This window comes from Rhinolophus ferrumequinum, chromosome 18 (genome assembly GCF_004115265.2).
Source record: "Rhinolophus ferrumequinum isolate MPI-CBG mRhiFer1 chromosome 18, mRhiFer1_v1.p, whole genome shotgun sequence".
NCBI classification, from domain to species: Eukaryota; Metazoa; Chordata; class Mammalia; order Chiroptera; family Rhinolophidae; genus Rhinolophus; species Rhinolophus ferrumequinum.
This window is the reverse complement of record NC_046301.1, coordinates 31,549,255-31,603,662: the sequence shown is the minus strand read 5'-3', so window position 1 is coordinate 31,603,662 and position 54,408 is coordinate 31,549,255. Positions and strand designations below refer to the sequence as shown.

General features: G+C 49.8%; 1 protein-coding gene across 1 annotated transcript; it reads left to right on the top strand.

The window, feature by feature from the left end:
- The first annotated feature begins 25,816 nt into the window (after positions 1 to 25,816).
- Positions 25,817 to 48,617, top strand: FAM167A (family with sequence similarity 167 member A). Its single transcript, XM_033135166.1, has 2 exons — positions 25,817 to 26,469; positions 46,521 to 48,617. Exons 1-2 carry the CDS (start codon positions 26,101 to 26,103, stop codon positions 46,782 to 46,784), a joined length of 633 nt encoding a protein of 210 aa, XP_032991057.1. The 5' UTR covers positions 25,817 to 26,100; the 3' UTR covers positions 46,785 to 48,617.
- The last annotated feature ends 5,791 nt before the right edge of the window (positions 48,618 to 54,408 follow it).

The following is a 54,408-nucleotide window of genomic DNA, read 5'->3' as shown; positions in this document are numbered from 1 at the left end:
ATAAGACCGGGTCTTATATTAATTTTTGCTCCAAAAGACGCACGAGAGCTGATTGTCCGGCTAGGTCTTATTTTCCGGGAAACACGGTAGCAGTTTCTTATCCTGCCTCCTGCCACCACTCAACATGACAGATTTGTTTAGTGGGTGGGAAGTATCATGGAATCATGGGTCAGAAGATGCCATAGCTTGACCCTCTCACGCCAGTGGTGAGGAAACCATCCGCCGGGAAAAGTGATTTGACAAAGGTCTAATTAATAACAGAATCTGGCCTGGAAACTGGATCTCCTGGTTCCTATTCAGCGCTCTTTCCATTGTTCAAAGGAGCCTGGCTTCTTGGGTGGGGATGACACTCAGAAGAATTTAGAAGGCTCTCCCTTGCTCCTGAGGGCTGCTTCACTGCAGTTGTTAGTGGCATCCTTTCTGGTTTCCTTCAAATGCCGTGCATGCCTGTGGAGGCCTCCTTCCAGTTGTCACCAGGATGTGCTGGTCTGGGGCCTGGAAATACTCTCTACAGCATCTTCTAGATGGCGATTCCTACAAGTGTCCACAAGATAAAAGGGCAAACTCTGCAGGAGATGCCACTATGGAGAGGAGAGTGATTCGAATGGTAATAGCTCATATTTATGTGCAGCCGGCGGTGTCTTTTCTTTCTTAAATAAACCAGCAAGCCAAGCCTGTAATCAGGTCCTCCCGTAACATTTGAGAGGTCCAAAGCAAACACATAAATGGAGGCCCACATGCCATGTGTCTAAATATTTAAGAGTTATAAACCAAGCTGACAAACTGTTAGACAATGTTTGCTCTTTCCTCTTGCCTTGACAAATATACTTTTATAACAACCTCAAAGACAGGTTCCAATTCTGCATCCTTGGGCCCTGGAACGCAGAGGAGTAAGGGGAGTGAGACCTCAGCTCCACGCGTGGGCTTCCCTCTTTCTTCTCCCACTCAAGGGCTATTGCGCTTAGGCAAGGGACACCCCAGTCTGAGACTCCAACCTTCAGCCACACTCTACCAGAAAAGAGGAACCTTTTCTGCACAGGTCCGAATGTGGGCCATCTGAGCAGAAAATTCGTGAGTCCTGATACTTAGAGCATGGAGCAGAAGGGAAGGAGTAGACTTCGAGGGGGCAAGTCCCCTGACCCCATGGTCTTGAGGAAGCCCAGAGGAGGGCTCGCTAAAGCGTGGGGTCCAAGGCAGGCCCCCTTGCCCATGTGTAAGGACAGTATTATTGAAATTATTTACATTTCATAGATGAAGTAGCTGCAGCTCAGAAAATTGGAGTGACTTCTTATAGGCACACTCCAGTAACCAGAAGAGTCAGGACTCCAACCCGCCTCCAGACCCCCTGCTGTTTTCCTTCGCCATGCGACTTTCCTCACTGTCCACCATCACCTGGGAAACGCAGTGAGAATGGCTGTGGGTCTGGACTTCCATCGCCTCTCACCGCTGGTAAAATGGAAACCTTCTCTTTACTGGTCTCCTTGCCTCCTGTTTTGTCTCGTTATCCATCTAGCTTCTCGGAGATACAAAAGCCATGACATGCTTCCTTCTTAACCCCTCACCTTCAGGGTCATGTCCACAGACCCATCACGCCTTCTCGCATTCTTCTTTACAGCCATGCTTTTGTCCCTCTCTGTCCTGACACGTACTTGCAAATGCTATTTTCTCTCCCGCCACACTGCTCCTCAGGCCTCCCCACTACCTCTCCTAGCCAGCTCCCACTTATCCCCTCATCTGGGCGCAGATGGCATCTGTCACCCCCCCAACTCCTGTTCTAATGTAGATGCATTGTTAATTACCTTCCTTCACTAATAAGCCACAGGCACATATCCCCACGCCTAGCACCAGGTGGCACAAAATGAGCTGTCCAAAAGTACTTGTTGAAATAATGGGTTCCCTTTGAGAGGAGAAGCTGGCGCCCATCTCCTTTCTGTGCTTCAGGCTGAATCAACCCCTCCTGAGAGATAAGGGCAAAGAAGAGCCATTCCTATTGCCAGTATTAACACTAAATGACAGACACTTCCTGGATCCTCTTGAAACGTTGCGCCTCTGGATGGGAAAGTCCCTGCCCCTCTCAAAGGCAGATGGTAGAAACTCGTGGACTCTGGCCCAGGACTGTGAGTCCTCATTGCTCCCTGAAGCAGGGGAGGGTGTCACCACCCTCCATGTCCTTCGTACAGTAGAACCAAACAGACATTTCTTACTTCCTGCTTTCTCTCACTCAAGGAATAGGGACCAAATTTTAATCACCATGAAGAATACACAGGTGCCTTAGACAATGGAGTTTGCCATTGTGTAGCTTCAAAACTCTGGTGGGAACAGGTAAGACTAATTCAGGAAATGCTTTGTGCTGTGTGAGTGCCAAGCAGGCAGAGACCCAACCCAGCTGTGTAGTCTCTGCATTCCCTCGGGGAAAAGACGAGCTCTCACAATGGTCTGCTAAGTCCAAACGATCTGCCCCAGCAGCCCTGCCCTGTCACGTCCTCGGCATCCATGTCCCACAGCTGTCATCACCCCCGGCTCACTGCACTCCAGCATGAGGCCCCTTTGCTCTTCCTTGATTGTGGCCGGCAGGCTTTGCACTGGCTATTCCCTCTGCCTGGAACACCCTTCCCCAGATACCTCACGATCAGCTCCCTCATCTCCTTCAAATCTTTGCTCAGCAGTCGTCTTATGAATCAGACCCTGCCCACCATGCATGGATCCAGCACATTGTGGTCACTGAGGCCAACTCTGCCCATTGCTTGGAGGGACTGCAGGGTCGGTGAAGGGCAGGATGAAGTGCCCTGGACTCAGAGTCAGACAGTCTTGAGAGCCCTGCCACTACCCGCTGTGTGACTTTGAGGAAGCCCCCAAACCTCTCCAAGCTTGGTGTTCTTGTAGGTAAGATAAGGAGAATGTTTCTTGACTCCCCAGTTTCACAGGATTTCTGTAGGATCAAAAGAGGCAATGTCTCACTCCTCTTGGGACTTCTCTGTAACCTGTAAAGTGCTGCACACATGTCAGGGAGGGTGTTGTCAGGCAACATGTACACTCACTAAGGTGGTCCAGACACCTGCGCCAGCCATCCTATACATCATTACGTCTTGCCTCTTGAAAGTTAAATTGGATTAATAATACTGATCCAAAAGGCAGCTCTAGAATCAGTGTGTCATTGCCCAGGCCAGACTCATACTTGTGGTCTCAGCCCAACATTCCCTGGTCCAAAGAATCAAGTGGAGGGGAAGAGTTCCCAGGTGGCCCTGCTGCTCTGGGCCACAGGGATCCCCCCACCCATCCCTGGGCTCCTGCCTAGCCTCACAGCACCTTGTATAAAAGGCAGCTCCACACAAAGCAGGAGGTATCAGGTACCCAAACACAGGGCCATTGTGGGGACAGAGCCAGGAGTGCAGTTTCCAGGCTCTCGGCCTCACGTGGAAAGGTGCTGGCTCAGGTAGTAAATGGCCATCAACTGTGATTGGATGGCCATCAGCTGTGGCTAGTTGGCCGTCAGCTGTAACCAGTGAGCCATTGGCCACTAATATAACTGCTGTGCCTACGCTAGCAGAAAGATGGGGCCTAGCAAGAAGATGGTGGCTGAGCTAGCACACGCGGATTGCAGTTAGCACGGCGGATTGCAGCTAGCAAGTGAGGTTGGTTGGCAGAGAGAAGTGGATGGCAGGTTGCAGATAGTGTGGTTCCTGCTTCCTATGTCTCAAACCCAGCCTCTAGCGAGACTATAGTGGTATGACTCCCCTATCTGTGGCTCCGTGGGTGTTCCTTTTTGGCCTCACCAGGTCCTGCGTTCTTATGTGGGGAGCGGGACCAGAGACCCCGTCTGACACCCCGCATGACAGCCATCTTTTCTTTGTAGTAGTGTTTCTTGAGGTTGCTAATTATACAAACTATTTATTGTAGAAAACATAGAAATTTAATGGAAGTCTATAAAGGACATTTAAAATCCTCTGTTATCCTGCCATGCAGAGATAACCACAGCTGATATTTACATGTACCCTCCCAATCTTTTTTCTATACATATAAAATAATTAGGTATTAGAATGAAAGTCTTCATAATGTCTTATTACTTAGACATTGGTGTTCCAGTCTTATTTACTTAGCATGGAATCATTAGCATTTTTTTCTGTCACCAAATATTTTTGGTCATCAAATATTTTTATATACTATCCTATGCCAGAGCTCTACCTAGAACTCATTCGACCACTGCATATGGTTAGACATTAGAGTGGAGACTATTCCAAGGAAGACTCCTCTTCCTTTTCCCTCCTTCGCTGAATCTTCTGGTCCTCATCACTGACCACCCTCCTGCCAGGCATATGCCAGGCAGAAGGGGAGGAACCAGGGTACGGCCTGTCCCTGCCCTGGACAGGCTGCCTGTTTATATGAAGACGGAAGACAATGCACCTACAAGAGAGCAGAAACAGGAGCCCCATGCCACATGAGGGGCTAGGAGGCTGAAGATGGGAGAAAGCAATTCCAGGTGGGGTGGGATGGCTCTACCAAGCAGACATTGGAGCACTTACCACCTGCTGGGGCCAGAACACACGAGTGAAGTTGGGCAAGCACTCGGGGTTCAGTCCAGGGCTGTGTGGCCAAGGACAGCCAGCAGGGGAGGCTGCTGAGTCCCTGAGTCTGGACCAAACGTTCTACTTGCAAACATGGTTCCTGTCCCCACCCCCACCCCAAGCCTACAGCCTCAGAGGAAGACAGATACTAGTCAAATAACCTCACAAATAGACGTAAAATTACAGCTGGTCCACGGAGGCGAGGCAGATGGGGCTGGGAGGACATGTGACCTGAGGTTCCCTCAGGAGGCAGAAGTGTGGCCAGCCCAATGTGGGAGGAGCAGGGGTATAGAAGGAACCTGGGAGAACAGCTCTCGGGTCAGACGAGCATCCACACAAAGTGAGGCCTAAAAGTTGGGCAGAGCCGGATCACGCAGGTCTGGATGGCCATGCTGGGTTTCAATGGTGGGAGGAATGGAGGCTGTGGGAGGACTTTAGGCAGGGAGAAGCCAGGATCAGATTTCTATTATTAAAGAGTTTGCTCTGGCTCTGGAGGGACAACTGACTCAGGGGGAGGGAGGTGGGGGCCAAGAGTGGGTACGCGGTGGTCAGTAAGAGGCTGTGACTGGAGGTGGGGCAAGCTCATGGTGACTTGGGCCGAGGCAGAGGGGATAGAAGTGGAAGGACTGGATCAATATTTAGGAGCTGGAATCAAGAGGTTGGGTCAATGCCGTGACTCTCCAAAAGACCCCCGTTTAAGTACCCTTGCTAGCTTAGAAGCAGTAATCCATTAGCATGAAGAAGTGCTCACATTAGCAAAATGTCTCCTTAGACAAAATCCCTTAGCAGAGGTGCCAGTGAAGGGGGAAAGAAAGGAAGTGGGACAGAGCCCCAGTGGGGGAGATGCTGTGAAGGACACGGGCACCAGGGGGCAGCACAAGTGTCTCTGGTGGGGCTGATGCCCTACAGAAAACAAGGTCAGCCACTTCCCCGTGGAATCTGGGGCAAGTCACTTTGCAGCCCATGCCTCAGTGTGTGCATCTGTCCGTGCACATAACGATGCCCTCCCTGCACCCCCAGTGCTGCTGTGAGGATGGCAGGCAGATCAGATAACTCTGAAAGACCTGTTAACCCCCGGTGGCTCGACCAGGTACTGGTCTCAGGCTGCCAGGGGAATGTGGCCAACTTCCAGTAATCAGTCCTGGGGCCAGGGATCCCAGAAGCCGGCATACCCCTGGGATCTGGACTGCAGGCTCCTGTCTGCCGTCAGGATTGATCCTAAAGGTCAGGATGGGGCAGCCCTGGCTGCTGTCCTGTATATGTCTCGATGCCTGGAGCTCTAGGCTCTGGTGGAGCAGCAACTAGATTTAGAATATAACTATCTCTAGCGGTTGACACAGCATATAGTATTATATGCCATGAGGCACCCTGTAGTTAGTGGGGGAAACACATGCTCTGGGGCAGGTCCCTGGAACTACTCCCAGCCGGTCTGGAAGACAGTTTTGGAAGAATGTCTGTTTCTACTTCATTTCTGGTTTCTACTTAGCCTCTCTGAGGTTCAGTTTCCTCATCTGTAAACCGGAGATGCCCACATCTGCCTGCTGAGTTGTGATGGTGTGGCACATGGTAGGTACTGGGCGATGGGAGCTGTTGCTGGGAGTTTGAATGCAAGCCGCTTGTGGGTGGAGTGTAGGCTCTGGGCTTGGCGACGCCAGAAGGGGATTCTCCTGCCCCCTCCACTAGGCAAACTCCTGACAGTGGCAAAGCCACGTTGCCATGCTTGTGGGGAAACTGCCTTGGCTTCGGGTTTAATTTTTTTTTTTTTAATCCATATTTGGGTTTGGTTTCGTCTAGGGTTTGGCAAACGGGTGTGGTTTGCTTCTCCTTGCGGCGGGGAGGCTGCTCTGGTCCAGGTACGGGCTGGAAATGTGCAACAGCAGGGCTTTAGGACCCGGTGCGCGTCAGGGCGTCCCAGTCCCGGAGCCGCGGGCGGAGAGGTATGAATGAGAGGCTGGAGGGGATCGCGGCTGAAAGGGCTTGTGGCGGAATAGCTCTGCCGTCGCCAGGCAACCGTCCTGACGCAACGCAAAAAAAAAAAAAAAAAAAGTCCCTTTAAAAAAAAAAAGAATAGTGCTGAGAATTCACAAGAGCACGAGAGAACCGCAGGCAAGAGCCAGCTCAGCCCCCGAGGCCGAGGCCAGAGGCTGCAGAGCAGGGAGCCCGCGGAGGCGGGGACATCGGTGACACCCCTGGAACGGGCCTTCGAGCGCCCAGGAAGGTAGGTTCGGAATGTGGGCTCCTGGCAAGGGCGTGGACATTCCCAGGGCTGGGGGTCAGGCTGAGGGTGATGTAGCTGTGACCGGTGATTCTGGCAGGGGAGGGGCTGGAGCAGTGTAGGTCCCCAGGGCAGGCAGTGGCGAGGAGCAGCCTGCTGGGGTCTGAAGGAGCGCAGATCCCAGAGCACCCTGTTGTGGGTGGACACCCCGCCTCACCGGCTCCTCGGGCTCACCACCCTCAGGGGGAATAGGACAGCGTGGCTCCATCTCCTATCTCCCTGCTGGCCCCTTCCAGGGTTAAGATCTGGGTGAAGATTTGGGGCATCAGGTCTGAGGAGGAACCCCACTCAGTCCCTCCAGGTCTACTCCCAGACCGCTAGTCATCTCCGAGCCCTCCATGTCCCCTCTGTCTACTTCAGGCTCAGTGACATGAAGTTCCTGCTCCAAGGATGCCATGCCTAACTCAGGAGATGTGACCAAGGGCACTTGGGTCCAAGGGTGCTCTGAAGGGCCGAGGCGTGTGATAAGGGAAACTGCATGGCCCAAAGAGCCCTTGGGAATGAGCAGGTGAGCCATGAGGCTGGGCACCCCAGGTCACTAAGAGAAGGCAGGAAGGTCTGTCGTGCCCTGCAAGAAGTCAGGTGTCTCCTTCCTCCAAGTCAGGTTAGATGTTCTGCTTAAAAACAAAAACAAAAAGCAAAAACAACCCTATTGCCTGTATCTGGTGTTCGTTCCCCTTGGTGTGTTGTTCTTCCCGAGAGTCTGGAAGGCAGGTTGGTTGCTACCAACTCCCAGCCATTCCTGGTGAGTCCCAGGTAGGTTGAGTCCAGGTCTCTGTAAAAAGGGCGATCCCCAAAGTGCCCAAAGGAGACAAGGCTCTAAAGCAGCTTCCGTTCTGATACAGAAAGTCCTGCTGTCCGCCAGGCATGGATCAAGAATGGAGAGTGCTGGGTAAAGTCCTGGGAAAGCAGAGGTGGCTGTGGCGCCTCCCGCCTGACCACGTCCACAGGATGGGAGCTGCTGCCAGCATGTTTTTAAGGGACTTGGCAAAGCAGCCATGAGCTGTACTTAGAGTGGATAAAGATGACAGCTCTTCTTTCTTGAGTGCATTTACCTATCAGGCACTGTTTGAGAAGCCTTCATTGGTCATTTTGTCTTCACAATTGCCCTTTGAAGGGACATTATATCCCCATTTTGCTGACTGGACTCGGAGATTAGTAATTTGGTGCAGTGCATATACCTGGTGAAAGAGCAGAGATTCAGCCTCATGTGCCTGACTCCTAAAACAGTGCTCTCAAAGGAAGCCTGCTTTAGAAGATAGGAGGAGAGAGGCCCAGAGAGGGGGAAGAAACCAACCTCACCCAGACAAAATGAGAGCTGCGTGGTAGGGCTCATCCTGTGATCCGGGAAGGTCCTTTGCCATCTCAACGGACCCCATGAGCCAAAAAATCTATTTCTTATATCACAGGCTGAAAGGTTCTGTAATCAGGCCTGGCTTGCTTCAGCCCCACTGGCTTGAACCAGAGAGGAGGCTCCTCCTTCACCCCTCTTTTCCTCCTTGCCCACCTGAAACCCCTCCCAATTTCTCAAGTACTTGCTCTCGTTTTGTCCTCCCAACTGCGTGCATGAATTTCCACTAAATTATCAGTCCACTTCCATATTCACCAGTGTGATCTCCCTCCAAGAGGGATTCTGTCTGGGAAGTAAATTAAGGCAGTGCCTAAGTATTTGCTGAGAGAGAGCCACAGAGCCTCAGACAAATGAGGAAGAAACTGCTTGTTAGGCTATTCACACACTGGACAGTTTTCTGTAGGTCAATTTTGCTAAGGGAAAATCCCCTTGGTCATAAAGGAGCATCTGGAATTCCCAGAACCCCCTGGGGCTGTGCTCTTCCGTGCAATGGCTCTTTGCTTGGCTGGGGTGTTGAGCAAAGGTGGAAAGTGAACGATAATCTGAGCAGTTTTCTCCTTGGTTTACAGACAAGGGGTTGGGGATTTCTCACACTCGAATTGGAAGTCCTTTAGATTAACCAGGATGGCTCTTAACATGCAAATGTTCCCTGGGATTTGGATTGGGGAGAGGAGAAAGGAAGGCAAGGAAATTCTGAAACAGACCTTGAAGGGGTGAGGATGGGTTAAATGAGGGCAGTAGCCATGTGGGAGCAGGAAAGGTGAGCCTGGAGGCGGGACAGGGATTTAGAAGGGGGGAACAGGTAGTAGGCCCAGCCAACTTTTCAATCAGCCTGCAGTTGGAGCTGCCACAGAGGGCCAAATTGCCAAGACTTGAAAAGCTGCAAATAGCAGGTTTTCCGTGGTTAGGACAGTTTTCCTGGTGCTTGAAAGTCCAGTGCTTCCCCACTCTCCACTTGCCCCCGCCCCCCTTTTCTCCGGAGAGGTGTGGGAGAGGAAGGAAAAAAAAGGAGACAGAACGTGGGCAAAAGGAAAAGTTAGAGGCTTGTGCTGCCCCATGCCTATTTTCTTTCCTTCTAAATGCTACCCAACCCCCTACGCCTACCCCACAACGATGTTCACCCATGAGAAACTCCTTAGAGAAGGGAGTGCAGAGAGGAGCAGCCCATGTCCCTGCGGACACTTTCCATCAAGGAAGGGCTCTCTGTCTCTAGAGATAGAGGGGTAGTCAGCTCTCCAGCATCAGGGGCCTCTTCAAACCAGAGTCCCTGCCCAGCAGCCCCAGGAAGGTGTGGGGGTTCAGCTTCTCCCAGGGCACAGACTGAGCCCCCATTTCTTCAAGGCAATCTCCCCAGTATGGCCAGAAATTCTCTTCAGGTATCCTGATCCAAATGTGGGAGCTGTTAATGGGTCCCCAACAACTTTCTCATGCGCTTGTCCCACGGGATCTCAAAGGGCAGGTCCAGCTCGGAGCTGGTTTTCCAGATATGTAATGGGCCCAGACAGTGACCTCCGCCATGGCCACAGTTTCAGGGCTTGTTGAAGGCTCAGCAGCATTTCCTCATTCCAGATAAGCAGTAGAGCCTGTGAGTGTAATCCGGGCACTTCAGTCCCGGAAGGCCAGCTGGGGAACTCTCGGGTATGAGTATCCAGGAAGGTTCTGGATCAGGATCCTAGACTGGTGGACTTGTCCGCCATCAAGTTAAAAGTGACTATCACCCTCTCCTGCAAACATTTACATGGGTAAGGCCCTGGAGACATCACATTTCGGTGAACTGACCTAAGTCTGTTTGGTCATAACTCTCCAGTTTTGCTGTGCTGGTGTTTGGTTTATTTGTTTGACAGCAGCCACTGAAAACTTAGAGGAAGTGAAGGCAAACCTCATTATCAAGTCAAATGAAAGCAAGCCTCAGACCAAATTCTGCCACACATGTAGATCATTTTGGGGCAACTATGTATTTGCAAGCGGGTCCAGCAGATTCACACAGACTGTTCTGAGGGCTAGTCACAGCCATCTGTGTCTCTTGGTACCCTGACCGTACCCCGCATCCCCCTCCACCCCCAGATCTCACTCCATTATTTCACCTGCTCTTACAAGAGTCAAGAATGTCTCAAAATTCATTTGGCCAACTCACATATCTTGAATACCTCTGCTTTCACCGAGGAGAATGCATTTCTAACATTTACTCTGCTAATTATCAAATGGCTGGTGTAGAGCAGACAGAAAGACAGCCAACGTGCTTGCCTTAGCCCCCTCTAGAATGGGGACACTGCAGGAGGCTGGCGCAGGAAGGGGGGACTCCTGATGTGAACATATCCTTACTGAATGCAGCGGGTGGCAACTAGCCCAATGATACCACACATGTCTGTGAAGGATTCTAAGGTCAATAACAGACATTCTACCAAGGAGGCGTAAGACAGTGGCCCTACCCTCAAGAAGTGTGGAGACAAGAAAAGACAATTTGTGCAGCCGAGAATACTGTGCTCACAGTAAAGCGAGGTTCCGAACATTCTGGAGCACATAGCTATGCTTGAACTAACTTTAGCGGCTCAGTAGCTGTTCTCTCTTTTGATAGGCCCAGGAGAGGTCCTGCCAACAGCTATCATGCGCAAGAGGTGACACTTTATTAGAGCCAGAACTAAAAATTTGCATATAGTCTATCTATTGGATCCTTCCAAGGTTTTGAGATAGATTCCAGTATGATCCCATTTCATGGATGAGGAACCTGAAGCCCTTGGGGGTTAAATCAATGACCCAAGTTCCTAGAATTAGTAAGTGTCAGGGCTGGGCTAGCAACCCACGTCCACAGCACGCAGCCCTGTCCCATCCTTAACTTGCTACATCTGTCTCTTCTGCTCCTGATTCCTTCCCTCTGTGAAGTGTAAACTCAGGTAGCTCAGAAGCCCTGTTAAATTCAGCTCAAGAGTGTGGAGCGAGGTCACACGTCCCGTTTTCTGTTATGCCTGTGTAGTGCCTGAGCCAAATGTCCCCTCCAAGCCCCAGTGTAAAGGCAGTACTGCACCTTGGATTAGCTGCAGGCAGCAGAAAACATTGCTCTCCAGGCTGAGGCCACATGGGAACTACTCCCAACTCCCTACTCCCAGTGTCCTTAGGACGGGCCCTACCCCCACACAGGAAAACTCTAAGGGCCCTTCAACCCCCATGGGAGGTCAGCATGGCCAGACAGAGTATTAAAGTGAAGTGACTTACATAAGCACGGAGCACAACATGAAACTTCTTAGGAAGTCCTTGTGAAACCATTGAGTTTTGGAACTTGTAATGCAGAGTAAAATAGAAAGCCAGTCGTCAGAACAAATCCCACTTGAGCTGGAGTTTGTTGATTCTGCTCATTTGATGTCGGAGCCAATTATCCTGTGGATTTGGATAGTCCAAAATCTGCCTTGTTTGGGGCTGAGACAAATGCCAGGTAGGAGACACTTTGGTGGGCTACACCCCACATGCGAGTATGTACATCCCATCCCCACTGTCATTAGTTGTGAAAATGGTACCCTGAATTTCAGTGACACATTCCTTGTTCTTATAGCCAGAACCCCTGCTCGAACTGCGTACTACTTTGATCTCTGCAAATTGCCTTAAAGGCTACTCTGTGTCTCCTTTCTGCTCCCTAATCCCTGCTGCGATGGCCTGTGGCCAGAAACGTCCTGTGGTCACATGCAGCTATCAGCTGGGGTGGCCACAGGCTGCCTCGGCTCCTCCTGGGTATCTCTGCCTTGTCAGGCGTTTTCATGCTTCAGACTCTGCCTTTCCCATGGCTAATTCTGCGCCTCCCCACCGGACTCGCAGATTCCCAGGCACCTTTCTCCCTGCCTGTCACAGCAAAGCAGCCCTTTCCCAGGGCCTGGAAGCCTTAGAAGGGACACGGCAGGGGCTCTGGGTGGCCCAGCAGTCCCCTCCCTACAGCAGTCCTGTACTTTCTCCTCTCCTTTCAGTGAGGCAATAAATTAGATCTATGGCTCCCAGGAGCCAGGGCCTCCCCCACCAACAGGGAAGCACAGCTCTTTCTTGGTGATTTTCTCAGCAACTTCATTCACTGGGCAAAACGATAGGACAGGCCTCCACATTCCCAGCCTGCGTGTCTGCTCCAAGCAGCCAAGAGCAGAGGCCATCAATTAGTCAGCACAGATGGAGCATTCTGAATGTGCAACGGTCTTAACAAGTATTTTTACAGATTCTTACTTCACAATATCCCAGCAAGACAAAGCAAGGTTTCCCTGTATTCCAGGCAACAGAAGCTCAACTTGGAGTCAAGAACAATCCAAACCCAGCCAGCCTCACTAATGGTGCTGGGTGACCTGGGCAAGTCTGGCCACTTCTCTGGTTTGCGGTTGCTCTGTGGTCTAACTCGGGAAAACTCCTCCAGCCTAAGCCATCGTGTGTGGGGGAAAAATGTGTAAACTACAGTGTGATTTCAAAATGTTTGTGATTGCTCTTGTTATGCCAGGTGTGTGTGCAAACGGAAGCTTTGAATGATAAGCTGAAGTGCAACGATCAGCACAGAACATTGCAAACTGAGCTGTACTGGGAGACAGAGCTGGGAGGACACGGGTAAGTGGATTCCTCTGTCCCTGCTCACGATGGCGGTGGCTCCATGACATGGCGACAACCTCACCAGGTGCTGTGCTCCAGCTTCTGTGCATGTCGCGGTGGAAGGGAGCACAGAGGCCATTGCACCCACCATGCATTTCCCAGGGGCAGAAGCAGGAACCTGAGAGGGGAAGTGAGCTACAGCAGTTACTCAGGGGAGGACAGGGTCCCTGGGGCTGACTCCCAGGCCAGGGCCTCTTTCCATTGCTGACCCCAGCTGAGTGTCCAAATGATTGTCTCATTCCCCTCTCCCAGTGGCAGTGCTGGGTCCCAGGTGGGAAGTGGCTTGGGGCTGCCTGGAGCAAGAGAGTCGGGGAGAGAGGAGTGCAGCCCACGGGGCTCCCTGCCTCCTTCTGAGTCCCGGCGGGGCCTCACACCCATCTGCCTATCCTTCCACACGGGCTGCCTCAGGTCCAGGCATCACAGCTGCCCCAGGACTGGCCCAGGAACCACCATACTCCCTATTCCCACCCCCCGCCACAGAAACACCATGGACAAAGGAAATGAATTCTGTCCCATGCCAGGTGCTTTGCTTAAGTTCCAAGAAGTCATGTAACTTGCCCAGGAGGATTTCACAGTTGGGAATGGCAGAACTTTCCTTAGACTCAGGTCTTCTCACCACCAGGCCCTGCCCTCAGAGAAGGGCTCTCGCGCTGGAGAGAGACCCTTAGGCTCCACTAGCTTCACTCACCAGCATCAGCAGAGACGGACTTCCGTCTCAGTGCTTGAGTCTTATCCGCCTGTCTGCCCAGATCAATTTCACAAAGAAACAAAACAGTGCCATGAGAATATTTAAATGTTATTGTTTGTCCCTGGCATTCCTAAGAACACTGGGCTTTAAAACTGGGCTGAAATACTATAAAGCGTGTGTTCCTGTCACTTTATTACATATGAAGCCGTTTGGGGACACGGTCACAACCGTGGAGTTGTGAAGACTTAGGCTGAAATAGTGGTTTCTTCACTTACTTGCCATGACCTATCAAGTAGGGGTAATGCTAGTCCTAGCTCAGGGTCATTTCAAGAGTTCAGGTAGACATTTGCACAGTGCCTGGGCCACAGTAGCCCTGAATAATGATTCTCTTCCCCTCTACCTCTTGCTTCTAAGAATTTTCATTTGTCCCTGTATTCAGATAAAGAGGCAATAGCCATTTAGATATTTCTCTTATTTGTACAGGAAATATACATTAAAGTTGAACTAGTTAGATATACCAAGCAAACAGCTATGAGAAGTATGGGGAAGACGGGAGACAGATTGTGCCCTCTAGGATATCACAGTCTAGTGTAGGTAGGTTACTCAGACCCTTTTGATGGCAAGAGACAGAAGCCCAGCTTCTATTAGTTCAAACAAAAGAGGGAATTTTTTTACTGCATAGAATTGGGAAATTTAGGTGTTTGGGTTCTGCTGGGTCCAATGGCTCAAAAGATATTGTTCTCTCTCCCTCTCTCTCTCCTTCCCAAAGGCTTATTACTTCTTACTGCAAACATCCTTTCTCTGGATGTTTGGATATAAACTCCAGGTTTATATCCTTCCAGCCAAGCTACCCCAGATGAAAAGACACCTGGTTTCTCCAAGTGTCTGTATTTAAATCCCATTAAAATATACAGACTGGCCTTGCTCGGCCCTGTGCACACCCACTGGACCAGTCACTCTTGCCAGAGTAAGGGCTGAAATGAACGTCTAAGTCTGGGTCACATAAATGTTCCTGGGGGTAGGGGCCATGAGCAGGAAGCTATGACTCACAGACCACCTGAAGTGCTACAGGGGTAGTCCCCACAGAAGGGATGCTGAACAGAGACATATCTGTGCACCTGACAGGCACATCAGAAATGTAACTAAGTACTACGATTCACGAAGACGAATGGTTGGTACCTAAGACTGGTGCAGAAAAGTGCTAAAAGCATTTATTAGGGGAGGAAATGATCAGTTTCATCAGAAAGCGCAAAGACCGTAGAATGAGGTGGGAAACTAGGCTCAGACTTAGTCAAATTCAAACGCGAGGTTACAGGGAAACGATCAGCCTCCCAAACCACCCCTGGCTCTCACGTCAGACTTCACTAGAAACACCCCGACTTTGAAAGTCTTACCCATGAATCTGCAGGAGGTTTTCTCCCGGGTAGGAAGCCACCTGGGGGTGCGAACGACTCCCTTTAGACTGTGTTCAGTGATTCACACCATCTCCATCCTCAGCATTTATTGAACATCTGCTGTTTGCAGAAGCCTGCGCTCAGCACACAAAAGAGGAAATAATGCCCTTCCCATTGAAGAGCTAGACATCTGATCAGGGGGACAGGAAGCTATCACAGTTCAAGGTCGTACAGGCCAATGTGCAGTGAGCATGGTGGAAGCCAGGGCCAGGAGAATTCAAAGAATGGCCTGAAAGGTGTCTGTGTGGTGGGGGGTCCTCTAGGGCTTAGAAGAGGAGGCAAGCCCTCGGTTGAGCTCTAAAGCAGAACTTTAAACTTGGTGAGGAGCAAGGAGTTCCCAGACGGGCCAAAGAGGAACAAGGGGATGAAACAAACTGCCCAGAAAATCCTCCTTCATTCATTCATCTATTCAATCACTCATTCATTCACTTAACAAGTTTATTGAGCACCTACTGTGTGCCAGGCACTGTTCTGAGCACTAGGGGGTCACCATAGTGAACAAGGGAAAGTCACTGCCCTCCTGGAGCTTCCATTCTGGTGGGTGAGACACACCATAAACAGGTAAACAAGTCGACGTATCACATCATAGTTATACGAGTGATAAGAGCTACAAATAAAAATGAAGCAGGGACATTTTGATAGGATGGTCAGAGCTGACCTCTGTGCGGAGGTGACATCTTAGCAGACATGAGTTAAGTGGCACATGAAATCAAGAAGTCAGGAGATAGAGCCAAGGCTTGAGGGCAGGGAACACAGCCTCAGACTCTTAGAAGAAATGGCTGGATTTTCACTACGGTTTGCTGCCAGGAGGATGGGAGAAGTTATCCAGGTAGCAAATGGATGACTTCTAGGAAGTAGAAAATCGAGGGTTGTCCTGAGTGGGCAGTATGCAGCTCTAGCAGCTGTGCTCACCCCTGAGGTCTAGATCACCGGTGCATTTGAGAAAGACCCCACTGTCACACAACCCTGATACCACCCCACTTCCCTTCCTGGCATCCCCACTGCAAGCCCAGAGCACACAGGCAGCAATATAATCCCCCCCCCACCCCTACATACAAGCACACACAACGTCACAGTACAATTCTCCCCCACCATGCACACATAATTGGTGCTAAGGGTCCGGCCTCTGCACAGTGTCGTTCTCCCGTCTCAGGCGCTCCCAGTATCAGCTCTGACCAAGACCTCGAATAATGACGAGCTGGGAAAGACGATCTGTGTAGAGCCAGACCAGCGGGTGTCCCCTCCTGCTTCAGTCACCATGGCAACCTCTGACAAGGAGTGGAAACATGCTTTCTGGCAGCTCCCTGAAGCTCCCTGGTTGGGGGGGGTGGCAGCTCTGTGGGGCGCAGGGCTGTGTCCCCCAACCTCTCAGCCCCAGTCATTAGCACTCCTGCAAGTCTGCAGAACACAGATGGAGATTTCACAGCCTCCATCAGCTGGCCCTGGAGGTCAGTCCCGAGTCCCAACCCTGGGCTCCTTGTTTACGACAAGCATCAGGGTGTATGATTAAACCCTGACCAAAATGCCAGCCTTGTCACTGCTCCACATCCACATACCCCACCTATTGGCTTCCCATCCACCTGGGGAACAAAGGGATCAGCTGCTTAAAAAAAAGGAAAGAAAAAGATTCAGGTGTGAGTGTGGCCTGAGCCACCCTGCATTTTTTTTCAGTTTATAAAACGCACTGTAGTCCACCAAGCTCTTCCCCTCCTTTGCTCCATCCTCACTATGGCTCTGCAGGGTGGATGCTGCAACACCCCATTTTCAAAAGAGGGACCAAGATCCAGGTAGGAGAGGCAAAGTGACTCCCCAAGTCCCACAGCTCCCACTGGAGGTGGCTCTGATCTCAGAGTGCAGACCTGCCCCTGAGGGGAGCTGAGGTCACCCTTTGTTCTCAGCCCTGTCAGCCTCTGATCCACTCTCAGGTCAGCCCATGGGCCCTGCTTTGGTCTGGGGTAGAAGGTGGGGCCGCGCAGCTCAGCTGAGAGGTGGGAGGGCGGCCTGGCTTGGCTAGACCGGAAGTCAGTGTGGGTGCTTCAGCTCCCATTCCTGCAGCCCTCTGCCTCCCCTACAAGTGTTGGCAGAGGACAGGGAAGATGCTGCCTGTCCTTAGGCCGCTTCTGAGCTCAGGGAATGACTCTCTCCAATGAGGGTTTTTGGCTTGGTGACACATGCAGCATGTTCAACAGAAGTGCTGGTTTCTGGGAGTGACCCCTCTGACCTGTTTCAGGAGTATGACAGCCCACAGAGGGAGAAGGTGAATGAGCAGAGGTGGCAGAAGGCTTAGCAGCAGATACAGAGCCAGAGGCACTGTCCCCCAGGAGTGGGCCCTGCTGCTGTGGTCTGTCTCCTGCAGTGACATTTCTGCAATGAATTGGCTACACTGTGGCTAAGCATCCTACAGAATCTGAATTTTCTTAGCAAGGCAGGTCTGGCAGGAGGATGGGATGTTGTAAGGGTCCCCTCCTGCCTTCATGTCCCCACCATTGTCTATTATCCACAGCAACTCTGTTGCTGGAGGCTGGGGCCAGCCTGATGGTGGGCAGGGCCTTACACGTGTGTACAAAGCAGTCTCTGGCTCCTCTGTTGAGCATACTGAGTGTGTCCCCAGGCCTAAAACCAGAGCATGTCAGTTTATGCACAAGGACCCCTGGGTGGCACTTCTGCTAGAAGGAACAGTGCAAGTGTACATTTATACATACGGAAATTGATACTACTTCCTTCCTCACCACACATTGCCTGTAGTAGATTGTAAATTAGGAAACACATCAGCTACGAATACAGATGGACTGAGTAAAAGCTTCTTCTTTAAGAGGACCATGGTCATCCACCCTGTGGTTCTCACTGGAGGTGGCACCAGTTCCCTTTAAGGGACACACAGAAATGTGGGGAGGGGAGTCACACTATTTTATGACACTGCTTTGCCCTCAGTTATGTAATTTGCCTCCCCAGTGAATTGTATGTTCCCCCTCATTTCAGCCAGGGCTCTTGGTTGTAAGCAACAGAAAATAACATTATTATAAGGCCTTCACAGAACTGGCAGGAGGTAAAGACCCAAGTGCAACTTGGAAAGCAGACAGGTGAGAGACCCTATAAATTAAATGATCTGTCGGAGACCAACTCAGTGGGATGCTAGGTTTTTACTCACACAACACCCACAGAACACCAGATGTGTGAGTGAGTTTTCCACACTAAACAATTCTCCAATTCTCTGCAGACACCAAGTGGGTGTCCTTACAATTTAATTCATTCTGACACTATCTACCTAAAGTTAGTATCAGATTCTGCCAGTTAAGGGCTCAGTCACACAAGACTGTCCCCTGCTTCACACACAAATTGCAAGTCCTAGGTTGTCACTTGTATTTCTGAATGACTGGCTATACATCAGGAATTACCCACAAACCCCTCTTTGGATTCAGTAGTTTGCTAGAACGGCTCACAAAACTTAGGAAACCATTTACTTATATGTACTAGTCAGATGAAGAGACTTATAGGACAAGGTAGGGGGGAGGGGTGCAGAGCTGCCATGCTCTCTCCAGGTGTGCTGCCCTCCTAGCACTGCCATGTTTTCACCAACCTGGAAACTCTCTGAACCCATCCAGTTAGGGTTTTTATGGAGGCCCCATTAGATAGGCTTGATTGATTAAATCACTGGCCATTGTTGATTAACTCAACCTCCAGCCCGGTCCCCTCCCCAGAGGTTAGGAGTGGGGCTGAAAGTTCCACCTCTCTAATCACATGGTTACCCTGGCTGCCAGCGCCCATCCTGGGGGGCTTCCCAAAAGTCAGCTCATGAACATAAACTCAGGTGGCGTTGGAAGGGGCTGATGATGAGTAACAAAAGACGCTCTTTACACTTTCATCAGCTTAGAGTTGTTTCAAGAACTGGGGATAAAAACCAGACATCATAACAAAAAGTATTCTTATTGAGCTCATCACCTAGAAGATTAAAAGGGTTTTAGGAGGTCTGTGTCAGAAATTGGGGAAAGAGACCAAACATATATTTCTTATTATATTACATCATACCTTCCAACAGTCCTTTACCAGGGGTCGTTTAGCTGAGATGACTCCCCCTCCACCCCACCCTTCGCATCTGCCTCGAAGGCTCCATATGGCCACAAGTGAACCCTAGCTGTCCCTCTACCTGGCTTCACACACCAGATTCAGAGGCCTGGGCCTGGACATCTGATTGGCCAAGCTCAAGTCACATGGTTGCACCTGGTTGCCAAGGCACCCGGTGGCCAGGAGGGAGGGAGGATATGATCCTCTGGTTTCAGGGGAGAGGTGCCCAGCCTATCTGTTGTCCCACACAAAATGGGGAGCTCCCTAAAAACAGGACATGGCAAACAAACAAGCAAACAAAAGACAAATATCAACAAATATGCGCCATGTTATTTTATATTTTTTGTCCAATACATGCTTATCTTAGTTACAAATGTCAGAAACCCAGCTGAAAGAAACTTAAGCAACAGAGAACATGTAAGCTACATAATCAAGGTCAGGTGGTGTGGCTTCCAATAGGACCTAACTGTGGGCCTCTACCTACCTCATCTGCTTGGCTTCGTTCGTCAGGCAGACTCTCTCCCCGTGGTGATTGAGATGGCAAGCCAGCAGCCCCAGGACAACCATGGAACACACAGGCTCAGGATGGTTCTGGCACAGAAACCCAGGAGGGCTCTGATTGGCTCAGCTTGAGTCATGTGACCACTCTGGGGCAAGAGAGGGCATGCCAGTCCCATGGGAAGTACATGGAGGGGTCCACACAGGAAAAAGAAATGCTTTTCCCAAAGCAGGGAGGTGTTGCTGAGTGGAAATTACCTCGTGGTGCTCGACAGCAAGGAGGTCCTCGAGCTGTACCTGTGGTGCTACATTGCCCTCTCTGCGCCAGCTTCCAGTCCTGGTCCTCGATGCAGGGTGAGGCTGTTCCTGTCTTTCGAGGGCCTGACAGCCTGTGTCTGGATTCTGAGGTCAGGGCAGGTGTCATGAGGACAGGTGGTGAGGATGCCGTCACAAGAAGCCCAGGTCCCCTCTGCTTCTCTGAGGCGGTCCAGCATGGCTCTGACTTGAGCAGCGAGTAGGTGGGAGTGGCTGGGGGAAACCTATTTGCTTATTTATCCTATGAATGCTTAAAGAGAGCAGCATGGTGCTAGTGCTGGAGGTTCCAGGATACAAAGCTGGGTACAGGAGACCATCATGAAGCTCAGAGTCTGGGTAGAGCAGACCATCAAGAAAGTTTCTGGTAGAAGTGTGATGGCTTGAGAAGGCCAGTAAACCTCGTGGTTACAAGCCAGGCTGGAGCCAGCCTTCAGTTCCAATCCCAGCTTCCCCTCTTAGTTCTGTGACCTCAGGCAAGCTATCCAATCTCTCTGTGCCTCAGTCTCCTCATCTGGGCAATGAAGACCATGATGACACCTGCCTCATAGGGTTGTTGTGGGGATTAAATGTGTTAGTGCATGTAAAGCTCTTAGAACAATGCCTGGCATGGTTGGTTCTCTCTGAGTAAGCTTAGCTAATATTGTTGTGATGACATAATTGTTTCTCTGATGTTGTCTCATGCATCCCAGGCACACACAGCTCAGACAAGTTAAGGAAAACTGAAGGACAGAGTTCCTGAGAACAGCATACAAGGGAGGAGAGGGCGTTCCAGGGAACAGCTTGTGCAAAGTCACGGGGTGTGAAAGCGTGATATTTAGTAGGACAGGAGTGTTGGAAAGTTTGTGTATTATGGAGAAGAAATGAAATGGGTCTAGGGAAGAACCCAAGACTGGAAGAAGCAGGCACAAGCCTGTGGATCCAAACAGAAAGGGTTGGTGTTTTAGTTTCTGAGAACATAGGGTAATAGAGAGTGAGAATACTGCTAGGAAATGGGCTTACAGTACGAGAGAGAGAGAGAAAGAGAGAGAGAAAGAGAGAGAGACAGGACGGGTGAGCAGCCCCTTGCACCTTTCTTGCCCTCAGAGACCATCTAGGACGTGGGTTTGAAAATTGTCCAAGTGAACAGATTAGGTCATCATGAGATGAGGTGTTGGCTGAATGAGTGAGCTGCCCCCACCTGGCTCCTCCAGCAGACAGAAGAATTAGCTCATGGCTGGCAGAGCCTCCTTCGCTCCGGCAGCTGCTGTGGGCCGGACGAGTCATGCAGCGTGTTTGAACAGCAGTGCCTGTGGGCAGTGTAGGTCCTGGGGCACTGGCACGTCCCTGCTGCAGAAAGACTGACACGCCCCTGCCCGCTCCAGGGCTGGTCCTCTGCTGCGGAATCTCAGGTTTCCCTGCAGCTGGGGGGCCTGCCTGGCGGGGCACGTCTGGGCCTGGTGGGATTATGGTCTGACTTTGTTTTTCCGGATGCTCTGGGTTCCAGGTCTGGCTTTCCTCCTCAGGCTCTTCATCTTTGCAAAGCCTAGAAAGAGAGAGAGAGAAAATGTGCTCCCTGGAGCAGGAAGGACATAGGTTAGATGTAAAGAAAGACTGTCTGCCCAGGTTTTGGAGGGCTACTCCTCCCAGGGCCTGCACCCTCCAACTCCCCGTTTATCCACATGAAGGGAAAGCCCCACTGCCCTTCTAGCCCAGGAAGCTGTCCAGTGCTGGACTCTGCTCCTCTGAACCTGGCTGGCACCTCTCCACCAACTTAGACTGGGTCCAACTCAGTCATCCCTGGAGTGGCCTGTGTGGATGACATTCTAGCTGGCGGGGAGGGAAGAAACCCTACTGGGGGGGCACTGGGACATCGAGAGAGGCAAATGTTCCCTGGAACACTGTCTGGACCAGGACAATGGGTCCTGTTTCAGCAAATCCTGGTCATGTGGGCATGCTGGGGACAATGGGAGGCGGTCTAGGTTCAGCCCTCGCCTGCTACGTGACCCCATGCCTCCTAAAGTGGCAAGTTCCTGACACGAGCCTCTCCACGCCCCCCACGCCCCTTGCTGATAATACTAATCCTCAGGTGGGTACCACTCTTTACAGTTTGCAGAGAGCTTTCATGGTACAAGAGTTCAGTTGATCCTCACAGCCTCCTTATGAAGCAGGTGGGAGTGGGGGTGGGGGTGGGGGTGGGGCACCAATACATAGATTGGGAAACTGAGGCCAAGAGGAGAGGGCTGATCCCCGGTACTTGGCTAATTGGTAGCAGATCTGGGGCCAGAACCAAGACATTTGGCCCTGGTCCTTGCTCTCACCGGGTAGCCAACACACTGTCAAACCTGGGTCATCCTGAGGCCCTGAACCATCGGGAGGGGTGTTTAAAATGTGAGCAGGGAGGGAAGGGAGTAGGTCATAGTGTGGTGTTTTTGTAAGCTGGGCTTCTTTTTCCTTCCTGAGGCAGACCTGCTAGTCCTGGCATGATGAACATGCAGTTGAGACCTGAAAATCTAGGGGGAGATGGGGGCCAACCGACTCCATCTCAGCTGGCTGCCAGGGAAGGATGGAAAGGTGCCGAGATTGGCTCCCGCTGCCCAGCAGGTCAGGGACCAACAGGACGACGGCTCAGTGCAGCCAAAAGGGGTCTGTCTGGTGAGGTGACTGATGTGGCACTGATAGGTTCTTACCGCCTTAAGAATATTTTTTATTTACAGTGTGACTTTGTCTAGGGTTCACTGTATATCAGACACCATGTTAAGGGCTTTATATTTGTTACTTTAATCCTCACAATGACCTATGAAGTTGAGAGTATTCCCCCCCGGCTGGCTTCATGAGCAAGGAGGGACCCAGGCAGTCCTATGGGGCCCTGCACTTGAGTTAATGCTCTGCTGTCGCCATATTGAAATTCTTCGTTCTTTTTAACAAGGAGTCCTGCGTTCTCATTTTGCATTGAGCCTGGAAAATTATATAGTCAGTCCTGGAGACCCCCACTTCTCAGAAGAGGATGCAGAAGCACAGAGTGGTCATGATGGGACATGCCCATGATCAGAGAATTGGGTGCCCCAGGGGTCTGATCCCGAGGCCCATGCGCTCTGGAGTAGAAAGAGGCTGACCGGAGTCAGAAGCCTCTGTGCCCAAGTCCCGCTGCCGGCACCCACCTGTGGCCACGGGGGAGTCCCTTCATCTCTCCCACCCTCGATTTTTTCATCTGTGAAATGGGGTGATCCCACCTGTTCTCAGGGCTGCTGAGAGGAGAAGTGACAGGCTCATGGGTGCTTTTACACATTCCCTAAAGGTCAAGGGATCAAAGAATCATCATTAGCTGACGCACAGCGCACTGGTGCTTCTGTTAATGCCTGCAGGTTATCCTGACACTGTCTTCGTGGGCCTTCTCCAGATGGATTAAGAAAGAGCTAATTAAAATAAGCTCCCCCTTCCCGAGGAGGTAGCTACATAAAGTCATCAAATCATAGCTGTTGCCCACCTGAAAGAGAAGACTTTTCCCTAACAGGTTCTCCCTCCATCCGCGGATGGCTTTGCCCTCTGTGGTGATGGTGCAGCTGGGAGAGAGGGAGGGACAAGAGACTCCCCATCATGTCATCTGCTTATGGCTGTCTGCAATGAGATCCTCTCCAAGAAGTATCACTGCAAATAATCAGAGCTCCTGTGTCAGTGGGAAGGAGCCCTATAGGGGAAAGCTGCCCCCAGGCACGCTCAAAACAGATTCTGGCACCTCAGCAAAGAGGCTGATGGCGCCTGGGAGGGGCTCCAGAAAGCAGCTAATAGGCCTTTAGATTTGGAGAGATTCTAAAGAAGCCTGTGTGACAGGAAACACACCCATGAGAACACCCTACCTTTGCAGAGCGTGCCAAACCTACAGAGAGTGTGGACAAACCTTAGCTCTGCCCCAGACCGAGAAGGTTGGTAGTACCGTGTTTCCCCAAAAATAAGACCTCGCCGGACAATCAGCTCTAATGCGTCTTTTGGAGCAAAAATTAATATAAGACCTGGTATTATATTATATTATATTATATTATATTATATTATATTATACTCAGTCTTATAGTAAAATAAGACCGGGTCTTATTTTAATTTTTGCTCCAAAAGATGCGTTAGAGCTGATTGTCCCGCTAGGTCTTAGCTTCCGGGAAACACGGTATGACCCCATTTTACTTGTGAAGAAACTGAGGTTCAGCTAGCCTGACAGCACCTAGGGCTAAGGCCATGTGGTTCTCAACCCTGGCTGCTCACTGGACTCTGTGGGAAGCTTTAAAACTATGCCGATGCCTGAGTTCCACCCAAGATTAACTGAATTAGAATCCCCGGAAGTGGGGCCCGGCAATCCATGTTTGTGGAAAGTCCTCAGGAGATTCTCACATGTGTGGCTGGAGGTGCAATCTAGGTTTCTCTGCCATCAGGTGGCGTGGAATATTCCTACTTATTCCTCAGGGATGCCCCAAAGCAGGGGTATCAGAGTGTGGGGAAGGGCAGCCAGCCTTTCTCTGGTCAGATTGCATTGCAAATGGGGATTATAGAAGCGTCTGGAACAGACAGCAAGTTCTGCTCTTCTTGAGCATCTCCATGCTGAGGTTGGAGAGGAACCACACAGCTCTGTGGCTGGCCCAGCCTGTGTTTGATTTTGCCCCCGCCCCTCGCCCCCTGCCCCCCACCCCTGCCTCCTCCTATGCTTGCCCACCGTCACCCAGTGCCCAGTTCCCATCACCCCAGACAAGCAATCACAACCCTTGGTTTCCGTTTTCCTCCTTGCCGAGAACATTTTAGGTACATACAAGTCAATGCAAATCTCTCTTCCTTCCCCGCCTTTCCCACACCAATGGTGGCATACTCTCTAGGCTGCACGTGTCTCGGTTTTTGTATGTAAGCTTTATCTTGGACATCGTTCCATGTCACTTCCTTATTTTTCATAGCTGCATGCTCTCAGCACAGATATTTAAAACTCACCCTGAAAACCAAAACCTCCTCTCCCCAGTGCAAGTCACATATTGCCCGTTCTGATGTACCCTGTGCAAAATGTCCCTGTGGGCCCAGAGGCTGTGGGGCCGCGGCCTAGTTCTAACTCTGAGCGACTTCTCTACCCCGGGCCCTGATATGAGGAGGCAAATACCTTGGCTCAAACCTCCTCCCGAGACGTGGGGAGGCCAAATCAGACCAGAGCGCTGAAGCCCTTGTCCAGTGGGCATTTTAGGTGAATGTGAGAACCATCTTTCTGTAATGGTGAGTCACCACCTTGCTTGGTTTAACACTCTACCTTGAGTGCAGTCGTCTCTTCCTTCAGCTGCTGCAGGTTTATTTGCTTCCTCTTCTGAAGAGGTGAGGTAAGGTGTTGTTCTTGGAGGAAGAAGCTGGGAGTGTGCAGTAAGACTGGCCTTGAAGAGCTGGTGCCTGAAGATGGGTGCTGTGGTGGGCGGGGTCAGTGGTCTGTGGACCCAGCAGCACGCCTGTGTCCGCCTGGGGACCTGCAGGCAGCTGCCGATCAGAGATGTAAGCCCTCAGACTCCGCCGACCTGGGCTTGTCCTTGCGAAGTGCTGGGAGCGCTCGGGTGAGTCATTTAACCTCTGGGAGACTCAGGTACCGCAGGGATAAAATGGGGACAAAAGCAAGTAACTACAGACTTGCAGTGAGGATTAAATGAGATAACAGAGGGGCAATCGTTTCATAAATGGTGGAACAGTATACAAAGTATTGATTTATTGATTTATTGATTTATTACCTCTCTGCATCAAGTTAAGGCATTGCATCACGTCACTTGTCGTCCTGAAGCAGCAATTAGCAGCCCTGTCGCTGAACCTCTCTGAACCTCCATTTTCCCTCCTTGGGAGCTCAGGAGCACACAGGCCTTGTGCAAAGGGAGGGATTAGTACTGACACCCAATCCTTCCTGCAGGGCCCGCACCAGCCAGCAGATTCGCACCACCTGCCCTTCCCCACGAGGAGGGAGCTCAGCCCAGCTTCCCCGCCAGTCTGTGAGCTGCCCGCACCTCCAGGACTGATAGATCTTCTTGGCAAAGCTGCCCCCAAAGATTCCTGCTAACACTTGTCTGTTCCTGCCTTTTGTGAAGCATGGCGCCCACAGGACTCCGGGAAGAATCTTAAAGCCTGGAGCTCCCCAGCTGCTCCAGAGGGACTCTGTGTGGTTCATCCACAGTCTCTCTCAGCTCTGGGAGCTGCTCCCACCCCAGCGATGCCCTCAGGAGCCTTGGCCCCAGCTGGTTGAGACCATTTCAGAGTGGGACCCAACCTTGCCACCCCACCACCTCCCATGTCTGGCTGCCCTGGCAGATTCTAGAATGTCTGTGCCCCAGATTCAAGTAGAAGAAGTGGTGGGGGGGGAAGAAGGGCCGGCAGGAACAGCCCCACTTCCGGACGACCACCTCCGGAGCCTGAAGGCTCTCACTGAAAAACTGAGGCTGGAGACCCGCAGGCCCTCCTACCTGGAATGGCAGGCCAGGCTGGAGGAGCAGGCATGGCCCTTCCCGAGGCCGGCTGCTGAGCAGGGGGAGTGTGAGGAGGGACAGCCCTCCCTCTCCACCAAACAGCCCAGGCGGCATCCTCCACCTAAGGAAAACGCCAACCAGGATGTTGTGACCCAGTCCACCAGCAAGCTGGAAGGCTTTGAGAATATCGATGAAGCTATAGCCTGGCTCAGGAAGGAACTGGTAAGTGGCTGCCCGTCCAAGGATCCCCAGAAAAGATGCCAATGTGTGTGTGTGTGTCTGTCTCCCTGTCTCCATCTCCCTCTGTCTGTCTGTCTTTCTGCCTCCACCTCTGTCTCTCTGTCTCTCCTCCCCATCTGTACCTCTCCCAGTTGCACATCTGTCATCTTCCAATTAAATCAAGGGTAGACCTTATTAGTACGTGGTTACATGAGATCCATGTGTCAATCAGCCCTTAGTCGTAGGAGGTTGTGGAGGAAGCAAGTGTTGCCCCTAAGAGCCTGAGCCCATGGAGGTGCCCTCCACCTTCCCCAGTGCCACTCCCGGCATCAGAGTCTTATAATCTTGTTCTTGGGCTTCTCACGGGGCTTCTGGAGTGTGACTGCCCCTCCTTCTCTCTGAAACCCTCTCACCCTGCCATTCACCCAAGCTGCCGGCCGGCTCCTGTGACCACTTGGTCAGCAAGTGTGAGTGTCCACTCACCCACGGCGCTGTGCTCCCAGTGGGGTGAGCTCAGGGCAGAGCCACTGGGGCACAGAGCTGTGGGGAGACTGCTATAAGTGACCCGGGCTCAGCCCAGCAGTACTCTGTTGGTACTGAGCAGTGTGCAGGGGCTACACAGAGGCCAGCGTGGCTGATGAGGCCTACAGTGGAGGCTCTGGGCTGGGCCTCAGAGGCTGAGTAGGAATCTGCTCACAAATCAGGCCTGGGAGAGTGTCTGGGTGAAATGAGTGTAAGCAATGGGGAGGGGTGTGGAAGCTGGAGCCAGCAGCTCGACCTTGTTTCTGCCCACGGGCACAGCAGGCTCTCAGCAGAGCCAGGACTGATGCTAACCCTCCCTATCACCTGCGGCCCAGGTCACATGTGTGCTCTCAGGCCACTCTGGCCATAGGTGAGGCAGCAATCAAGGGCCAACTGCCCTCCAGAGCCGCTAGTATCTCCTGGGTCAACAGGATAGGCCTGCTTGGTTTGTTCTGCATAATCCTAAAAAATACACCCCTACTGGGGCCTGGAATTCCCCGTAAGTTGAAGTAACTAAATGGAGTGGGGCAGGTAGGGATGAGGAACTCAGGTATCTGATTAATTGTAAATATTTTTTTGGCTTTAATCTTTGAGACTGCTTCTTAAAATGTTCCATTCTACTATGTCTGTCTCTAGTAACTGGAGTGTTAGTTGGTTCCCCTAAAAGACGGGACACCTGTGCGTTCTCGCTATGTCACCAGACGCTCCATCGCTACTGGGTGTTCACGGGGGTGAAGAGAGATGGACTCTCTGTGGCCGGGGTGGACCCTGGAAGGTGCTGTTTAAATTCCTGTAGCGGAACTACTTTCATTTGTTTTCAGAAAGAAGAACAAAAATATTTCCATTAACCAAGGATTCAGTTTGTTGGTTTAGGGTTCATTTGAGGTTTTATTGCTTTGGGAAGCAGATGCTTTTACTTTCTAAGTTAGCATTCTCCATGGGCCCCACTTTGGGGTGGAGATCAGAGAAGGAATTCCCTGTGTGTAAGCCAGCAGGGAGTCCCCCGGAGCTTGTCGTCATCCTGTAGGTGAGAGCGGTACGTCTCAACCCACGGTGCATATTAGAATTGTCGGGAAGCCTTGAAACCTCCCAAATCCTAAACCATACCCTAGACCGATCAGATGAACATTTGGGCTAGGGGTACCGAGGTATCAGCAGTTTTTAAAGCTCCCAGGTATAGCCTAGGTCAAGAACCATTGCCACAGACCTACAGGCCATGTCATTTTCCTTGCCCAGCCACTGCAAGCCTAGCAGCACAAAGTGCCCTGGTCAGAGGAGGCTGGCTGAGAGGAAGAAGGTGGGCCAGTTCAAGGACAACCGTAGGTAATATGTAGAGTAATAATACTCCATAAGTGGAGAGAGGAGCATTAATTGTCAGGACTAACTTGGCTGCCACAGGCTGTCTTAAATAAATACAGGGAATATCAGCATTATTACTAATACTTTATATTTGCGTGATGTTTTCCACCCTCCTGCCATGTGTCTGTGCTACCAGGGGTGAGTAATAATAGTGATAATAATACCACTGAGATTTGTCACTAATTGAGTGTTTACTGTTTGCGAGGTACATCACATGCATTATTTACCTCTTCCGACTGTCACATCACCTTCCTGTTACCCCCATTTTACAGAGGAGGGAACCGAGGCTCCAAGAGGAATGTAGCAGTAAGTGAGAGAGTAGAAATTTGAACAGGGGCCCATCTGTTTGCACCATACTGCATAGTATCTTCCAAAGGTGTTTGACTTTGCGGTGTGATTCCTAAAAAATATAAATTCACAAAGATGTCAGGAGTCAACAGAATGCATGGGGGCGGAGGGAGAAACAAGACTGAATGACAGAGTCCCAGCCCTCACTCCATTATCTCTTTGATTCCTACAATGGACCTGTGTCATTGCGGTTATTGTCTCCATTTTACAGGTGAGTAAACTGAGGCTCATTGAAATCAGATGATCTTCCTAGAATTATATGACTAAGAAGTGGCAGTGCCAGAGCTTGAACTCAGCCTTCACAATTGAGAGCAGAGAGCTTGGGTAGAGGCGGGAGCTAAGGCTGGAGAGGTGGCCCTCCAGCAGGCAGGGCTGGTCAGGCATGCCTATGCCAGCTGTGTGGCAGAGTATCTCTTAGAGCGGTGACTGGACTTGAAAACTCTAATGCGCATACAGATCACTCCGGTCTCTTGTGAAAATATAAATTCTGATCCTAAAAGCCTAGGATAAGGTCCATGGTCCTGAGTTTCCAACAAGCTCAAAGGTAATGCTAGACTGCTGGTCTACCCACTATACTTTGAGAATCAGGACTGAAGGGCAGGCATGAAAGACAAGGGCCAGAGGACCAAGAAGGGACCTTAGAGAAAGCCCCAGGGATCCCCAAGCCTGCACCCCGAGCCCTGTCCCTGCCATAACTGCCCTTTTGGCTTGGGCCTCAGCCAGTGAATGGGCCTCTGGGAACCGCCCTCAGCATTCCACACTGAGGGTCCAAGAACTGAACTCACAAGAGTTCAGAAGATGGTATGTCTGAGGTCAAAAGCAGCCCAAACCCAGACTGGCAGTCTGGTCAGCTCAAACGTGCAATTCCACACAGTTAGGAGATTAAACAGTAACAAGGCAACTTAAAATACTTTGATTGGATTAAAACCAGATTTCCACATTTGAATAACAAACCCATTCTCCTGATTTTAAGTCTCAGTCAAGACATTAAACTTCATGTTATTTGTTTTTCTAATTCATCATCTGTGAACACATTCAAGGTGTCATTAAAAGTCAATCTATTTTTTTTAACCCAATGAAAGCCGTCTCAAATAACCTGTTTCATTTTAAGCCAAGCATCAAGTTTTCTCTACACCTGGGCAGGCTCTCTATGCCCCTTTGTTAGGCTCATGTGCAAATTCGTCTTTTCTCATGACTTGACCAAGGAAGCATTCAAAATTGGACTAGTTGTGTGGCTGTTTTCCCTATGCAAAGCCAAACACGCAATTTGATTGAAGTTTTGGCTCACTTGTGGGTTTGTGCCCAGTGGAGGGCAGGCCCTGAATGTTTCTCTGACCATCACTGTGAGGTGGTCCCAGCAGCAGTGACTGAAATCAGTGAGGCTTTGTTGTCAATGTTGATCCTTTTAGAGCAGGGGTATTCAAACTTTTTTCAACGTTTTTCACCAAGGGCCATATGCGGTAAAATGCACAAACAGCCGGGCCACTCACTCGAGGTGAAGTACATATCGTCCCACCTGGTTTATTTAAGTAAACTAAATATATTTTTGGAATTTGCTGCGGGCCAATTAAAAATGGATTGTGGGCCGCAGTTGGCCCGCGGGCCGCAGTTTGGACAGCCCTGTTTTAGAGGCAATGTTGGGTCTGGAAGGATCAGCTAGTTCCCCACCCCAAAGGCCAGCTTAAAGGCAAAGAATGACTGCCTGTATCTTGACTTATTCCCAAGGCAGGAAAGCAGGGGTGTCCAAACTGCGGCCCGCGGGCCAACTGCGGCCCTCAATCCATTTTTTATTGGCCCGCAGCAAATTCCAAAAATATATTTAGCTTACTTAAATAAACCAGGTGAGGCAATACGTCCTTCACCTCGAGTGAGTGGCCCGGCTGTTTGTGTATTTTACCGCACATGGCCCTTGGTGAAAACGTTGAAAATTTTGGACACCCCTGCAATAAAGGGTCCCAAAAGCTCCCTCAGGGGTCCACTCTCACTCTTACCTTCCACTGAAGGGAAAATGACAGCCCCCAGAGACCTGCAAGTAGAGTAAGTTTTCTTTCAGGTTCATGTGTTGGGGGACACAAGAAAGGTGGGGCTCTTCAAATCCTGTTGGCATTAGTCCTCCAGCTAGGAAGGCCTGACCTTCAACTTCCCGAGTATTCAGAAAACGTGCTGCCATCTGGCTATTCAGGCAGGGCTGCTGCCTCTGCACTCAGTGGCTTTGGGTCACTTGGCGTCTCCAGGCTGATGCCCTGCCTTGTTGCTTGTGGGAGATGGAGACCGGAGACCGACTCAGAACCCGGTGAAGTGGCATTTGTGCAATTCTGCTTGCTCTGGGCTGCTCACTTTGCCAAAAGGTGGCAGCCTCCAGCTTCTTACCTTCAGGCCACCCTCCGTAGGTGGCCAAGTGGCCTGAGGTGGGGTTGGGGGCAACGCTTAAGGAAGGGGTGAGTTAGAGAGGGCACAACCCTGAAGCTGAGGGACTCAGCCCTCAGACTGAGTCTGGAATTCAGAACATATCCCAAAGGCTTCTGACTGCGTTTGGGCCCAGAGCTGGCAGCACAAGGGGAAAAAGGAATGTTCTCTTCTGTCTTCGCCCTTTAATCCTGCTGAAATGTTCCCCTGGCCAACCTGAAAGATAAACGGGAGAAGTCTTCTACTTTGCCTGTATGATACCAAAACTAAAAACAAAACAAAAAACATTTCAGCTTCCTAAGGGGTTGTCTTTGTGGTGAGAATCCCTGGGCGTCAACAGATATTTTTCTTTTAGCTTCACGCAAGTGTTGGATCCCCACAGACAGAGCCCCCGAAAGGTGTTTATGGTTGTTAGAGAAAGGGAGAAGAAGCCTGACAAGTTTTAATCATTCTAGGGCCTGCTGTGGCAGGAAGGGGTAGACCTGGACTCAACTGGCTCCTCCTGGTGGCAGCTTGAGTTCATCCTTTCCGGGTTAACCCTCTCCCGTCTATGCTGCCTGCTTGGCAAGCATGAGTAGAGTGTATAGGCAGCCCTCTGAGGCCAATCCTACCCATTTCTGCTGAATGATATGCCAAGTGACAATTCAGATTCACCAAGCATCTTGTGATGGGGATGGAGGTGAGAAATGTGAGGATGGCAGCCATGTTAATACCTCCCATCTGGGGAGTATTTTACATACTGTATCCTGTGCGAGGTTTGGAAGTATTTGCTCTTCCCATTTTACAGATGAGAAGACTGAGGCTCAGAAAGATCATGAACCTAAGGGTCAGAGAGGTTAAGTGACTCACCCAAGGTCAAAGGCAAGGATGTGGCTAAACCAAGACTTAGACCCTCATCTCGTGGCTCTGGATCCAGATCTCTTTCCTTTGTATGAAGTACAGGTATTCACATTGAATGTTCAAGTCATTGGGGCCATGAGTTGTCAAAAAGCCTGCATTTAAAACTATTAATTTCAGAACGGGACACACGTAAAGGAGTATAGAATTATTAGCTATGACTCATAACAGCCCTTTAGCAATGTCAGGGCAGCTGTGCCTGTTCTATGATAAGGATAGTAACTTGCTCAGAGCCACCCAGGGAGCTGCTAGCCAAGTTGGGTTTGATTCACAAGAGAAGCTTTTTTTGTTTTGTTTTTTCCCTTTCTTCTGCTCCCCACCCGCTCCCCCCCCCCCCCCTTCAAGCTGTTGTTTCTCAGTCTGGTTGTGTAGGACACAGCTCCCTGGCCACTCACGCTGGCCACCACTCGCTCCTGGCAGCCTGCGGCAGCCCACGCCAACCTCCGGCTGCTCACAGCAGCCCAGCTCTAGGGAGAGCCGTTGGTCACAATCTTAGCTGTGGAGGGCGCAGCTCACTGGCCATGTGGGAATCAAACCAGTGACCTCGGCGTTAGGAGCACGGCACTTTAACCACCTGAGCCACTGGGCCAGCCCTCACAAGAGAGTTTTTTAGTTCAGGTGTTCCTTAGCCGCAGGCAAAGTCTTCTCAGTCTAGCTTGAGGCTTTCATCCTGTCCACACCAGCAACCTGCAGGAGGAAAATTCTGTTCTATGAATCTGGCCCTTTAGTGGTTACTAAAGAATGTATACACAAAGGTGTCAGTAAAGGAAATAGGACGAAACAGCAATCATCTTTACTTTCTGGGTGCTAATATGATTCTTGGGACTTTTCTGTAGTTTCTGAAATTTCTAAAATAGGAATGTAGTATATATAATTAGGGAGAAAAAGAGATAAAAATAAAAGACAAGAGAGAGAAAAGAAGGAAACTCCTCTGTCTTGCCAGTGTGATTGGTACACACTCCTTACCTTGTAGTCTGCAGATTTAAAAAAAAAAAAAAAGAAAGCATTGAACCTCCTAGATAAGAAAAATGAGGCCGTGAGCCCCAGAAATTCCCCACGGAGCATTAGAGCTGATGAGGTGGGGGCTGTGGACCAATGAGATGTGGTGGGCTGCGAACCAGGAGGTCTCGCCTCCTTTCCTCTTCTTGGCTGTCTTGCAGTGCAAAAGAGAAGGGAAAGGGAAGGAGAAGAGGCCTGATGGCTGTACCTAACCAGAATAACAGCACAAGGTCCTGGGCTGTACCAGACAGGCCGGGGTACTTTGATCCAATCCTCTGTCTATTCACTACAACTCGTGTTCACTGAGTGCCTCAGCTTAGGCGCTGGTGCAGGTGGGGGCCCAGGTGAAGGGACAGGGTTCCTGTCTTTATGGGGTTTCCCCGCCTGTGGAGGAGAAAGACATGTAAACACAGTGACACGGTGTGACGAGAGCAGTACTAGAGGTACAATAAATATTGTTCCAAAATGCTTGGGGGAGCTGAGGTCCGTGAAGAGTGGTCACCGTGTGCCCGTACAGCAGACAATGAAATTAGCCAAAGGGAAATATACAAATCCTTAACTTCCTCAGCAACCAGATTCACATCGTTAAGCATGATGGACGTTAGGCTTCTTATTTCTCCTATAATAATTAAAACCCAATTCCTCTGATGGGCAGCCACCCAGTTATAATAACGACACAACATGCTAGTGTGTTATGACTATTGGATGAGGCACCAGGACGTTTGTTAAGAATACAGATCCCTCTTGGCCCTTCATAAAAATTCAGGTTGCATACCTCAGGGGTGATGTCAGGAACTTGACAAGTGCCTATGGGTGATTCTCATGCAACTGGCCCGTTAGCCAGAGTGGGCAAAGCATAAAATTTCTAACTGGATTGGACTTCCAGTCAAATTCTGTCACATCCTAGTTGTGTGACTTTAGGAAAACCAATTCACGTAGCCCTGGGTTTGTCATTGTAAAATAGGGATAACAATACCTACCTGGCTGGGTGTTGTGAAGGATGGACGAAGAAGGCAGGAGAGGAAGGGCAGTGAGTGCCTGCTGAGTTCCTGGAACAGTCAGGTACCAGGTTTTGCTCATTTATTTATAGGTATCACATCATTTAATTCTCACAGCACTCTTTTAAGGTAGGCACTATTACTATCCCCATTGTATGGAAGAGGAAACTGAGGTAAAGTGTGAGGTGTGATCACAAAATACAGTGAATGTTTAAATAAATAAAATGTATTACAGTAGAAGAAACACTGCCCTTAATGCTCCCTCAAAACACCCCCCCCTCGCTTCAAACACACTTATCCCATTGTTGTCGCCACTTTCTGAAGCAGTTCTGGAAGTCCTCTTTCGTGAGTGTCTTTACTTCATCCTCCATCATGACAATGCTCTGTGTCACACATGGCTTCTGGTACCGCGATTTCTGTCAAATAAAAACATTACGGCGTGTCCTCATCCACCTTACTCACCGGATCTGGGACCGTGTGACTTCTGGCTCTTCCCCAAAGTCAAAATGACCATGAAAGGAAAATGTTTTGAATCGATTCAGGACAGCGAGGCAGCCAGGACAGCACAACTAAAAGACACTCACGAAAGACGACTTCCAGAACTGCTTCAGAAAGTGGCAAAAAACGATGGGATAAGTGTGTTTGAAGCCAGGGGGAGTATTTTGAGGGGGAATTAATGGCAATGTGTCTTTCACTGTAATGATTTTTTTTTTATTTAAACAGTCACCGTATTTTGTGACCGTACCTCATGACTTGCCCAAGACCAACCAGCCGAGCAGAGACCAAAACCCAGATCTGCCGACCTCTGAACCCCTGCTCTGTACAGTTGCTAAACAGACAATTGCTCCTGTGATCCAATAAGCGTGAATGCATTTTGTGTTTCATGAAGTTTTATGCTCATTCAACACATTCTCTGAACTCCTGGGATTTGGGGCTGCTACTCTCCAAAGTTTACTCTATTTTGCCCTCCTTCCTAGAAGTCCCTTCTCTCTCTTTGAGGGGTACTCATTATTCTCATACAAAGGCCAGGTCTGGTGGCAGATTGGTTCAGAAGGGATTGTTCAAGACCGAGCCATGCCCCTGGGCTAGACAATTCCTTTCTGAGGTCTGTATTATTTTGCAAGCTTCTGGACCTACCCCCTGTCCCCAGGCTACTGCCAGGGGCCGGAAAAACTGGGCACTGCCTAGCAGGTGTTAGTTGAGTCCCTGGACACAAGCCTGAACCAGACACAACCCAGTGAGCAGACAAAAGCCAAGGGAAAGTTACAGAGAGGTTCACTCAAGGCGGCTAAGCGTCAGCAGCGTGGAGACTGTACCAAGTCTGCACCAAGGGCCTGGTGCTCAGGAGACACACCTCTCTACCTCCGGGGCCAGGCTATAACCTGAAGTCTGCTCAGGAGCCAGGGCAGAAGGTGGGTCCCAGGTGGGTCAAGAAGCTTCTTTCTCCACCCAGCTCCCACCCAGGACAGGCACCCCACCAGTACCTGTGACCGCGGAGGACAAAACCTCCTTTTTCTGATGGTGCTAATTCTAATAGTGCTAGTTAGAATTATGAAAAGAACCATCAAGTCTTAGAGCAGCAAGGAACAAAAGGGATGGTCAACCCTCAGTTTTCAATGAGGGAAGCTGATGTGAGGAGAGATTCTGTGAGGGCCTGTCAGACAGCAGCTCACAGGCTCCAGCCCAGCCCTCTCCACCCACGCCCCTTCTCATCTCTCATGTCAGCAGCCCTCTCGGTCAGTGCTCACCACATTTCACAGTACTCAACAGTTCCAGAGACCTTCCTGAGCACACAGGGTGTGTGTGTGTGGGGAGGGGCGGATCTGACTTCTTCCCTAACTCTGGGACATGAGAGGGGGCCAGGTCACAGACGCTCCGCAGGCACAGCACTCTCCTGAGATGGGTTCTGAGTTCACCCCCGTCCTGCAGGCTGCGCCGAGGCCCCTCCAGCCGATGAAGCGTAAGCCATCTGTTCTTCCTAAGAAGGCAGGTTCCAGGCTAATGGCGTGTAAACTGATTTTGGAGAGCAAAATGGCCTTAATTATTCCTGGAAGGTGGAGCAGACACTAGATTTGCTTCACCTCCTATTGAATGCACAGGTGGGAATCTATATATAGAAACCGCAGGTGCGTGGGAGCCTTAATTACTTATACAAGACAACTCCACAGAGCTGTCCTCCCACCAGCAGCCCTCTATCCTCTTGGTCAGTGGAGTCACTTCCTCCTTCTTGGTCGGCTTCATGGGCTTGCTCAGCATCAGAGGGGAAACTCCACTTGGTTAGTTTCCAAGCTGGGAAGTTCAGAATCCAAGAAAAGTCTAGAAGTCCCAACATTGGCACTCCAGGTGTCTCCAAGGCTCTCCAAGGATGCCAGGGCACTTCAGCAACCTGTGCTCACATTTGACACCTGCCCTGGCCAAAGCTGGGTTGCAGGCAGTCACTTAATGAAGCATAATCCCTGCCTGGGCCAGGTAGTACTTCCTGCAGGTGGACATTCAGGAGGCAACACGAAAAGCCCCCAGCAGAACAGGAAGACAGTCCCTCATGCTGAGACACCCCACCAGGGCATCTTGTTTGGAGAAGCAAGGGAGCCAGCCCTCCCTGCAATGTGTCTGGCGGCCCAACGGGAATAGCTGTGGGCTCCACTCCAGCAGCCTGGCATGAACAGCACAGTCCTGGGACTGGCTGTTGGTCCAACATGGTGCCCACTTACTGTCTTGGGCAATGGCAGGGAAGTGGGAGAAGGTCCTGGCCCCATACTGGCAGGCCTGGGCCTCATCGTGTTCCAGCTAAGGCTACCTCCGCCTGGGAAGGTCCCCTGCTTCCGTTGCATATCCTGAAGTGCTTTGGCATCACTCGCTCTGTGATGCTCAATGAACCTCTTGATGGAGATGCTAGTACTGCCCTACCCATCCCCCGGGCTGTGCTTGGTAAACGGAAGAGCAGCATAGGTGTCAGGTGGAAACAAGCAGCATAGGTGTCAGGTGGAAACAAGCAGCATAGGTGTCAGGTGGAAACAATCATCCACAAAGTGTGTGGGAAGCATGGATGGGTGACTAGCTGCACTCCAGGCACTGTTGGGGAGCCAAGAAGAAGCACACAGGACCTCGGCACTCAAGAACTCCTATAACCTAGTAGGAGAGATGAATGTGGGAAATAATAACAACAACAAAAAAGATAAGTTGAATGCTTAGCTCTGTGACTCTGAAGAAGGGGTAAGGTAGAACTAGTATTTATGGAACCCCATGTCCCATACTAAGTGTCTTATTTTTTTTTTACTTATTTAATTCTCAGAACAGAGTATTATTATTATGCCCATTTCACAGATAAAGAAATTGAGGCTCAGACAGCTTTAGCACTTGCCCAGAATCGCACCACCAGGGAGTGGTAGAGAAGGACTTTGGGCTCACGAGCCAATGCTCTGTTCATCCTACTTGCTAGGTCCCCACAAGCCTGGAGGGCAGCCTGAGTGGGAAAGTCAGCAATAGTTTTCTCAGGATTGTCCCAGCTATGGAAAATCAAGACTTAGCTCTGGAGAGATTCCTTCCTTCCTTCCTTCCTTCCTTCCTTCCTTCCTTCCTTCCTTCCTTCCTTCCTTCCTTCTTTCCTTCTTTCCTTCCTTCTTTTCCTTTCCTTCAACAAATGGCTTTTGCACACCACAGCCACACACCAGGCCCTGGGATGGTCCTGGTGAACGCACAGTCTTCATCTCTCCTTGATGTTTTCCAAACCCTGGAGGGGACGCAGATGACTAAGCAGGCACAATCAGTGGCATGTGTAGGTGTTATGATAGAAGTTTCCATGGTGGGGTGTGCCACCCGACATGCAGGGATGCGGAGGCAAAGGCTAAGCTGGACCTGAAGGCTGATGGGTGGAAAGGAGTGTCTCTAGGGGAGGGGACAAAGACCCAGTGTGGCTGCGATGGCGGGGGGTGGGGGGCGTGGGGGGCGTGGGGGTGGGTGAGGGGCTCTGAATGGCAGTGCCGAGGCTAGAGAGAGCAGGGGAGCCAGGAGGGCTGGTTGGACCTTTGAAGGTTTGAAGAAGGGAAGAGACCTGCCCATTTGCCTCTTGAGTATGGAATCGAGTACAGAGAGTTGGAGGGGAGGCAGGGAGGAGACTGGTGAGGAGGTGAGTGAAAGGTGCTGGGTGACAGGTGACTGTGGATGTGCTAATCTGGGCTTGTCTTTCCCAACCTGGGAACAGTGCCCATCTCTCCTGCTCTTGCTTTTGGGCACAGAATTTATTTCTTGGGCAGATGGTATCCAGCGCCCCCCTCGTGTCCAGAATGCAGTCTTATGAGGGAGGGAGAGGTGACCAGCATCTCCTTTCCACAAAGAGATCACCTCACCTGCCCAGAGCCACTCATCTCATTAGGGGTTGGACTCGGACAGCGTCTGAGTCCCTTTGGGCTGCTACCACAGAATACCACAGATGAGCGGGCTCATAAACAACAGGTATTTAATTCTCACAGTCTGGAGGCTGCGAGTCCAGGATGAGGGTACCAGCACAATCAGGAGAGGGACCTCTTCTGGGTCACAGACTTCTCACTGTGTCCTCACACGGTGGAAGGGGCACGGGAGCTCTCTGGGGTCTCTTAGAAGATCACTGATCCTATTCCTGAGGGCTCCACCCTTATGCCCTCATCAGCTCCCAAAGGCCTCACCTCCAAACACCATCACACATCACACTGAGGGTTAGGTTTCAACATAGGAATCTGGGGGAAATACGAACATTCAGACCCTAGGAGACTAGAACCAGAGCCTCTGGGGACGGATCTGGGAGCCCATCAGCGTGCCTCACCCCATCTTTCCCAAAGGCCAGTCTCACCCATGAAGATGGCAATTTGGCCTACGACCTTCCAAGTTTGAAAATCAAAGACCTCGTCATATATGTAGAGCTCAACTCTTGCTGTCGAGGACAGAGACACCCTGGTGGGACCTGAGGCACCTGCTGCTCTCTGTCCCAGTTCTGGGGCTCTGTCCAACTTTTCCTCCCAGCAGACAATGGCTCCAAGGAGAGCACAACAGCCCGTCAGAGACGCCCACACAGACAGATGAGCCATCTCCTGCTCAGGTGATGGGAGCCATGGTGCCCTCCTGCCCACCACAACCCAAGCTTGGGGCATCCCAGAGAACCCAGGGCCAACCTGGCACCTGCTCTGGCCCCAAGGGCAGCATGTGGCAGCCATGAGCGAAGCTGCTGCTTGCCAGGAGCAGTGCTCGGCTTCCTCTAGAGTAGAGACCATCAAGAACACATTCTAGTCTTCACCTGAGTTGACAGCTTCCCCTGGAAATAAATTCACAAACTCAGTTTGGTTCCTAAGGGTGTTTGACAAAAAATGTTTTAAAACTTTTCCCAGAATCTAAAGTTGCCATCCAGCAGCACACTTCAATGACCCCACTCACCTTTCCTAAGAGCATTTTTCTGGCTCTTTCTCAGAGGCCAGACGCAAGCTCAAATACTGAATAATATTTTATCCAGGCTTCTAAATTCATTCCTACACAAGGCTGATTAAAACAGTAAGCTGGACCTTTCGGTTAAATTGAACAATCATGAGACAGGTTACACAATCTATTTTCAAGGTTTAGAATTAAGTCTCATAGACAACAGAGCGTGTTCTGTTCCTTCACATGCTGCTGAGAAAATGGCCTGGATTTTATTCCCAGTCTCTGTTCAACATCATTCAGGGACTAATTGAAGCTGTTGGGCTGGGATAGTTTAGATACAAACCTCAGGATTGGGGATTAAACAAAATTCCCTTGATCACCTTGAGATTTTTTTCTGTCTATCCAGATCTGTGCTAATTACCACGCTCTCCAATCCAGCTCATTCGTTCACCTCTGGTTGGCCCCTGGGTGCTGGGATTTCTCTGGGGCAATAATTAAAGATGCATTAGGAAATCCCTTCCCCAAATGTGCTTGCAAATTTGCACAGGGTGATGTGTCAAGCCACTGTCACTGTCTTGTTTCTCCAAACTAAGAGAACAGAAGCTTCCACAGGCAAACGTGCAGAATTCTCCAGAAAATGAAGGACTAGAGAATAGAAACAAAGCAGATCATGAATAGGGTTCCAGGAAAGACTTTTGTTGGAAAGAGAAGGATCTGGGTGACAATCCATACACTGCACCCATTTTAGGAAGCAGAAACTGTAGTGGGTGAAGAATGGCCCCTTCAAAAGAATTGCTCCTTCTGCTCCTACTGGTCTGATATTTATCTGTCTTTTTTTTTTTTAAGCTCCAAAAGTCTTCAGGACATTTTAGACCTGTAGATATCAGACCCAATAAAGTATTCAGGCAGATCCCATTAGCAACTAGGAATAAGGGTACTTGCTTCCCTGAGACACCAAAAAATTATTCAGTGGTTTAGACAGAGCAAGTGAACACAGAGGAAGTAGGCAAGGGGTGCTGAGGAAGGAAACAAATTCTCCAGATTGCCACAAAGATGCTGCTTCTCCCAATGCTGTGGGAGCCGTTGGCAAATAACAAAACACTCTGTCCCTTTGCCAGTTGGTCTGAGTCTTCCTTCTGTGGCCACCACTCCTCTAACCCACCTCGGAGAGGCCGTCAACCTCCCCGCCACTCCGCCTCGGTCAGGATCTGGTCAGTTCTCAGCGTTGCTCAAGTGACAGTCTGCGTCCCACGGGCGGTGTCTCCAACTGGCCAGGACGGGTTCTCAGTTGCCCACGCCTGCAACCACACCTGCTGCAGGTCGGGGGACCAACCATCCCTGTTTGCCTGGGACTGAGGAGGTTTCCAGGACTTTGGGGGCTAAATCCAGGAAGGTCATGGGCAAACCAGGTTGGGGTGGGCACCCCCGATTTGCAGCTTTTGTTGTTGCTTTTTAACTTGTGGTAAAATGTGTATAGCATAAAATATACCATTTTAACCATGTTTACGTGTACAGTTCGTTAAGTGCACTCCTACTGTGGTGCAACGGCCACCACCATCCACCTCCAGCACTTTTTCATCGTCCCAAACTGAAACCCTGCATCCATGCTCCCCTCTCCCCATCTCTGGCAACCACCATTCTTTCTGTTTCTATGAATTCGACTACTCTAGGTACCGCATATAAATGGAATTGTATATATTTGTCCTTTTGTGTCTGAGTTTTTTAACTTGTGTATTGTTCTCAAGGTTCATCCTTGTTGTAGCATGTGTTAGAATTTCTTTATAAGGTTAAATAATACTCTACGTATGTATCACGTTTTGTTTATGCATTCATCTGTCCATGGACACTTGGGTTGCTTCCGCCTTTTGGCTGTTGTGAATAGGGCTGCTGTGGACGTGGGTGTGCAATTGTCTGAGTCCCCGCTTTTACTTCTTTTGAGTATATCCCGGAAGTGGAATTGCTGGATCATAGGTAGTTCTATGTTTAATTTTTTGAGGAACTGCCATATGTTCTCCACATCATTTGGCTGCAGGCTTTGTATTTATTTCACCCATCCCAGAGGCAGGAGTCACCCCTTCTTCTGACTCCCCAGGAAATCACTAGCGACCCATGAAACTTGGCTAAAGAGACCTCACAGCAAACCGTTCCACCCTTGTGTTAGATCTTTCTGTCCTCTGAATTTCCTTGCTGGCCATCCTCCCAGTGTCTCCTCTCCGCCAGGTCTCTCACCACTCCTCACCTCACCAAACCATGCGAAATAAATCTTTTCCTCATCTTGCAGAGCAGTGTAATTATCACCTTTAGTTACTTAATCCTGCCCTTGGGGATTCACCTTCTACCTTAAGAAACAGCCAGGCTCTCCTAAGCATGCTTGTCTGACTTGCGGAAACAGACCTGTGTTGGCTATGGCCAAGCATAGACCATAAGCGCAGTTATTGCAAGAGGCTGCTGGTTGTTCACTACCCCCCTTTCTATGCTTTCTCACCTGATGGGGGCACACTCTGTCACCACAATGCACTGACAGTGACACAGTGACATTTTCTCCCCTTTCACCAACTACTATACCCTAATTACAGGATTGCTAGAATTACAGGCTGCTCCTCCGAGAATCAAGCAAGTGCCTTTATCCCTGGAACAGGGGAGTAGAAATTGTCACGTCCTATAGTTGAGCCTTTGCCAGGAAAGCATTAAACCCACATTGACAGTTGAGTCACTGGGGTTGCATCTCAGTTTCTTTAATAAAGTCTTAGCACTGGGAGGGCCTGGCTGGTTTCCACTTCCTGCACCTTGGCCTGGAGAGAAAGGACTTAAGTGGCGAACCTCTTACCTTTATCTGACAGGCATTGTTCAGTTTATTTGGCATATTACTTACTATCTAATTTGCTTCTCACGGTTTTTGGAATAGGTATTATGCCTTTTCTGTAGACGAGGAGACAGAAATTCAAGGAACATTACTGACTTGCCCAAAGCCACACAGCTAGTGAGGGGTAAGGTTCAGCATGAAAATCCAGATTCTAACACCAGGGCAATGGAGTTCCCGTTTCTGCTGCCTCTGGCACCCAGCCCACCTCAGGACACAGAGGGGCCACCGTGAGGCCACCAGCACTGAGCTTTCATGGGCCCCGCTGCGATCTGAGTACCACCCTGCCTAGTTCCTTAACGTCTCAGAGCTGGTTTCCTAAACCATAAAATGCCTATCATCTAGAGTTGTGAGAAGATGCAGTGAAATAATATATGAAAACTGTATCTGATAGTATGTGGCAGAAGATAGGTGTGTGTTGTCATTGCTTCCCAAGTGTCTCCTTAGCAGAAAAGAGAGAAAAAGAAAGGAGGATCCCCATCCCCAGACCCTTCTCTCCATACCCACCCTAAGGAGCTGCTATTCTTCTGACTTACTCTCCACAGGATCAGCAAAGACATATTCATTAAAATTTTCTAAAAAGATGTCATTTATAAAAAGCCCCTTTAGCTGTAGGAACTGTGAGGGCATTGTGCTAAGTGAAATAAACTAGTCACAAAAAGACAAATGCTGTAGATTTCACTCATCTGAGGTTTGTAACGTAGTCCTATTCATAGAGCTAGGAAGTAGACTGGTGGCTGCCAAGGGCTGGAAGGAGGTGGAATGGGGAGATGTTGTCTAATGGGGACAGAGTTTCAGTTTTGCAAGATGAAAAGGGTTTTGGAGACGGATGTCGGTGACGGTTTCACAACAATGTGAATGTACTTAATGCCACTGAACTGTACACTTTAAAATGGTTATGATGGTGGAATTTTATATTATGTGTATTTTACCGCAATTGAAAAAAAAATCTGGGGGAAAAACCCTCTTAGCCCTGCACATTTGCTCAGGTTTCTTTGGAGGCTGTGTGAACTTTACATGGATCTGGTTTGATTACAGCAGAGTTACTGCTGAAGCATGGACTCAAGTTAGTATTTAAGGCTTAAGTTACCCTTGGAAAACCCCTGTGTGGCCCACAGAGTAGGTGAGAATAGGGCCAACACTTCCAGTTTTTCTTGTAGTGTTGGAACAAACACTGTTTCTTGGAGCATCGGATAAAACAGTTGATTTATATTCATGGGTCATAACAAAATATACAGAGGGTGCCAAAAAAAAAAAACGTACACATATAATGTATACACATAGCTTTTGTCCTGTCAAAGGAAACTGGACATGTGCCTTACTTCCACCCCTCTGTCCGGCTGATTCTGATGGGCTTTAACCCTAAATTGTTCCTCTGACATTTGACCAGATCTATTGGCCATAGGAAAATGGCCCCTTCCCCCACCAGGTACCCACTACAGGCCACATCTCACAGATTCTCCCAGACACCTGCTCAACCTGGAGGTCTCCAACTTTAAAGGGTCTTTTCAGACCAAAGATCCGATTCCTGAAGCCCAACTTCAAATCTAAACTATGTGGTTCCTAGCTTTTCAAAGAGATCTGTCTTCAAATTACAGAACACTCCAAAGAGAAGTGGTGTGAGTAAAACTCCCCGAAGACTATATCAAATAAAACAATGGGTGTGAGCTTGCACTGTCTTTCAGATAAATTTGACCCCTGTCTCAAAAGGGTTTAGGCAACACCTAACCCAGTTTCAGGCATGGCCAGGGGCTCCAAATAAATGATTAAATGACTAACTGCCCTGCAGCAAGCCCAACAGCATTAATTTGGTGCTATTCTAGATCAACATAATTTCTGATGGGCAATAAATTTGGGTTGTTACACCCAGGGATTGAGAAGTAAACTAATGAACTGGAGCCTATGAATTTTAATCCCAATTCAGCCATTAAATACTTTGCTTATCCCCAATCAAGACTTTCTCTCTTGATTTTTATCATCTATGAAATTGGAAGAAAAGCGATCTATGGAAGTACATAAAAACAAAAAATGAAAGAGGGAAAAAAAGAACAACGAAATGCTTACTGGTGAAGTCACTTGTTTTTCTACTCTGCAATGCACTCGATTCCAATCCTGAACAGGATATAAAGTGAAAACATTTGGATTTATTTCCATAACCTTGGGGAGGGTCCCTCTGGAAAAATCATGGTTGATTTTTCTGAATCAGTTTGGCTCCAAACACCAGGTGAAGGACACAGCTGAGATACACACACACGCACACACAAAAGACACGAAAACAATAACCACTTGCAAAGCATAGGAGGATGAATGGGTGAGAAGGAATTGGATCTCATGTCAAGCAGGAGCAGCTGGTGATCTGTCTTAGTGACAAAGTGTCATTAATGGGAAACACTCTGCAGTAGGAGCCTGAAGAGATCCTGTGAGCTCCAATCCCATCTCTGCCATCACACAACTGTAAAACTGAGCAACTCACTGAAACTCCCCGGAACTTGTGAAACGCTCAGACTGTCCTGCTGCTACCCCAGGTCTGGCCGTGAAGTTCCAACAAGGTTAACATGTGGATGAATTTTCACATCCCTTCCTAACAGGAAATGCTGAGACCCTAGAACTATTATGAACCTTCTAGTAGGTCCTTGAGCACAGAACTCTTTCCATAACCCCACACTCCAACTTTACCTGAAGAGGAAGAAGAACTTAGTTGTCAGGAGTTTGGGTTCCTGGGTTCGATTTTCTGGGTTCCTAATCCCAGCTCTGTCATTTATGAGCTTTGTGACTTGACACAGGGACTTACTTTGCTGAGCCTCTGCCTTTTCATCTATACATTTTAGATGATGATGATAAAATTACCAAGTTGTAGTGAAGACTAACTGCTGCATGTTAATATAACCTGTTATTGACTGAATGTCTGTGTCCCCCCAAATTTCACATGTTGAAGTCTTACCCCACACTGTGATGGTATTTAGAGATGGGCCTTTGGGAGGTGATTAGATTTTGAGGTCATGAGGATGGGGCCCCCATGATAGGCTTAGTGTTCTCCCCCCCCCTTTCTTCCATCTCCCCCGACCTTCCTTTTTCAGTCTAGTTGTGTAGGACACAGCTCCCTGGCCCATGCTAGTATTATGAGCCTTGTGCTCCCCCCTGCTGAGGCAGTCGGTCTCCAGTCGTTGGTTGGCCACTCACAGCAGCTCATGGCAGCTCTCACCAGCTGCTGGCCACTGGTGGCTCCTGGCAGTACATGGTAGCCCACGGCAGCACAGCACTCAGCAGCCCATGCCAACCTCCGGCTGCTCACAGCAGCCCAGCTCCAGGGAGAGCTGTTGTTCACAATCTTAGCTGTAGAGGGCGCAGCTCACTGGCCCATGGGGGAATGGAACCCGTGACCTAGTCTAGGAGCTGGGCGCTCCAACCACCTGAGCCACTGGGCCTGCCACTTAGTGTTCTTATAAAGAAAGAGGAAGAGGGACAGGGACAGGGACAGGGACAGGGAGACCAGAGCCTTCTCTTTCCATTATGTGAGGACACAATGAAAAAGTGGCCATCTGCAAGCTAGGAAAAGGATCCTTACTGGTAGGAACTGAATCAGCCCTCACCTTGATCTTGGACTTCCCGACCTCTAGAATTGTGAGAAATAAATGTCTATTGTTAAGCCTTCCAGTTTATAGTGTTTTGTATGGCAACCCGAGCTAATGCATACCTGAAGAGCTTAGGACAGTGCCTGGTTTATAGTAAAACATTCAATAATTATTAGCATATATTTATGTTTGGCTCTTTTGAAACTTTATTAAGAAATATGGCAGGCATTCCAAAATGTTTAAAGAATAATATAATAGCTTAATGACCACCCAGCATAAGATTTAAGACAACTTCAACTTCTATAGAAGTTGAAGCCTCTGTGTACCTTCCCCAATCACATTCCCTCCTTCCCACCCAGAGGTAACCGTGCTCCTGAAGTTGGTATTTATCATTCCCGTGCTTTTCTTTATACTCTTTACTCCATTTGTAAAAATGAGTCTTCATCGGAAATGCCATTAAGCCAGGACTGACATGTACCTCGTCCAGAAGGATTTCCACATAGTATCTAGCTCAGCACAAAGTCTTGCTTGGCAAGTACATCCTCATTTGTCACCTTGATATGGGTGTCTTTTCACCTCCCTGACCTGGGATTGTGCTAATATCTCCAGGTGGTCCAATCGATGACGCAAACCATTATTTAGGTCTCCTATCAGCGGGAACTGTGTCCCCCCGCCCAGCTCAGCACTGATGCCCCTTCTCCCTTGCAGACAGAGATGCGGCTGCAGGACCAGCAGCTGGCCAGACAGCTCATGCGCCTGCGCAGTGACATCAACAAGCTGAAGATCGAGCAGACCTGCGATCTCCACAGGAGGATGCTCAACGATGCCACCTACGAGCTGGAGGAGCGGGATGAGCTAGCCGACCTCTTCTGCGACTCCCCGCTGGCCTCCTCCTTCAGTCTCTCCGCGCCGCTCAAGCTCATTGGAGTCACCAAGATGAACATCAACTCCCGGAGGTTCTCCCTCTGCTGAGAAGCCCTAGAAGGGGGCAGAGGAGCCAGAACAGAGGGTTTGGGGCATGAAAGGGAGTTGAGGCCGAGTGGGCTTCCCTGAGACTGGTGATCTGTGGCCCCCCAGCACCTGTCGGCAGGTGATCTCTCCCAGGGCCCCAGCTTTGGAACCCAACATCTCCATGACTCGCTCTCATGGGATACCCAAAGAGTCCTTTAGAAAGGACACTCCATCCAGATGTTCAATGAGACCTGGGCTCCCAGCGTGATACGTCTCAGTACTCCCCTCAGTGATCCACATTCTTGTTTCCCGGAATCACTGGTGCTATGAGAACTGGGATCCCGAAAGGGGGGCCTCCAAAAGCTGTGATTCTTGCGAAAGGCTTCCCACAGGCACTGAGCCGCCAGAGGGAGGTGATTAAATATTTCAGATGTGCCCATCTTGCTGTGGCTGTCCTCTAAGTACTGGCTGGAATTACCCTAAATAGGTTACTCAACAACTTTGACGGGGACCCACCAGGAAAGGAAAACCAAGAGGAATAACAAAGTGCAGCTTGGGGACGCAGGTCCCACAGTTGGCACTTCATGTGCCATGTAAATTGTTCCCATTGTGTGTGGGGACACAGCAGTGTAGCTTGGGTGGAGCAAGCAGAGGCCCTCTGTTGCCTGTCTGACCACATATACCAGTCCCAATCTCCAAAGAGCCCCTTTGCCACCCCACAACCTTGGGGGAGTGCCTAGGAGACCACTGGTGATGGATCCAGGCAGGTCTGTCTGTGGATTTCCCATAACTGAATTCTCCCCGAGGCCAGCAGAGGCCTCCTGGTGGATCCCAACAATGTCCCCTATGTCACCTTTTTGCCCTGCCTAGAAAGATTCAAGGGAGCCCAGTTGCTCGCCCTGAGCTCCTCTGAGATTCTGTGCCTGACTTAAATGACTAATTTTAATTGAATCAGACTGTTAGTAATCTGTCGCTAACTTGTTAATAACTGTTTGATTTTTGTCCAAATGGCAGAGCCAGTTGGGTAGGTCTAGTACAGAGGTTCAGGATTTTATTTGAAAAGGTTCATCCTAGTAACAAGTGTGAGGATCAGCAAGGTGAGGACTGAGACCTCGACAGGTTAGGAAAGTTAACCTGTAGAGCACCATGTCTCATTCACAAAGGAGTAAAGTGAAGCCAGCGAAGGAGAGAATGATTTCCTTCAGGTTACACAGCTCATTAGTGGCTATAGAATAGTGATGTGTTAAATCATGATTGATAATGCCTAGACAGATCATATGTCAATGAACTGGAACTCCAAAGATGGTCCTAATGCTTTGCCAAACCCACAAACTGCCAACCCCTCTACTCTCCACCTCATTCAACCCCAACATGCACCTTCCACTTTGCGATTCAGAATATTTGAGTCCAATTCAGAGCAATGTCTGGACGGCAGACCCACCGAACACATATTACCAATCATGATTCCATAGTTGAAGGAAGGTGTCCTGCCTTTCGGATTTTGTCTTCCTGTGTAATGTCATTGGGGCACACACACCCACACACCCCAGGACTCGCGCTGGGAAAAGGTGGCTTTTCTTTTGTGGACAGGGAGTGGGAGGACGCACATGACTTCTTCCTAGTTAGACAGAAAAGAAGTTGGTTTCTTCCTTGTGATTTCGAGGACCGGGAGGGTTTATACTTCCTTCAAAGAAGTTATAACCACATAGCCAAACTTGTTTGGGCCCCATTCTCAGCAGTGACAAGAGTCTGAAGCCCAGAAAACTCATCCATGGAGACCTCGGGCAGAAGGCCAGGCCCCCTTAGGCAAGAAAGGAGGGAGATTTTCTTCACCCAGCGATGTCTCTCTGCAGGAATCCGCAGGAATCCATACAAGCACTGCCAAGGCCTGCAGGGGCATTCCTGCCAGCCTTCTCTGAGACAAGTCCTGTGGTTGCGCCCTGTCAGGCGGGCCTACACAAACTCACCACGCACTCCGTACAGACACACACGTAACACATACTCGGGCTCACGCAGGAAAACCCCTTCCATATTCTGAAAAAAAAGTGCCAACCTGACGTTTTTTTTCTTTCTAGAAATCATCACAGAAACCGAAAAAGTTGGAATCAACTAAAGCTGAGTGATTTAGTTGAATTTCGTCAGCTCCATTGGATTGGAGTCAAGTGGACAATTTAGTTGCTCCGTTAGCCTAATGCTTCCTTCCTTTCTTTGTTCTCTGGGAGGGAACTGAGCTCAAGGCACCCTTTCTTGGATAGGTTCGCTGTCTCAGCTATTTTGCTTAGTTTATCTCAAAAGAATTTTAGTTTTGCATAAGCAGGAAGAAAAAGAGAAGGGGATCAGAGGAGAGAGGTGGAAGGGAAAGGACAGCTGTGTTTTCTTACTTGTTGTCCAGTGTCGGCTAGCTCCCTTATTTCCGCAGTGAATACAAACCTCTAACCAGGTCAGTTCAGCTTTGTGAAGTCCCTGCCTTGTGTGGGTCAAGAGGTACCTGAGTCAGCTACCACCAATCTTGTGTCGCCAGCTCCCCAGGGCAACCTTCTGGCTTACCGTGTGTATACAATACCATTTGCAGTTTCACTCATCATCTACCCATTTCCCTGCCCTCGCCAAGGACCGCTGGGTGTAAAGCTCAGAGTCTCCATTGACACTGCCATGCGTGGTAATATCTGATGCCTTCGTGGGCGCAGCTGTGATCACGGAGGCCCGGAGAGCCTGGGCAGGCTTGAGATGGTCTGACCCGGCCCCGGGCTTCCCCCCTGTAGCAATACCGAGTGCTATTACATAATCGATGGACAGTTTATAATTTTATTTTTTACGATCATTGGTTTCTATATTGCTGTTAGAAAAAGTGAAATAAAATATTTCAAAAGAAAAGATCAATGTAAAGTGGAGAGATTTGTTTCCTTTTATCTTGTTCCTGTTACAGCACACACAGGGCCAAACACTTAATTGAAAGAAAGAGAAAGAAAGGAAGAAAGAAAGAGAGGGAAAGGGGGGAAGGAGGAAAGGGAAGGAGGAAGGAAGGAGAAAAAAGGAAGGAAGGAAAGAAGGAAGGAAGGTGTGAGAGGAAGGGAGGGAGGGAGAAAGGAGGGAAAGGAGGGAGGAAGAAGGAGGGAAGGGGGGAGGGAGGGGGAGGAAGGAAAGGAAAGGAAAGACAAGCAATCAACCACTGGATGGAGTTATCGAGATAGAAAACGATTCACCCTAATCACTCTGCTTCCTTTCTCATGCCTCCTCCCAAGGGGCTGCTTGGCAGTTGTTGCCATCAGGAGCTTCCCAGCTGTGGACTAAGTGAGCTCAAAATGAGGAGCTAAGAGATGCAGCCATTATCCTGAATTTGACCAAGACCGGAGCCAAAGTAAATCCATTCTCTCCTACAGTCGGCCGTGTCAAAGGTGACTCACTGGTTTTAGAGTATTTGGGTCAAAGTCAGAGCAATGCCTGGACAGTGGACCCACAGGTTACATATGTCAAATCTCAATTCCATTGTTGAAGTATAGTGCTTAGCATTACCATGCTCTGAGAATTTGTGCCTTAAACTTTCTCAATCTCTGAATGCAGCACTCCTCAACATTAAATCTGCGTAAGGATCACCTGGGGTGCCTATTGCAAATGCATATTCCCAGGAAAATTCCTAGGCTCCACCCCAGGGATGCTGGTATACAGCTCTGGCATGGGGCCTAGGAATCTGTTTTTAACTAATGCCCCAGGAGACTGACATAGGTGGTCCGTGGACCTTTGAGAAACCTTCAAAAGGCCAGAGCGGGCAAGGGAGGCCGTTGTCTGCATCCCTCCTATCTCAGTGGAGAGGCTTATATGAAAGGGTCCATGCAGGGGTTAGTAACCCCGTTTTGTGGAAAGAACAGCCTTAGAGAAGCTCTCTGCAGTCCCCTGAGGTCATGTCACCTGCCTGTGCCAAGAGGCTGAGTGACTAGATCTATTCCTCTCAAAGAGCACACAGTATAAATTGGCCACGTGGAGTATGGGGTATGAGGTGAGGCGCGGAGTTGGCACTTGGAAACCCACCATCACCCTCAGCTATGTGGTTCAAAGGGCACACAAGAAGCTCCTGGGCCTTTCCACCCCTACAGATGGCGCCATACATACTCTTTTCTAGCTCAAAGTGAAATTACTCTACTTTGGCTTCCAAACAAATTAAGGAATTTTAAGTGCTGCAGAGAAGATAAAAAGGTGATGACAGCATCGTTGTGTGGGAGGGGGCAGCTTTTACCATGTGCTCAGAAGGCTTCTCTGAGAAGGTGCTATTTCAGCTGCAACCATGCAAATATCAGGAAAGAGGTTGTTGTTCTGGAGAGAAAAACAGGGACCCAGACTCTAAGGCAGGAAGGAGCGCGGTCTGTGGTGCAGCTGGAGGGCAGAGAGGTGGTGGGGGCGGTGAGCTGCAGAGACTGCAGGCCTGTCACATCAGCCTCATAGCTCAGAGTGAGGAGTCTGGGTTTTCCTTGGGTTGTGCAAGGGGCATTTTGAGGTTTCTGAGAAGGGGAGTGCTATATGAGCTGATAAAATGTTAGCAAGATCTATGTAGAAAGTAAGTGGGGAGTGGGGCAGAGGCGGAGTCCAGCAGAAGAAATAGGAGAGTGACTTGGAGGGAGTGGAATGGTGGAAGTTCAAGGAAGAAGACGTTTTGAAACAATTATCTGAGAGAACGACAGGTTAATTTCTTAGGACAGGGTCGTCGAATCATCCTCGGATTTTGGCTGCCCATGTGAGGCTTGTGGTCATACATGTGAAGGGAATCCAGGGAATATGGTTTCTCTCCAACCATGATTAGCTGTCCCAGTGCAGACACGGGCATATTGCAGAGAGCGTCTATGCCAGGCAGCGGTGCTGGCGGACAGGGAAGGCAAAAGTTGAATTGTTTTGCAAAGGAGCAATCATAGTGCTGGACCAAGGAATCCAAACCCAGTAAGGAGGGAAGAGAGGACCTGGGGACCTGGGGAGTAGGGTAATCGCAGGGCTAGAGTAGTAGCGTTCCTGGTTGGAAGCCTCAGGTGCATCTGGGAATTGCTGGTGTGCGCTACTGGTAGAGAAAGAGACACTGAGTAGAACGTGATGATTCAGAGTACGGGGATACTGGAGGTGACATTCCAGGGAGGCCTTAGCTTCCTTTTGCAGAGACAAAAGCCTGAGGCTATACTATTAGCTCCCAGCTAAGTGTGTGCTTCATGGACTGCTGATATCAGGCAAAACCATGGCTTCCAGAGCCTCTCATAGATCTTATCTATCTTATTTAGAAAGGGAGGTGTTTTTTTTAAGATTTTTAAATATTTAATTAGATTTAGAAGGTACTTTCTGTTTTTTTTCTTTTTTTTTCATTTTTTTTAATTAGCTTCAGGTGCACAAGACAAAGTAATACTTAGACGTTTATCATTTATATCCCTCACACTGTGTGAACCCCCCTCCCCCCATCCACTATCCCTCTGACATTGCACCAAGCCATTACATTTCCACTGTCTCTATTCCTAATGCTCCACTTATTGTAAGTATATACATACATATATACATACATACATATATATATATATATAAAATTATAGTTGACATTCATTATTGTTCAGCTTCAGCTTCAGGTGTACAGTGCAGTGATCAGGCATCTACGTCATCCCTGAGGTGGTCTCCCTAATGGGACAAGTGTCCATCGGATGCCCTACAAAATCAATTTGGGGAATGTAATCAATAATGTTATAGAAAGGGAGTTTTGAACTTTGTTGACAACATTCCCTCACTTCTCAGCTGGAGCAGAAACATCGCCCCCTTCCTGATTCTGTGTCAAGGCGCACGGAAGCCTGTGGTCTTGACGCCTGGGGAAGAAAGCTGTGGCGGTGGGCTGAAGGAGAAAGACGATAGTGCGGCAGAAGGGGCCCCTGCCAGTACAAACAGGCCTAGCATGACCGTGGGCCCTATCTGATGGGAACTGCGCAGGCACATGGAAGCTTTCAGATGTCACTATTTTAAAATACCCTTTTCACAGGCTCAAAGCAAACACTGATGGAGACAGCTAGGCGGCCTCCAAAGGAAATTAATTCAGGAAGAGAAACCTCAAACATTTGAGGGCTCTGCAAAGCAGTCATCTACTGCTCACTGTGAGGAGATAAGTTCTCTGTGGACATTTCTCTGACCAGCAGGGAAGGGCACCAGGAGGGTGTGGAAATTCCCTGGGGACTAATCTGACAAGGTGTGGTTCCGATTTACAGGACAGCAGTGGATTTCCTAAACCATTTTGTCAAATAGCCCCAAGAGCCCCTACTTCGGACTCTCTTCTCCATGCAGGGACAACTGAAGTACTAAGGCGGGACTACTTTCCAAAGAACATCAAGAGTCCCAAGGGAAACCGGAGTTAGAAATGATGAACCAGGCTCCTGTCTCCCGCCAGGAGACTCTCCTCCCCGGGGGCCCACAAGCAGGAATGTTTATGAACGGGATACTAATGACCACCCACCATTCTTCCCCACCTCACCCAGAGTGACCCCCAGAGAAATCCCACTGGCCTTAGCCCTACGGACACCTTGGCCAGCAGACTCTGACCTGTGGTATAGGCACCTGGGCGTGCCCAGTTGATGCAGTGGGGTGTGAGAAGAAAAGATGAGAACTTCCATGAATATTTTTAATCTCTTCCCTTCTACTTTTAATATGCTTTAAATGTGCATAAGGTATTGGTACAATCATGCATTCTATGACAGGCAAATCTGTCGGCGGGATACACACAACCCTATTTACTGATGGAATGCAACATGACGCAAGGGAGACTGGCCTTTGCCTGCAGAGACACAGACTGTATTTGGACCTACTGCCCGACCCCAGGCTGGGCCAGATGCACCAAGATGGATGCTTCTTCTCCCGAAACACAGGCACGACCTAGGCCAAACATCCCACTGCCCCTCTCTGGTCTCTAAAGGTCAGTCGCCACACTTTAGTCTTTTGGCAAAAGGCACAGTGTTCCTGCCAGCTGCCCTGGACTCTGTCACCCTCAGTCATGGAGCAGAAAACACAAGGTGGAGAGGACGAAGAGGGAGCAGGAGAGAAAGGAAAGGAGGAGGAAGCTAAGGAATAAAGAAGGTACAAGAAAGCGCAAAAGAGGGGAGGAGTTTTTTCAAAGTATGGAGTTGGCACCAAATCAGAAAACATGACAGCCTTCCCTTCTGTGCTGCATCCCCCACGTTTCTTATAATGTCCTGGTCGATTCTTAGAACAAGGCCCAGATATCACAGTTTCTGAGTTTGAGACTCAGGGGGCAGGAGAGAATCCAAGGCCAGGCAGCCACAGGACTGCCAGTCACCCCACAGCCCCTGTGAGCCCCAACCACAGCTGCAGCAAAAGCAGTGGCTCTCGGTGCCTACTCATCCCATCTGCTCTGGCCTTGGCTGGCCACCTCCTGCACAGCAATTCAGGGGGCCCTGCCGGGAATAACCAGAGCTCAGCCCACAGAGGGAGGAGCACATGGAAACTCCTGGAGACTGGGGGCTGGACATAGGGAGGGGTGAGGTCCCCATTGCCTGCTTCCACTGGGAGGAAAACCAGTACACGAAAGGTCATCTGCATCCCCCACCGCAGCCTAGAGATGCTTGTGAGCCTCTCTCTCTCTCTCTGAGACTCAATGAACCATTACAAAAATGTTGCAGGATGC

Excerpts from the sequence above, each read along its gene's own strand:
- FAM167A (XM_033135166.1), top strand. The coding sequence starts at position 26,101 with ATGTCTGTGCCCCAGATTCAAGTAGAAGAAGTGGTGGGGGGGGAAGAA. Across the intron at positions 26,470-46,520 it reads CCTGGCTCAGGAAGGAACTG|ACAGAGATGCGGCTGCAGGA; the intron begins GTAAGTGGCTGC and ends TCTCCCTTGCAG.